Here is a 70927-nt window from a genome sequence, read left to right as displayed (position 1 = left end):
GTAGGAAAAAGTAAATCCAGGCAGCTGGCTCTGGGACTGGATGTCGGACCATCACGGCAATGGTGGACGCCCCTAGGAAGCTGGTAGACAGACCCCTCCAGGCTCTGAATGTCCTTCCCCTCCCTCTCCCCTCCCTTCTCAGTGCCAGATCCTTGCCTCACTTCCTGCTCTCCCCTCCCCAGACATTCAGTGAGTTCGAGATTGAGCAGCACCAGGAATGTGCCTATGACCACCTGGAACTGTACGATGGGACAGACAGCTTGGCCCCCATCCTTGGCCGCTTCTGCGGCAGCAAGAAGCCGGATCCCGTGGTGGCGACAGGCAGCAGCCTATTCCTCAGGTTTTACTCGGACGCCTCAGTGCAGCGGAAAGGCTTCCAGGCTGTGCACAGCACAGGTGCGGGGCTGGTGGCTTCAGGCTGAGCACCTCGCAGGCTCAGGAAGGGCAAGGGAGCCGCACGCTCAAACATCCCGGTTAAAAGGAGCGTTCTTCAGCCGCCGCAGGCTGAAGGGCTGCTCTCCTTTGATATTTTTACTTGACAAAACTGGATGTGGGCAATGCTTTGTTGGTGTTGAGTGGCCATCGTCGGCTCCCCTCCCCTCCCCCACCCCAACTTCCTCTTACCCCCCCCCTCCCCGCTTCTCCCTTTTAAACTGTGTCATTTTGCTGGCCTGTGAAGTGCAAAGGTCTGAAAACTAAAGTGAGCAGCCATTTTATTCTCGAAGGGCCACTTCTGGAAAAGGTTGCTTTTTCTTGTCATTTTTCCCCCCTGGCACGCCAAAAGTAGCTCTGCCAGGTCCTTTGGAAGAAAATGTGTGTGCTTCTAACTTGTCTACACTGTTCAATATAAGAAGGCCAATGGGGTAGAAGACTCTGCTCTGGCACTTCAGCCTTAGCCCTGTGGAGAATGTAGCCCCTGTGATCCTGGCATTTGATTGTGGCACAGCCAGAGGCTGCCCAAGAGCCTGAGGCTTTTGTCTGTGGTGCTGAGCAGGAAGTCGTGATTGTGGGACACTGCCATTCTTTTTTAACAGCCCCCTTTCTCACCGCGGCTCTCTTTAATTACCCCCCTACCCCTAACTCCATCCCACTCCCTTAAATCAGAGCCAGAAAACAGGGCTCAGAGCTTACAAAATGGCAGTCCCCATGTCTAATCAGTCTATATTTCCCTGCCGGGCCAGACACCCCACACTTCATGAGACCCTCGCTAGCCTCTTAAGGGTCTATGTTTCCTCCACAGGAGTTTAAGGCCACTGAGGACGGACTTCACCTTCTTGTCCCTTCAGACAGAGCAGTACATGGGCACTCTGGGTCAGAAAGATGGCGCAGTGCTTAAGAGCGCTGGCTGCTCTTGCAGAGGACCTGGGTTCGATTCCCAGCACCTGCCTGGCAGCTTACAATTGTCTATAACTCCAGTTTCAGGGAAGCCAATACCCTCTTCTAGCCTCCACAGACACTGCAAGCACACGCTACACATGCATGCATGCACACAGAGCAAAGAAAGACAAACGCAGGTGCTCTGGGGAGTTGGGGCAATCTTGGGACATAGCTGCAGAATTTAATAAAGGGACTGTTTACAGCAAGGCATGCAGAGTGTGGGGACACCCCAAAGGGACAGGACACGGTTTGAGAACCACAAGGCTATAGTCACCCTAACCCAGAGGACAAATGGAAGAAAGGGCTGGGGGTATTGGGTGCAAATTGCCTAACTTCCCTCTGATCTGAGTGTTGCCAATGGTTGAATTCAGTTACAACGTGACAGGTCACTGGGTTCTGGGGTGGAAGGGTGGAAGGGTGGAAGGGTGGAGGGGTGCTGGAGTGGAGGGGTGGGAGGTTGGAGGGGTGCTGGTGGTGGTACAGCAGGTAGGGAAGGAGTCATCTTGCCTCTTGTGCTTATTGTATGTCTCATGAGTCAAGTCAGACATGAAGTAAAGACAAAAATAAGGACTCGAGTTGGACAGGGCCAGACCCACCCTGGTGACCAACTCTAGATGGGATGTTAAGAACCAAAATTGCCCACAATCCACACCAAGAATAGCACTGGGTCCAACCCCCCAGACTCCTCCCCTCACCCCATCCTACTTCCCTGCCTCACCCCACTCCCAACCTCACAGTGTAATCCCTTTCAGTAGAGATAGAGGTTTCCCTGTTGCTGGGCTCAGTTGCAGTTCTGATATGCTTTTATCGCCCTCTGCTGGCAGAAGTCACAAATTACAGTATACCCTGGAGCTAGTGCAAGCCCTTCTATTTCCAGTTCTTCCAAGGCTTGGAGTAGTCAGAACAGCCATATCCCTGCACACAGTCAGGCAACCGACTCCTTGGCTCCTTTTCTTGATTGGAGGGGGGAGAGAGGGCAGCAGCTAGTCTTCCTCAGCAGCATTCTTGGGGATGTAAGGGCCAGTTTGGATATTCCAGGGAACCCTGCCCTGTTCTCCACTGGCGTCCACTTGCTCCTCATACAGTAAGATGGTGAGGTTGCCTATCCCCTCCTGCAAGGCACACAACAGACTGTAGGGATACTGATGGGACATAGTGGGCTGATGTCCAGACTCTGGGTGCCAGGGCAGAGGGTGAGCCTTTGTTCTCTGTCTGCTGCAGAGTGTGGGGGCAGGCTGAAGGCTGAAGTACAGACCAAAGAGCTCTATTCCCATGCCCAGTTTGGGGACAACAACTACCCGAGCCAGGCCCGCTGTGACTGGGTGATAGTGGCAGAAGACGGTTATGGCGTGGAGCTGATATTCCGGACCTTTGAAGTTGAGGAGGAAGCTGACTGTGGCTACGACTTCATGGAGGCTTATGATGGGTACGACAGCTCGGCACCCAGGCTCGGCCGCTTCTGTGGCTCAGGGGTGAGTCTGCGGGATGTTCAGGCCACCTCTGGATGCATGAAGAATCATACTTGAGCTGGATTCCTAGCTAGTCCCACCACTGTGAGCCACCACCAGGGGCCTGTTTGCCTGGGGCAGAGAGGAAAGAGGAATCCCCAGAGACAGGTCGGGAGGCAGGCAGGTGTCTTCCAGTCACACAAAGGACATTATCAGCGAAGGGGACTGTCTTAGTCAGGGTTTCTATTCCTGCACAAACATCATGACCAAGAAGCACTTGGGGAGGAAAGGGTTTATTCAGCTTACACTTCCACATTGCTGTTCATCACCAAAGGAAGTCAGGACTGGAACTCAAGCAGGTCAGGAAGCAGGAGCTGATGCAGAGGCCATGGAGGGATATTCTTTACTGGCTTGCTTCCCCTGGCTTGCCTCATTCTGCTCTCTTATAGAACCAAGACTACCAACCCAGAGATGGCACCACCCACAAGGGGCCTTTCCCCCTTGATCACTAATTGAGAAAATGCCTTACAGTTGGATCTCATGGAGGCATTTCTTCAACTGAAGCTCCTTTCTCTGTGATAACTCCAGCTGTGTCAAGTTGACACAAAACTAGCCAGTACAGAGACTTCATTCTTTTGCTTTTGTCCCTGTTTTTCAAGAGAGTATTCCCCTTAATTTTTATTTGGGCTTTATGAATTCAATATATCTGTATATATTCCCTATATTCACAATTCTTTTTTTGTTGCTGTTGTTTTTCAAGACAGGGTTTCTCTGTGTAGCCCTGGTTGTCCTGGAACTCACTCTGTAGACCAGGCTGGACTTAACACTCACAGAGATCCACCTGCTTCTCCCTCCCAAGTACTGGCATTAAAGGCTTATTTACAATTCTTATTCTAAACAAAATCTTTGAAGATTACAAACCATTCTTGGTATAATCACAATACCAAGGTCATTATTGTCCTCTGATGGCCCACTTCCTGGGTTGTCTGTATCCCCAGATACTGAGATATATGGCTCAGGCTGAACATATAGCCTGTGCTCATTGGGCACCTAGGGACCAGTGAGACTAATGTCCTGGCTCCTCTCCTGCCACACCCCACTATCCACCCCGGGCTTCAACCATTGTCACACATGCTCCGTTGCTATTGTCTGAGCATATGCAGGTCACTTTGGAGTCACCACTGCTCCTAGTGCAAAACAGACACCCAGCCCAGAATTCGTGTCTTTGAAAGGTTATCCTTCCATCTGTCTTTGTCCTCCCCCAAAGAAAGAACAAGCCAATGAGCTCTCCCTTTGAGGAGAGCCCCTTAGAGAGCATAATTAGTGGGAAGCCCTATTTGGCATCCCTAGGATCTGGCAGTGGCCTTGGCATCTGGCTCCCACCTTGCAGATGACCTGGCAGAAGCCACCTGACAAATGTAGCAGTTCCACCCACTTGCTGGCCACAGTAGAATGTAGACCTGATCGCTGGTCTTCCTTCCGGGTTTCCTGGCAGACACATCACAATGTTAAGAGTCCAGAGATCCATGGAACAGACTTCACAATCAGAAAGACCCGAGTGGGTCCTGCTGCCCTGCGTGATTCTGGTGCCTTAAATGGGATGTGAAAACTGGAGCTTGCTTCATTAAATGTCATTACATGCTTGTGAGGTTTGCATTGCATGAGACCTGGATGTGGTCAGCACAGTGCCTGGCCCACCTGTGTCCTGACAGACGCTAGCGGCTGTGTGTGCTATGTGTCTAGGCTCAGCTTTGTAAAAGCAGGACCCAGGGCGTCTTCCTTGGAGAAGGAGCCTGTTCGGATGCCTGTCAGAGCATCTGGTGATCTCGTGGTAGCTATGGCCAGCCTTAGGCACCATCACACCCGCCTTGAATTCCAACAATAACCAACTGACCTAAAATCCAGCCTTCCCTTTTCTTTTCCTCAGCCATTAGAGGAAATCTACTCCGCCGGAGACTCGCTAATGATCCGCTTCCACACGGACGACACCATCAACAAGAAAGGCTTTCACGCCCGGTACACTAGCACCAAGTTCCAAGACGCCTTGCACATGAGGAAGTAGCGCCTCAGTTCTGGAAAGGCAGAGAGACTGAGGGTGTTTTAAACACTTGCGAGTGAGCAGCCTCCCATGTACAGTGTTTTTTCTCCACAACAAAAACCCAAACTATGTTCTTGAAACTCTATATCTGGGTGACAGTACATGCCTTTGGCCAACGGGAGGAGAGAGAGGGGCCGTTGGTTCTGGCTGTGGCGTTATCAGTCGCAGCTTCTGGAGGAGGTCAAAGTTTGATGTTAGCGACCAAACAGGATGACTTCTTCACATTTGTCTCTAAGCTTTGCTCCTGTGGCTCCGAAGGCCAGCCTGGGGCAAAAGGACAGCTTAGGGCAAAAGACTGCCTCTCTCTCAACTCTGGCCCGGCTTCCATAGATGGCATGAGCCCAGTGTGCTGGTGACTTGGCTGCCCTCTGACTACTGGGCATGGAGGATTATAGATTGGCAGCGGCTTCGCTGATACTCGCAGGTGTGGCTGAACGCTTCTGTGCAGTTCTACCAGAGTCAAGCCAATCAAGAAACCGGAGACCGTGGACACGAGAGTTAAGGTGGCATCCCAGGGCACAGGGAGGGGGCTCAACCTGGGAACCACATAATGGCGCTGGAAGACCTTGAGCATCTTCCTCTGGCCCTGCTTGTCCTTGTCACCTCTGGGGAGCCCCTGTCATCAGTCTCCATTCAGAAAGGAGAACCCACGGTCACTCCTAGCAGAACATTCGCTGGCGAGCACCCCCAGGTTGCTGAGAGGACGCCTAGCTTCACCCAATATTTCTCCTCTGCTCAGAGGCTTAGAAGATGATGTCACCTGCGCTGGGGTTCCCAGATGTCACCTGGGCTGGGGTTCCCATGGGCTTCCAGGAACCTCCCAGCTGAAGGCACCTGCTCTGGCGAACCTCAGCCGCTGGACAGCCAGTTCAAACAGCATCTGCGAGACGTGTCAAGTCATCTCAGGACCAATCCACGTCTCACTGGGAGAAAACTAGTAATTCCACATTATCTAAGAGCCACCGTCTCTGGAACAAGGTGGTCTGTGGTACGACTCATGTAACCAGACAGGTTAGAGTGCGTGGACGGCTTTGCTGGGATTAACCGGGACCCAGCCGCCCTCTTGCACTCAGAATTCTCAGCACCCCTGCACTTGCTCTAGCGGCGTGTTAAGGGTGATGTTTACATAATTTTAGCACCTCAAGGTATAATCGAAATAGTGAGGTAGTTTTGAATGGCATTTCGTTAAGGCATCTCTGGGCATTATGAGCTTAAAAGCTGTGGTACGTTAGCTTTCTAAGAGCATTTATGTTGGAATACTTTTAAAATAATGTTTACATTAACTAACTGCAAGTCCTGTTGGTTGGGTTGGTGGCAAACGCAGGGCGGCGGCACAGGAGACTGTTGCTGTTAGAGATGGCGTAGCTCCCAAGCACCAGAATCCCTATGTGATGGACTGTCACTTTAAACAAAGCATATATGAAGGCTAAAGGTTCTACTTAAAAAAAAAATCACAGTATCCCCATCAGAGGATGACGTCCAACTGAAATAAGTGCTGGGAGTAAGAACTAGGAGACAAAGAAAGGAGAGAAAAATACATCCAAGTATTATTATTATTAATAATATATGTCTGTATATATGTATCTATGTCTGTATGTAAGGGTCAGCTATCAATGCCTTAATCAAGGCATTGTGACAGTGCCAACCCACTGACTGTGGCTTATCATCAGACTCTGGTGCTGGCCCCACACCTTATTCCTCTCCCTTCAAAACCAAGACCTCTTCTCTCTTCTCTTGGCTCTGAACTGTAAGCTTCAGCCTCCATCCTGTCCTGATCGCTGGCTTCATATGGCAAAAGAGACAGCTTATGCCATGGTTCTTGTCCACTCAGCCCCACTGGGGTAGATTCCACATCTCTGGTGTGTGTGCATGTGTGTGTGTACGTGTGTGTGTATGTGTGTGTGCATGCGTGTGTGTGGGTGTGGGTGTACGTGTGTGTGTGTGTGTGTGTGTGTGTGTACGTGTGCGTGTGCGTGTGTGTATGTGTGATTAGCTTTTATTTTTTGCCTCATCTTGTCTGGCAAGGGTGGAATGAAAATCAGGATTCATAAGGTATCTGTCACCCTCTCGCTCCACACACATAAAAATTCTGTATTTTTAACCTTTAGAAATGTAACTAAGATTGGCAAATTCCATGGAAAATAGGAGCTGGGGAGAATCAGGGTTGGTTTCAGCATTTGTCACCCTGGTGACACACTGATAATTCTTTTTAGTGTGAATGTTTTCAGAGGCACACAGCTTTAGCGGAGGCCAGCTTACAACAATAGGGCTCTTATGAAAGCTCTTATTTAAGCCTGTGAATGACATATTCCCAGAAGACAGGCTCAGATTCAACAAAGGCTGCTTGAGCCCCCCCCCCACCCCCTCTGGAAGCCAACACCCACAGGGATTCACACATGACACAGGCCCTGCAATGAACCACAGGCTGGCTTCCAAGAATAGAATACCACTCCACAGACAGACCCAGGGGCCCGCTTCGGCCCTTCCAGTTGCTCAGTGGCCTCTCTGGAAATGTCATATGTGGATGGATAGAGGGGCTCAAGGGTAGCCCTTAGGTTTACCCTTTATGTGGGACCAGGCCTGGGGGTGTCATGGAGCTCTAAGACCTAAAAACTGCCTCTGGGACAAATGACGTAAGGAAGAGTTTGGAGCCGGGGTCTCCTGCCTGATGTAATTCTATTCTACTCTGAGTCAGCAGAAACTAGAACCTGTCCCCCAGGATGGAAAACTTCTCCAAACAGCTGAAGCCAGGCCATGTATTGATTCACTATTTTCTCTAAAGGATCTTTCTCAGAATTTCCCTCTACACAGCCATGGCATTCATAAATTGCCCAGTCTGTTTAAAATAATTCTCTAAACACAGTTCACCAGCAAATCTACGTAGGATCACGCTGTAAGTCTTGCCCCGTTGCTCTGCACGGTTCTTGGTGTTGCTCACGCAGTCTGGGAAGAGATGGCCCCTTAGCATCCACAGATGTTTTTTAAAGTTTGCTTTGCAGATTGTGATCAAAGTTCCAATCGCCAACCCCAAATATCTAAAAATGTTCTTAAAAAAAAAGAAAAGTGTTATCTATAAATATAAAGGTATTTTTATTTTGAGTAATTTTACATTTCGTGTTAAATGTCAGTTGGCAAGAACATGGGGAGATGGTAACCTTGTTTGAAAATTGATGGCTTCATTAAAGAATGTGGCTTTTGGTGCTGTGTTCCGCGTTTGTGTTACTACTTCAGACAACACTGGCCTTTTAAAAAATGTATTTACATTTTTTTGTGTGTGTTTGTATGAGTGTTTGCCTACACTTGTCTGTATGTGCCTGGTACCCTCAGAGGTCAGAAGGCTTAGGATCCCCTGCAACTGGAACTACAGGCAGTCATGAGTCACTTTGAAGGTTCTGGGAGCTAAATGCAGATCCTCTTTGAGACCAGCAAATGCTTTTCGCTTCTGAGCCATCTCTCCAATCTCCATCACTGACATTTTAGAGAAACATCTGGAAAAATCAGAACCAGTCCACTGCAATAATATTTTTTGTACCACATAGGAATACAGTGAAATCCTGGCCCCAGTGTGATGGTTTGAGGGGATAAGCCTTTGAGAAGTGAGATGTCCCTTTCCCCATCCACCTTGTGAGAGCAAAGCAATGCCATGGCTGTCCCTGAACCAGACAGGGACCCTTATCACATCAGCATTGCTGGGACTTTGATCTTGGACTTGACAGGTACCAGAAACATGTGTATAACACACCCTGTTGTTTATAAGACACCCAGCATCCGAAATTCTCTCAATCTAGGCAGCCTACATTTGGACAGGGCCAGCATTTAGGCAGTCATTGGTCTGACTAGGAGTGTCCACATTTAAATACTGGAAAAACGTAAATGATCGGAGAATCAGAGTTCGAGTCCCCAAACTCACTAAGGACATTCATTCCTTCTGCTGCTTCTCAGGCCCAATACAGAAAGCCGCGCACTTACAATGATTGGACTAAACAGTTTTGGGGGAAACAAAACAAAACAAAACAAAACCTTACAATGGTGTGAAAATGATATGCATTCAGTAGGAACCATGCTTTCAAATCTTTAATTTTCATTTTTGACTAGGCAAGCAGTATGTGGTAAGATACTCTCTCATGGCACCCTGTAGTCATGAGTGTTGGCAAAATGACCCTATGATATTGTTACCAAGCTGGGAGGTTGGGGGTGTTTCATGAATTTTTGACTTACGCTGTTTGTAATTTACAGTAGGGCTGTTGGGTATAACTGCACTATACAGTGTGGGGCATCTGCACTCCCAGAGGAGGGGAGTCTGTTTACCTCACACAGCCCCTTTCCTTGGCTCAACGCTTCCAAGTGCATTCTGCAGACCCACTTCTGAGCACTGGAGGGACATGCACTGGGTAGACCCTGAAGCCATCTTCCTTGATGTGGCTCACTCCAGACCGAGTGCTTCCTCCTTCGAGAACCAGAGTCTTGATTGGTTGGCAAAAGGGTGAGACATTTTGAAGCACACTTTCCTAAGGTCACCCTCAGGGGACTGTCCAGGAATTCTCGGGAGCAGCCCGTTGTCTCCCAGAGCCTGGTCCCATGATGCTCTTCTCTGCATGCTCCACTATATCCAGGCAATAATGCCTATGCAAGATGCTTAGGATGATGTACCACTTAACTAAAGGTGCCAACCATTCTTCTGAAGAGATGTTGTGCCCATGAGAGGGAGAGTTGGGCCTCAGTAAGTACATTGTAAAAAGAGCCAGAAAGGACCTGAGTGGCCTTGTGCATCCATAGCCAGGCTACAGGAAACAGGATGTGGTTTTTTGCTTAGCTGATGGTAAAGTTCTTGGGTCCACCTATAATTCTATGTCTTGAAAGAAAATTTAGCAGCCTGGCTTGAAATGGCTGTGTTGATTAACCGTCCAATGTACAGATTCAGAGATGGAGGCTGGGTAAACGAGTTCACTTCCTACAGAGGCAACTGTGACTTTACATTGTGATCTCACTAAGTTGACTGTGACTTCTAGATATCGGTATTTTTAGTTTAGACACTCACTGTTGTTTTGGGAACTGGAAGTCCCACAGAGAGAGGCCACATAGGTTATGTTCAGTAGAGGGATCCAATGCCTTGCACACTGACTGGTGACAACAGTGGCTGGCGTTCCCGACTATTCACTGGCATCCAGCACCCTGACGAGTTCTGGTCATTTGAATCAGAGTCTCTGAAGGTAAACCTTGGCATTGGAAAATTTTCTAAGCCTCCATGGGATCTTGGGATACAGGCGGATTAAAAAGCTCACCCACTTGAAGGCATTCCAGGTCCCTTCCGGTGTGACATCAAACTGCCCTGTGTGCACACCCAGCCTGCAGTCTGTGCCTGTGGTCACACCAACCTGTGATTCCGAGTGCACACCAAGCAGAAGTCAGCACACAAGCCAAGCCTACAGTTCTGCGCGCCCCGCCTCTCTTTACCTCTCTCTATTGTCGTCTCTTGGTGGTTTTTATTAACTGACCCGGCTATTTACTGTAATTCTTTTTTTGTTTGTTTGTTTGTTTGTTATCAATTCACTATCTCTGTGTGCTGGCGTACACGTGGTGTACGTACTCGTGTGTGTGCATGTGCACATGCACGCGTGCGTGAGTGTGTGTGTGTGTGTCTCTCTCTCTGTGCGTGTGTGGAGGGTTAGAGGTCAGTGCAGATATGAGGTGGCTTCCTCTATCTCTCTGCACCTTAGGTTTTGAGATGGAGTCTCTTAACGACTGAGCTTGGAGTTCATCAATTCAGCTTGGCGAGCTGGTCAGTAAATTCCAAGGATGTAGGATCACCTACCTCTTCCTCTTTCCTCCCTTCAGTGCTAGGCAGGCGCACTACTGACTGAACTGTCTTGCCAGCCCTACAATTCACTATCTTAAGAGGCTCCTGAGAGGCTCTGCTAGTGCCTGACAATACAGAGGTGGATGCTCTCTGCCAACCATTGCACGGAGCACAGGGTCCCCAATGAAGGAGCTAGAGAAGGACCCAAGGAGCTGAAGGGGTTCGCAGCCCCATAGGAGGAACAACAATATGAACCAACAAGTACCCCCAGAGCTCCCTGGGACTAAACCACCAACCAAAGAGTACACATGGAGGGACCCATGGCTCCAGCTGCATATGTAGCAGAGGATGGCCTTGTTGGACATCAGTGGGAGGTCCTGTGAAGGCTTCATGCCCCAGTATAGGGGAATGCCAGGGCCAGGAAGTGGGAGTGGGTGGGTTGGTGAGAAGGGGGAGGGGGAGGAGAAAGGGGGTTTTCGGAGGGGAAACCAGGAAAGGGGGTAACATTTGAAGTGTAAATAAAGAAAATATTAAAAAAAATCATAAATTATTGAAAGTAGCCTTAGCTCTAGGAGACTTGCACTCATGTGAGGTTCGAGAGCTGGAAGTCAAACCTGTCACCGGGCTGGCCAGGGACTGCTGGGCGTGCTGTTCATTGTGGAAGCCACAACCCTGCCTCACGCAGAGCAGCCTCACCACCTTCATGCAGCCATTTCTTGTGCTAATATGGATGTCATGTTGCCCACACCATGGCTAGGGATGTGACTAGTGTGACGCCTGACCACTGGGGGATGGAGAAGTTCACCCCAGTCTTCTTGTTCCACACCCCTCTTCCCCGCACACTCTGTGTAGTATGACTGTGTCCGCAGAGGTCAGAAGGACGTGTAGGGTCCCTTGGGACTGTAGTCACAGGCCTTTGTGAGTTGTCCAAAGGGAATGGTTGGAACTGAACTCTGGGCCTCTGCAAGAGTAGTGTGTGATCTCGACTTCAGCCCTGTCACCCACTGTTTCTAATGAACTGTGGCTGCCAGACCTCCAAGCGCTCAGGCCATCTTGTGGCTTCTTTGCTGCAAAGTAAAAAGGACAGAAAATAAAGACAAAGAGAAGGAAGACTGCGGCGCATGCAGGGAGCAGGGGAAGTTCATCTGCTGAGGGCCTGGCTACTCCCCTGACCATACATGGCATGGTGAGGGCTTTCCTGGGAGTACTTCTAGCCCTGCCTCCCCATCGCTCCCAGCTGGTGCCCTACAAATGGGAGACAAAGACCTGCAGTGCCAGTGAGAGAGAAGCCTGCCAAGGGGGCCTGTCAGAAATGGTAAGTAAGACTTAGCATCTTCTCTCAGCCTAGCCTTTCTCTCACTGTGGACCAATTCCAAGACTTTAAGGCTCAACTCTCCCAGGTCAATACATATAACTTATTATATGCTACACATATATAATTTATATAACTTATTATATATATATATATAACTTATTATATAACTTACTTATATAACTTATTATTATATATATTATTTATATAACTTATTACCTCAAAGTCTTGGAGTTTGGCTTTTAATTGTTTTCCTAGGTGAAAAATATTAATTAAAAAATTCTCATCCAATATGTGCTGGCGTGACCTTTTGCTTGATGCAGAGCTTTTTCTCCCACCTCGGAGATGCAGGAGAGGTGTTTCAGCTTTCTTCGATTTCTGGTAGAAGGAAGCCTTGGTTTGGATCAGCGATCTCATCTACCCTCATTCAGTCTTCTGCCTGCTGCGTTCTCAGCAGGGTGGACTCCACCTTTTCTTACTGATGTGTGATACGTGTCTGGTTGCGACTTGGCCAAGGAAGTTTGCTAAATCAAGAGGCTTTTTTCTTTGTGCAGGTTCTAGACTTTATAGATACATAAAATCATCTATCTATCTATCTATCTATCTATCTATCTATCTATCTATCTATTGACTTAATATATATTGATATATGTGTATATGTATATATGTATGTGTGTATATATATATATATATATATATATATATATATATATATATATATATATATATTTAAAAGTAGAAGTGAAACAGCCTGGAAGTGGTGAAAGCGGAGGAGAGTAGAGGTGCAGGGGTGTGTTTAAAGTACATTATATACTTACATGAAAATGGCCTTGTGTACAATAGATAGCATAAAAGACTATATATAACATAATAAATATAATATATTATATACAATTCAAAAATTAGGATGGCTTTGATTATAAACACTAGTTTATAAGCCCTAATTATTTTTTCTACGTATTCTAGGAGAAATAACACAAAGTAAAAAATAATATAGAAGCCAAACTCTTGCCAAATCCCGCTTATTTAGTGCCCCAATCCTGGAAATTAGATTTGTTTCAGCAGAGTGTCTCAGATGGGTTGAGATAAGGGATCGATTCTCTCATTAATATAATAATCCCAGAGTCAGTCTGAGCCAAGATCAAGTTGTTGAGGGATATTCTGTGGTGGCTTATTTACTAGAGCATTTCTAGTTCAATGACACTAAAATTTGTGAACTTCCCTGAAAATAACTCAGGTGACTGACAGTGGATGAGCAACTGTAGTGCTTATATTAAATATATTCAGTATATATGTGTGTGTATAAATATGGAGTGCTTATATTAAATATATTCTATATACATGTACGTATAAATGTAGAATATTTATATTGAATATATTCTATATATATGTGTGTGCATAAATATGTGTGCATAAAATATTTCTGGCTGAATATTATCCAGCCTTTACTGAGGAGCTGCCAAGGTTTGCCACAGCCCTGGGTGGCTTGGAGGACATGATACTGAAGGACATACACTGTAAGCAACTATTGCAGACCTCACATGGGATTTAAAGAGAAGAGGTGGGGAGTCACAGGAGTTAGGAAGACCTGAAACCTAACCCAGCATTTACCACTGACCTCTGGCAGGGAACCCACCTTGGGCTAGGTCTGCTCACCTGGGCTTCAGGGACAATAGCGCTGCCCCCATGGGAAGTCATCAGGACAGTGTCCATGACCGTCACTGTCTGCTGCCTCTTTCCCTTCACTAGTAGTGAATTTGTGAGGGATATTCAGCCACAGAAGAGGCCAAAGGTGTTGTAGTAAAAATCTAATCTCAGATCGGGGTTTCTACCCCACCTTTGATTATTCAGTTCCCAGATAAAAGACAGTCAACTTTTACATTTATAATGAGACTTAATCAGCACTAGAGCTGGGCAGAGATCTACCCTCTATGCTATAATGTCTACTTCCCCTGCCAATAACCCCAGGATATAGCTTGCCATATTCCATCTGGCCATTCCTGACTCCAAGTGGCCAGCCCTCATGACCATGTTTCCATGACTCCCCTATTCCATGGGTCTTCTCTCCTCTCCATCTTCTCTCCCTTTCTCCCCACCCTCCTTTGACCCTCCCTCACCTCCCTCCAGGAATTGAAACCTCACCTAGCTCTAGTCCGTCCAGCTGTCGGCATCACTATTCAACCAATAGTTTTAAATTAAGAAGAAAGATCACATAGCATTACTTTGTCTATGTGCAAACTCTCTCATCCCTGGGAGCATCCAGGCCTTGGGGACCAAAAGCTAGCTTACAGTACATAGCAAAAGGCCAACCCCCAACACAAGGGCCCTCAGAAACATTCTATAGCTGTGGCACTGATAGACAACGTGGTGTCTTTACTATGCTTTCTTGATGCTAACAATCCCACCTGACAAGCAGCTACTGCTTGGCTTCCCCATGCCAGCTCTGTGCTAGACAGACCTTAAAGAACATGACATCATGTGAGCTGGAAGGAGCTGCCATGGACAGTGTGTCCCTTGGGCTTTCCCTGGAACTTGAGCAGGATGAGCAGCACCCATTCCCAGGATGGAAAAACTGAGCCTGGCAGGATAGAGGGAGCTGTGGGGCTATGGACACCCAAAAGTTTGTCTTCTCCAACGTCAAAGAGTCAGAGGCTGTATCCACACCCAGATCAGGTGGCCCAGAGCCCAGGGTTGCCTTAGCACCACCCGCTCCTGCCAGCTGCATCTCTAGAGGGCTCTGTACCATCTTTTCCTCGCCATGACAGCACGACACTGTTTCAACAAAATATGAAAGTCTTTCTGAAATAGGCCAAAACCTTCGTCACCCGAATGTCGATAAACAACGCAGGCTAAGTCCCACTTGTTGTTTGCAGCCTGTCTCTTCCATATCTTCCAAAGGAAGCTTTGTCTGTGGCCTCCTGACATCACTGCTGATGAGCTAAGTCTGGACAGCTGCATAACCATGAAGACCAGCGAGTGTCCTTGGGCACCTGTAGGCTCGGGTAGCCTCGGCCTCAAGGGCAGCGGTTGGAGGCCTTGACCTGAGAGTCCCAGGTGCCACCCTGGCTGGTTCTAACAGGCCAGAAGAAGTTTGTTGATTGACTTGTAGAAACTGAGGTGTGGCAGGGAACCCCTGTGGATTGTTAGGGAAATGTCACCAGAGGACTCCGGAGGTTCTGGTGACAGCTGACTTAGCTGTGTGATGACTCAGTGCCATACTTGGGCCTCCCCTGTGAAGGGAAAGTGTGTTGTTATTGAGTGGCAGAACAGTGGGCAAAGTCACCGTTGTGTTGTATGAGCTGGGTGGGGCCATCTTTATAAAGGATCTAATCTTTGGGGTGGAGTTGGGAAGTTCCCATTCTTTAGCCCATGTGACTTCCAGCCCACAGGTGAGTGGGTTTTCTTGGATTTGCACTTGTGGGGTTCTGTGGTCCGGACCTGGCCTGGAGCTCTCTGATCTGGACCCAGGACCAGAACAAGATGCCTGTGTTCAGAGAGGAGCTATAACTGTTCTCACATGCCGTGACTTCTCACGAGGCCCTGGCCACTCTCCCCTCTCCTGTGCAATGAGGTCTTTGCACTTTGGGGCACTTTAGGCCTCCTGTGTTCTTTGGGATACTTTAATCTTTTTTCATTATTTTCATTTTTTAATCAAAACTTGTTAGTCAGGGGAGAGGTGTTCTCGTGCCTAGTCAGTTGTGTGTGGGTTAGGAGTTGGTTCTCTCCTTCCACCTTTGTGTGGATCCCGGGGACGCAACCCTGGTCATCAGGCTTGTGTGGCAGGTGCTTTTACCTGCTGAGCCACCTCTCTGCCCCCAATGCCATATTTTTTATTGTCAGAAAATATTTAATACAAAAATTTAGCAAATGTTTGCTGATTGAGTAACAGATCCAGTCTTGGGATGTTGAGGGGGGTGATCAAGAGCTAGGAAGCAGGAGGAACGGGGATGGGGGAGTGCCAGGAGATGGGACTAGAGGAGGCCCCAGTCAGGAGCCAGGAATAAGGACAGATGAAAGTCCAGAAGGTAGAAAGAAGAAACAGGGCCAGGGAAAGCCACTGGCTAAGCCATGGCAGGGTCCACCCCATTGCTCCCAACAGCAGGGAAGGGAATTGATATTGTTAGAAAAAATACGTGCCAATCAGTCCAAACTGGAATGATGGGGAGGGATGGTGGCGGGTGGGAGAGCAAAAAGGAGCCGCCAGAGATCTTGGCAGAACCTGATCCTAATAAGAGGCATTTGTGGGAAATTTGGTATGCCGGGGATGAGGCAGGGTGGTGGAAAGTTTATATATTGATTGTGCACAAATGGGAAGGGTAAGCCAGGTGCAGAATGAATCCCAGGGAGAGCTGAGTTAAGTTCAACTCTCTGCTACCCTGATCGGTTCAGCTTACAGCCCAGAGCCTCATCTCTAACTGCGCCCTCCCCTCCGCCTCCCCACCCCCAGCCGCATCTCCCTCTGGCTAATCTTCCTGGTAAGGTGGTTAACAGTCAGGGCTTACACTTGGGGGAGTTGATCTGCCCTATGCTGAAAATAGTACTAAGTACTTCTAAATTCTCACGATTCTTGGGAAAAGTCAATTTTCAGTGCCTTGATGAACACCTCAGGCTATTCCTGCCTGGGGAGCTCTCTACCACCCCAGGTCCCTGTACTGCTTATTCTGAGACTGGGAACTGAGAGGCGTCGGTGGAGTCCATCTCTGGGTTCGGTCCATCTTTCCCTGACTTGCTGTGGCTCGGAGGCAGAGGTTCAGGAGGTTGCTAACCGTTCCTGGGAGTTTTAATGTTCTTTTTCTCTCTTACAGAGTTTTTCACTGAACTTTACACTGCCATCGAATACGGTGAGTGGAGTAGTTAGACAGACCCCTGTCTCCAGGCAAGTCAGCGAAGGTCAAAGGACTTAGAGTGGGACTCCAGAACCCTGCTCCACGTGCACTGAATAGAAAGTGTAGTCTGTGTTGAGCAATGTTTGTTTTAATTTAAATTATTCCCTCCCTCTCTGGTGTGTGTGTGTGTGTGTGTGTGTGTGTGTGTGTGTGTGTGTGTGTGTGTGTGTGTGTATGTATATATGTGCCATGATTTGTGTACGGAAGCCAAGACAACTTACTGGAGCGAGCCAGTTCTCTCTTTCCACCCTGTGGGTTTTTAAACAGCAGCAATAACAAAAAGCATAAATGTACATTTTGAAAAAGAAAATCAAATCCCTAAATTCCTATCAGCAGAAAACATTGGGGTAACGACTCCTGCTGTCTGACTTTACGTGTGGCAGCGCCCCCTGCTGTCTGACTTTACATGCAGCAGCGCTCCCTGAGGACTTTAGATGCAGCAGCGCCACCTGCTGTCTGACTTGACACATACTCGGACTTGTTCTTCCTTCTGCGGGCTCTTACTCTATGTATAATTCTGTACCTTAAATATTTTCCATCAGTATCTATAGCCACAAGAGAGGATAGTCACACGTTAGTCTTCAAGTGGTTTGTTTATACAATGAGTTCCAGGTGGGAATAACTGTGTGATGGACATCATTATAGATGAGATTTTGTAGGTTTTTTTCCTAGTGTAGATCTGATTGGCCCTGAGCCTACAATGCTTCCACCTCCTAGTGTGAGGATAACAAGCATGTGCCACCATATCTGGCTGCATCTGTATTTGAGATTAGTTCCTTAGTGTGGAGTGTGGAAAGGGAATGATTGGGCCAATCTGAATCTTGCCTGTAGCCCACGACAGTCTTGAACTCAAGAGCTCTCTGCCTTCTGAGTGCTAAAATTAAAGGTGTGTACCTCACCATTCCTTGAAAAACTTTTAATTTTTGCCCTAACAAATCCAAGTGAGTCATCCTAAAAAGCCTAAAAGGCCCAAGTCACCAAGGTCACTGAGAGGATTAAATAAAAATAAATAAATTTAATTTAATTTAAAAAGACCCGGCTAGTACTGCGGATGCTTTAAAGAGATGACATCAGGTCATGATTGTGGTGCTCATGTGATCCCTAGAAAAACCCTCTTTAATTATTTTTCTTTTTCCATTATCATGTCTGTATATGTGGTATGCATGAATGTGCACACATGTTTCACATATGTGCGTGTACATATTTGCACATGTGTGTGCACGTGGAGTTCATGGTTGATGTTAGGAACCATCCTCCGTGACTCTTCAATCTTTTTCATCGATGCAAGGTCTCTCAATCGAACCCAGAGCTCGCTGGTATGGCTACGGCTAGTCTTGCTATCCCGCTTGCTCTAGGAATCCCTTCTCTGCCTTCTGAGCCTGAAATTATGGAAGGACATGACTCTCACCAGACATTTACATGGGCTCTGGGGATCTGAACTCTGGTCCTAAAGCTTAATCAGTGAACCCTTAGCCACTGCTTGCCCTGCGTTAGCTGGTGAAGACCCTGCAGCTTCTGTGCAGAGGATGAAGCCTTCCACTGCAGGCAGAGTACGCCTCCATCCTGCAGTCATCATATCCCTGTACCCTACCACTGAGGCCCCAGAGCCCAGGGTGATTCCGTGTAACAGGGTACCCAGTTGCTCACGTAATGCTCTGGTTCCCAGAGACTCACTTGAACTACCTCAGACAGGAGTGACAGGTAGCACCTCTCCTTCCTCGAGCTGAGATGTCAACCAGAATTATGTAAAGTACCATTCGTTGTGGGCGCCTGGATGATCTACAGATGCCACTTGCTGTACTGTGTGTTTGGAAGCAGACACAGCTTCCTTAAGAGGCTTCTTTATAAAGTCTTACTGCCGTTTGTATTTTCTCCCAGTGCGGACAAGCGGGCTGAAGTGTGCTGGCCCCAGCACAAAGGCTAGAGACAGGAGATGTAGAATGTGCTCTGGTGATTCACCGGGTCAATAGTGACAATGTCACTTGACTTTTGGAATTTGTTTTCCATGAAGCCTAATTTCACTCTGGATTCTTACTGGGGAAGCAGCCACACAAGGCTCTGCTTGTAGTGGCTGCTGTTAATCGGTTAGAGGAAAGGTGCTCTTCAGGAATTTGACTTCATGGTGAACGGGATGCTTTGCATGATGTGTGCTCAACAGATTTTGTTTTCTTATATAGCATATTCTCCTTTCATACAGACATCCTCTCCAGTTGTCACGAGTGCCAAAGCCACAGTAAGTACCCACTCCCATGACCAAGATTTGGTTCTGCCACCCATGACACGAGGGTACAGTGCCCCACCCCCCACCCCCGTCGTTTGCATTCGTTGTGAGGATTAAAGTTTGACTTGGGAGCTGTCCTCAAGCCCGGGACTAGACTCAATAATTATTCCTATGACCACCCCTGCTCAAAAACAACAGAGAGACTGTGAAACCACAGGCCCTGGGGCTGGAGAGATGGCGCAGCAGTGAAGAACACTTACCTAAGACCCCTGTTCAGTTCCCAGCACCCACACGGCAGCTCCCAGCTGCCTGTCACCTAGCTCTTGAGAGTCTTATGCTCTCTTGTGACCTCTGAAGGCTCCTGCATGCACAAGGTGCACATACATGCACGTTGAATAAATAAATGAATGAATAAATAAATAAAATGCAAGCAAGCAAACACACACACACATACTCAGGCAAATTCACAGAGCATGGAGGAAAGCAGCCAGGGATAGAAGAGTCAATGGCTATGTTTGCATCTGTGTGTTGGAAACCAAATAAGGAGCATCTACAGGGATAGACTTCGGGATGGTGGTCACAAGTAAGGGATGGAGAGAATTCTACAAGAGCATTCTACGTCTTGGTCTGTTTGTGTGAAATGTTTGGTTTTATGTGTGAAATGACATTCTGCAAACAGTCCTCATTCCATGTATTTGTGACACGGGTTTTCACGCTTTTGTAAAAATCACACCCCGCTAGTGTTGCATTTGTAGGGTGTTTAGAGGAATTTGCACATCGTCTTTAGTGTTTCCAGAAAATGCTGCAACCCTGAAACCTTGTGGTGCTATCAAGCATGTCTGTTACCACTCAGACCAGAGTGGGCGCTTGAAAGCAGGGTCATGCATGCAATATGAATGTTTTCAAAATAACAACAGATGGCATAGGATGTGCTAACAACGCGGACTTTTTGTTTCTCTATCTAGGTTATTCTTTTTAATATAACTTTTTAATTGTTCTTTTAGAGTTTTGTGCATGTACACAACATATTTCAATATATTCATACCCCATTCTCAACTTCAGCTCTCCTTAAATTCCCCTCCACACCTCTCGAAACTTCTTCTCCTTTTAAATTTTTTTAATAACTGTTAAATCCAATTCGTGCTGACTTATGTGCATAGTTTTGGTGTCAACCACTGGAGTATGGCTGACCTACCAGGGACCAAACCTCTGGAGAACCCGGCTCTCCCTCTGCTGAAAGCCTTTAACTGCAGCATCTCGGCAGCCAGCTGTGGGAGCCCATGTGCCCAGCCCGAGCTCTGCTAGGCCGTTGCGTAGCTTGATCTTGTGCAGACAACACAGTTGCCATGAGCTCATGTGTGGCATGCTCCAGTCTTGAGTGTAAGACACTGATTTCTCCCTAGTGTCTCTCAACTTCTGGCCCTTCTACCTTTTCTCCCCACTCTTCTGAAACATTCCTTGAGCCTCAGAAGAGGAGATAAAATATAGAAATCCCAGTCACAACGGAGCACTCCACCGACATGTGTTCTCTGCACTTTGGCTAGTTGTAAATCTCTACATTAACCACTCTCCACAGTACTAAAAAAAAAAATTAAAAATAAACATTTAAAAAAGCTTTGACTTTTTCAGGCTGAAGGCAATTGTGAACATGGCATTTATGGCATTTAACTGTGCCTCCAAACTGTACCTTGGCTTTTCTTCTTCTGAAGGGTAGTTTGTGCTTCTGTTCAGTAAGGCTACTATTCAAATCAGTTGTCCCTTGTTTTAGCACATGATCAGCAGCCCAAATGGGCTTAAACTATATAGTTAGGTCCTAGGAGAGCAAGTCACCAGTCATATACAGTACAGATATCTTTTGAAATATTTCATTTTTCCAATGCAGTCAGAGCCCATGCACCTTTTTTGTTTGTTTATTTTAATCACTGAATATGTCCTACATTTTGTTTTGTTTTGTTGAGACAGGGTTTCTCAGTGTAACCAGCCCTGGTTGTCCTGGACTTGCTTTGTAGACCAGGCTAGCCTCAAACTCACAGAGATTTGCTTGCCTCTGCCTCCTGAATGCTGGGATTAAAGGTGTGTGCTACAACACCCGCTGTAACCTCTATTCTTGAAGAATCTGGGCTTTTCTGACTCAGTTTTCTCTCTGACAGGACTGTGGTCCCTCTATTGGACTGGCAGCCGGAATCCCATCCCTGCTGGCCACAGCCCTGCTGGTGGCTTTGCTGTTTACCTTGATCCAGCGAAGAAGAACCATCGATGATGAGCCCGTAGAGGTGATAACTGGCTTCTTGCGTGTGAATGAGTAGCTTGAGTCGGTACCTCCGTGCACTGGCCTCTGTCTGGCGTTAGCATGTCAGAACTCAGAACCTCTGTTGTTTCTGAGGACAAGACAGTAAATATTTCTGTTCTGTGATGTCCTTTGTCAGTAGATTCCGGCAGAGCTGATTTTCACATAACTCCCTGGTTGCTTGAGCAAATCTCTGGCAATAAGATGACATTCAGGGTGGCAAAAGATAGGAATGGAGGGAGATGACTGATGCCATGCAAACATGTCTCTGTGCAGTGGGGTGTCGTCTACACTGAGGGAGGAAAAGGGCGCAAGTCAGATGGTAAGAACATGAGGGAAGACAAGAGACAAAGAGGGATGAAGTGTCTATGGGAGGGATATGATAAGACCATAGCCTTGTCCACTCCTGTATCTAAGTGAGCATGACTTACATACAAAAGGATGTGTATACACTCCTGGCATCCTACCTGACAAGGCTTCATACCTGTATCAAATGGTTTCTGGGTTCTCATTTCATTCTCTATTGATGAACAACCATGCCTGTTCTATTGGTAGATATTAACATAGGGAGATAGAAGGCCAGGCTTCTAATCCAGGCTCTGATGAGGTAGGGTGGCTCAAGGCTTTGTCACGCTGTTCAAAAGGGCATTTAAAACCTTTGGTTTCTGAAATTTCCATTAACATCTTAAGATCCCCATTGGTGGCTGGCACTTGAAACCACTGCAAGTGCACGGGGGGGGGGGGGGGGGTTGCTGTACCTACACATTCATTACTGTGGAAGTAGAGCACAGAGGACCCAGTTATCAACTCATGGCCAGTCTGGTTTCATGTCTGCTCTTGCTCACTTCTTCCCGATGCCAGCCGAGGACTGATGCTTCTTAAATCTATCTGTTCATTTTGCTCAAGGTGGGCTCTTATATATGTGTTTGCTTTGTTTTAAAGGCTTCTGGCAATTCTGATCTGCACAGTGGCTTAAAACACAAGGATTTGAATGGTTACAGCTATGGCCCTTCACATACATACATACATACATACATACATACACTTATTTATTATTTATTTATGTATTTATTTTTAACTATTTTAGGAGACTGAGATACCATGTGAAATTTCAGAACTCTATGACAATCCCAAAATATCTGAGGTAAGCACGTTTGATTATGATCCCTGAGAGTGACTGAAAGTGTAGCACGGTAAGGGTTAAGTGTGCGCTTGTGCAAAGGTGAGACCTTCTGGCAAGGAGGTCAACCAAATGTGTGGAAGCACAATGGAGGTGTTCAATGTGTCTACTGACCAGACAGGAATTCAAAGCTGATTGACCATTAGAAAATCGGGGGTTGGATGTAGCTTAGTGGTAAAGTGCTGACCTAACATGTAGAAGTCATCGGGTTCTGTGCCCGGTCCTGAAAATATAGCAACAGCAGAAAAAGGAAATCAGCTTAATATAGTTTATTTAATGGTCAAAACAAACAGATATGTGGCTATCTTAATAAGAAAAAAATGGGGTTTTGTTAAAAGATAAGTCACTTGTGATAAAGCAGTTTTACTTGTTTGTTTAATGTATGCACAATGTATGTGTGCACATGCTTGTGTGTGGGTATTTATACTATGGAATGTATGTGAGAGGACGTCAGAGGATAACTTCAGTGTCAGCCCTTCCCACCCACCTTGCTTAAGAAGGGTCTCTTTGCCGTTTTCCTCTGCTGGTGCTGGCCCACCAGCTTCCGGGGATTCTCCTGACTCTGCCACCCAACTCCCTGAGAGAGCGCTGGGGCTGGGGCTGGGGCTGGGGCTGGGGCTGGGGCTGGGGCTGGGGCTGGGGCTGGGGCTGGGGCTGGGGCTGGGGCTGGGGCGGGGCTGGGGCTGGGGCTGGGGCGGGGCTGGGGCGGGGGCGGGGGCTGGGGCTGGGGCTGGGGCTGGGGCGGGGCTGGGGCTGGGGCTGGGGCTGGGGCTGGGGCGGGGCTGGGGCTGGGGCGGGGCTGGGGCGGGGCTGGGGCGGGGCTGGGGCTGGGGCTGGGGCGGGGGCGGGGGCGGGGGCGGGGGCGGGGGCTGCGGCTGCAGGTGCCTGTACTTTGTCTGGGCTTTGATGTGGGCTGGGGATTCAAACTCAGATCCTTATACTTGCTAGCAAGCACCATTTCTCCCCAGCCCTTGACATGGACTTTCAAAGCCAAGCTAGAACAGGATGGTAACCTGAAAAGGGACACCCAAGGGAATATGACTTGAAGATCAGAAGTGAATCAAGAGTGTTCATCACTTACATTCAGCACTGAACTTTAGGGCCTAACATACACAATGGGACAGAAAAATGTAACATTGAAAGGAAATATAAACAAATATAGCATATATATAAATATATATTCACAAATATAAGTATATGTAAATTAAATATAACATTGAAAAGGAAGAAGCAAAATTATCATAATTTGTAGATGATATATGACTGTCAACATAGAAAAACTTAATAATCTAGAGGTAAATTATTGGACTTAGGAAAATAGTCAAATATGTTTATTGTATATAAAAACAATACACAGGACTTAGCTTTGCGGTATAGTACCCACTTTGTATGAGCAAAGGCCTATGTTTGATTTCCAGCACTGAAAAAAAATTCAAAAGCAATATGTATTTCTTAATATCAATTGCTATCAGTTAGAAAAAGGAATTTTATAAAAACCCTATTTTATAGTGGTAATAAAATACATAGAATGCTAAAGAATAAATCTGATCGAATGTCTAATCCTATCATGGAAATAATAAAACTTAGTAGAAGACATTCAACAATAGCTAAGTTATGATGGTTATATCTGTGGTCCTGGACTCAGCAGCATCAAGCTGTCAGCCGCCACAAATTCCTGGTACTCTTAGCATCCCTATCATCGTGTAATTGTGGCGCTAGAGAACGGCTCAGCAGTCATAAGTGCTTTGTCTGAAGAGCTGGATTCAGTTTCCAGGCCCTCATAACAGCTCACTACAGAGTATTATTCAAATTCTAGGTCATCTGCAGACTTCTGGCCTCCTCGGATACCAGGCGTGTGCATTTAGGCAAAACATCTATACACATAGACAATCTTAAATTAAAATAAATATATCTGTGATATAAATCGCAACACATTTTCAGTAAACATTGTAAGGTTCTAAAGCTTATAGGGGACAAAGCAGGAGAAGACCACTAAGAAGTGAACACACAGGACAAGTGAAAAAGAGAAGCAAGAGAGTGGGTTTGAGCCCACCCAGATCAACAATCATATTAGATATAAGTAGCTTCACTTACAAGACAGAGAGAATCTGGTTGGCTGTAAAAGCAATAGCCAACTTTATAAAAAAAAAAAACCCATAGAACGACACTTTCTGAATATAGTCTCGAATAGATTAAAAGTTAAAAGCTGGAGACGGTCTGCCAGCAATAATTAGCCAGGGAGAGTTGCATGGCCTGAAAACCCCTTGATGACAACAAGCTCAGGCAACTGTCACTCATTTCCTGCCCCTCAAGGTTCAGTGTCTTTACTCTCCCGATGCCCACTGTCTTGCCAACCATTGTTTCAAATGTTTGGTCTGAATTTTGCTGTTCCCATTCAAGGGTCAATATGGCTGTTTGAGTTCATCTTAGCGGGAAGCTGGAGTCTCTACTGTATCATTTTAAAAATCTGTTGTGTTCTCAAGAATCCTAGGCGGTCACCCACACATGAAATGAACCCACGGGGCAGCCAAGAAGGGCACATATATGTGAAGACTGTCTCGGGAAGCGAGGAGCCCCTGCCGGACACCTACCGTCCTCCTGAAGAACTAGAAAGGAGAAGAGGACTTTGGTGGCTTGTACCCAGCCTGAGCCTAGAATGATGTCACCGCATCAGGGAGCAGACCCAGAGCTGGATCAGGGCTGAAAACCTGGAATCTGTGCTCAGGGTTCATGCTTGGAGAGGCGAGGAGTCAGCTGCCTCTCACTCAACATCAATTTCATTTATAGATCCAAGACACATCTGGCTGCCTTGCCCCTTTAGGGGATGGTTGCAGGCAGGTTCATTCGATCTCAGACCTTGCAGGGTAATCAGCAAGGCGACCCAGGTGAGTCGACTATGTGTCCAGATGAGCCCCGTATGTCCTGTTTCTGAATCGAGAGAAGTCTGCCTTTGGGAAACGGCTTGGCTCCCGAGTGTCCTGCCTTCTCCTCTACCTGCTCCAAATGTTATCATTTAAAAAATAATAAAGCTTTGAGAGTTGGCTTTTTTGGGGGGTGCATTGACCAAGGCCAGCTTGGCACAAGTTAGGACAGGCATAAAACCTAACCAAAGACATGTGACAGAAGCCATTTCTTCCTTTTGAATATCTCAGGATAAAGCTCGCATGGAGCCGTCCATGCCCCGACACAAGGAAGTATGTGGCTGATTTGTGTCATACAGCTGAGAATGAGCTAGGCACTCCCTAGTCAGACGTGCTGCTGAGCACTTTGAGAAGTCAGATGAGCTCATCTACCCTCCCCGAGCCTGTTTTGGGTTCTGTGCTTCCTTTGGCCACTGGAAAAATTACAGCAGGAATAAAGGAAGCAATTTCCACTTAGTAGACACTAGAGATATCAATCCTCTTCACCCAGTTCTTCCCACATCTTCCCATCCTACTTATCATCCATCCAGAGTCACAAAGTCGACAAGGAAATCTAAACCTTCTCTGTGGCCTGTAATCTGAATTTTTGACATTTAAAAATAACTCTAGTGGTCACTGGCAGTCTCCTCACTTCGACTCTGCACACCATTTTTTTCCCCTTGGGTGTCAACCAAGTTCCAAATCACAAGTACAGAGATCTGTGTTACACATTACATATTAACCTTTAGGATGCTCGAGTCCTGGATGGTTAATCTTCACTGTCAACTCAATGGGATTGAGAATCACCAAGGAGACACACCTCCAGAAAGATTTAACTGAGTAAGAAGATCCACCTGAATGTGGCCCAGCATCATTCCATAGCCTGGGGTTCTGGGAATTCAAGTTGAGCATGCAGAACTCATCACTATCCTTCCTGACGACAGATAAAGTGTTTGGCCAGCTACCCCACACTCCTGCTGCCACACCTTTCTTGGACTGAACCAAAATAAATACCTCCACCCTTAAGTTGACTTTATCATAACACTGAGAGAAGTAAGCTAATATAAAACTGATATTCATGTTTTAATGACTTTTCTTTGTAATGAGCCATTTGCTTTGAAGTACCATAAAGAAAAGATGTTTGTGAGGGAGAGGCATCAAGAGGACCAAAGATGAACACAGGAGCAAAGGGATGGGTTGGGATAGCTACACCTGCTATGCAAGGGACATCTAGGGACAACTTCACCAGTTCGGGCCTGATCTTTGCCTTCACTTCCCCAGACAGTTTCCTTGTGACCTTCTAGTGCACAGCCACTGCCTTGAAATACACCATGCTTCACAGTGGGAGAGCTGAGGCCTCAGGGCATCTCTAGAAACATCCATGGTCTCCTTGAGCCACCTTGATATCCCAGAGAACCAACTCTTCTTGCATGGGGCCTCTGGTTGTTTAGAAATAGTTGGATTTCTTGAGCTATAGGGAATGGTTCTGTAAACCCAATGACCATCACATGTTAACAGCTGCCTTTCAAAGCCCCTCTGAAATTCAATTTTGGGTTATTTCATGGGCTCAGGTCTTAGATAAACACATTTGAACATCTTCAATCAGCTGTGCCCAGGGATGAAGCCTCATTTCTCTTGCATGATGGGTAATGACCTTAGACTCCCTGAGAACTTGAAGAGACTATGGCTTTGACATATATCGGTTTCAGCTCCAGCCTAGAATGTTGGCCACCTAGAGCCTCAGTTTTATACTTATAAAACTGATCCCCGAGGACAGCTGTGAGGCCTGACTGAAATATACAGATCAGCAAGCCTTGCAACTTATAAAATAAAGTATGACTATTTTGTTTTTTTGTTTTTGTTTTTGTGTTCTTCATTTTAATTCTCCTTACAATCAATTGCTTAGAATCTTCATTTCAAATTGTTTTCACTAAACTTGCAAGGTTCAGGACTTCTGTTGGTACGAAGACTTATCACCTTTAGATTCCCATGCCCATGTTTGGACATGAGGGAGAATCTGGGAGCACTGGTTTAGCCAATGCCATGTAGTTGGTTGCCATTCAACCACTCGACAGGCTGCTGAGGTCATGTGTGAACCTTTGATGCACTATCCCATGACTGGGGCACATACCTGCATGGAGAGGTGCTGAGCGATCCCCTTTGAGTGACTGTGGCATGGGACTCTAAAGGTGTAATGGATAGAGCTAAAGTGGCTGGAGAGGCATCTGTCAATCACCAGCAGTGGGAAGGCCTGTCTCCTTAAGGGTTGGCAGAATGTCCTATTACCCTGCTAGACAACCCTTGGGTTCCCTGAGGGTTTTGTTCTTAGACCCCTTAAGGTATTGGGAGGAGCTTGGATTCAAGCAGCCCCATGTACACGTTCACTTCAGGGTCCCATGTGCTTCCAGACTTTGGGCTTGAGCCTGGATGCCCGTGAGACCTGGGCTCTGGTCAAACTGATGCTGCCAATCTCACTTCCCAAGGGCGTGGGCTGCTTTTTTGTGCTACAGATTGAAGCCTCATCTCCCCCAGTATTGCCCGAGCCCAGCCTTGGGGTGTTCTGCTGCAATGTTGATGTTACTAGGGAATTTGGGGTTATCCTCTTCAAATTCTTGGCCCTAATAATGAAAGGTTAAAAAAAAATAGCTCAGATAGCAGCTTTGGGATAGCTTTATTAGCATTTAAGCAAAGAAAAGAAAAGGAAGAAAGAAAAAAAGGTTTAAATTTTGCCAGATGCATGGAAGAGAGGGAAGAAGAGGAAGTATATAGGAAGAGAGAAGAACGGGGCTTTTTGCTTAAGCATGGAGGGCTGCAGTCAGATGTCAGACAAGCAGTCACTTCACTTGGTAAGTGGAAGGATATGGCTTCAGAGAAAAAAGCACTAAAGCCCAGAGCATCAGAGACAGCCTAGGCTCTGGCCTATATCCAAAAGTATGAAAAAGAGATTTTTTTTTTAAGAAAAGGAAAAGTTAAGCTTATTTGAGTAAATTTCACAAAGCAGGTGGGCTTGGCAAAGCTTTGCAATAACAGTTCTATAAGCAACTTCACAGAAGGGGTGGTTTTTTCGGGGCTCGGGGGAAGTACACCATCTTCTTAGAAGGACAGTTAGTTATTCCTCCCAAAACCTTAGTTTTAGGTGAAAGGACCTTACTTGGGGGTGGCCTCTTGGCCAAGTGACTGACAGTCCCAGATGGATTGTCTCTTCCTAGAGGAGCAGTAGTATGACACAATCGAATCTTTTGGGGCAGACCGGATTGTCCTGTTGCAACCCAAGGCCACCCTGGTTTTTTGACCAGGCCTTAAGAAATGGCAAAGCATTTCTTGGAGAAGAGGCAGCTGGGTCAGGCTGGTTAACCCTCTATGGGGAAAAGCACAGTAACTAGTGACATCGGATTCCTCTTGTCCTCCTAGGAGAATCCTACGAGGGTCCCTGTGGTGAGGGACCTCGCTTCTCATGGGGCATCACTTTCCTTCCTCGGCACAACTTCCTTCCAGCCCTCATCCCCTGGGAACAGCTGACACTCATCAGTTTGCCTCCAGCTCTACAGCAGGCTGAAGACAGTGATATTGCTTCAATAGGTGGCCTTTAGGTCCCTTCAAGGCATAGAATCTGTCCTGTGCCCCACTGGAGGACATGGGAAGTAAGAATGATTAGGTGAGGGCTGTTGCAGAGACTGAGTTCCTCCCATGGGTTCCCTGAGATGAAACCTACGCTCTCTTTAAGAGCTCCAGGAGGAAAAGGAAGTCTTTCCTGTATGGTTTAGGAAATTGCTTTTGCATCCAAGAGAGAGCAATGAGAACACTTCCCTGATACATTGCAGGGCTGGGTGCGAAAGGAACCAGCTCAGAGCAGAGTGGATACAGCTAGGAATCAGCACCCTGCCTCCCAGGACCTCTGAGGGGGCCCAGGGTCCTCTTGGGAACCTCTGATGTACTAATTACACCCATGCATCCCTTCAGAATCAACCGCAAGCTTTTACTCTTCCACGTTCCCATTTGTGTTTAGAAATAAAATAACTGAACAAAGCAAAGAAAACTTCATGCTTCTGTTTCCTATTTTTATTGGCAATACACAGAGATTCAGACACACAGGAGTCAGGTGGGCATTGATGCGCTTCTCTAGATGATGCTGCAATGACAAGACCATTTTTATTCAAACAAAGCAGACAAAAGACTATGAATTCTATGCAACAGTAGGACAGATGGCCCAAGAATGTGAACCATGGCTGCATCCTGGTTTATCAAGACTTCAAAGTTGCCTTAGAATATTCTCTCTGCATAGTATACTTATGATCCACTTGCTGCCAGCATCCTCTGAGGTCAAAGAATCCCAGACTTTCCCAAGCCATCTTTTACTAACACAGAGCACAGCTTGTCTAAACCGAAAAGAAAAATGTCAACAACTCCGTCTTAGGCATTTCTTTCCCATGGTTCAATGTAGTCCAGTCCCAGATGGGCAAAGATCTCTTCTTCACTTTCTGCTTCAAGAAACACCCTCTGGAAGCACAAGGAGAAACACACTCTCAGGCATTTTCCTTTGGCACCTCAGTGCAGACTTGTTGAACTGTCTTGTTAGAATGAGTGGTGGCTAAAGCATCCCACCCTGCTTTGGTCAGAAGTCAAGGTGTGGTGACCTGGAATCCCAGTACTTGGCATGCAGAGGCAAGAGCTTGGGCTGTAGAGTGAGCCCTTAATTTCAACCAACCAACCAGCCAGCCAGCCAGCTAGCCAGCCAGTCAGCCAGCCAGCCAACCAGCCAGCCAGCCAGCCAGCCAGCCAGCCAGCCAGCCAGCCAATCAGCCAGCCAGCCAGTCAGCCAGCCAGTCAACCAACCAACCAACCAACCAACCAACCAACCAACCAACCAACCAACCAACCGACCGACCGACCAACCAACCAACCAACCAACCAACCAACCCCCCAACCACCAACTGACCAAGGCTTTCTGTAGTTTTGACACTTTCCCATCCAAAGGTGAAATCGTGACAGTCTTCCCCTGTTAGCAAATGACACGTGGATATTTTTTCCTGAGTCTCTATTCTCCTTTGTGTGTGTATGTGAGTGCATGTTTATGCATGTGTACGCATATGTGTGGGGGTATATGTGCATGAGCGTGTTACATATGGAGGGTAGAAGTCAACAGTGGATGCCTTCCTCTAACATTTCCCCCTCCTCACTTTTTTGAGACAGGGTTTCTCACTGAGCCACTTACAATTTCCTGGGCTGTCTGCCTAGGTAGCTCTGTCTTGTCTTGTCTTGTCTTGTCTTGTCTTGTCTTGTCTTGTCTTGTCTTGTCTTGTCTTTTTTGACTAGCTGCTTGTCCTGGCCTTGCCAATTGCTAGAGTTACCAATGTGTTTGCCACTCCTGGCTTTTACATGGTGCTAAGGATCCTAACTGAGGTCCTCAGGCTTGCATAGCAGATATTTTACCAACTGAACCGTCTTCCCAGCCCTATTGCTCTCTCTCTCTCTCTCTCTCTCTCTCTCTCTCTCTCTCTCTCTCTCTCTCTCTCTGTGTGTGTGTGTGTGTGTGTATGTGTGTGTGTGTTTACCTGCACATATGTCTATATCCCACAGCCTGGTGCCTGAGGGGGCCAGAAAAGGGCAACAGAGCCACCACATGGGTGCCAAGAATCAAACATGGATCCTCTGTAAGAGCAGCAAGTGCTTTTAAATGCTGATCGCCCCAGCCAAGACTTCTATTCTTAACCATAACTGCTCTTTGGAACCTTGTGATGGAATCTTCCTTTCTTTCTTCCTCTTTTTTTCCTTCCTTCTTCCCCCCCTCCTCCTCCTCCTTCTTCTTCCTCTTCCTCCTCCTCCTTCTCCCCGCCTCTCTCCCCCCTTAATAAAATATGTTGAAGTTTGACTCACACATCAGTCCAATGAAGTCAAAAGCTCCAGAGAGGCCTTGTTGTCAGTCTATTTAAAGTTCTAGGTTATTCTAATTTCAGCAGAGAAGCAAACTGCTGGTAATGGAAACCTACTGCGTGCTCTGCATTCTCTACAGCCACCCACACCTGCCTTGGGCCCCACTCTCCAGTTTCCATTCCATGAGCTCCTTAGGACAAAGCACCTCTTCCCTTGAGTCTCCTCTAATACACAGCACAGCCCTGGGCCCAGAGATGACACTTGTTGGAGTGTTTGTTACATATTCTCTTGCAAGCCTTCCTGAATTCAACTTTATGAAGTTGCTCCCACCTACATGCTTAGTGTCTGAGGCTACTCTGCCAGCACCTCCTGCCTCCTCCTCTGTGAGAAGTACCTTGAATTTCTATGAGGATTATCCTGCCTCTCCATCCATGAAGTTGTAGGACTGCTCCCATCTTTAGGGAGAAGCGCACAACCCACACATAGCCAATCAGAAGTACAATGGGTTAATAGATGAGCACTGACCCAAGCCTGGTCAAGGCGCAGTTAGAATTCATGCAAAAACTATCATAAAAGATAGCTTCCCTGCTAGAATGACCAGAAGAATGGGACTCATGGGAAACTCTTGTCTGACAATCAAAACAGTTTGTTGGAAAACCGGCCTGAGATCCTGGATACAAGCTATACCTGAAGCTTTGGCCCTCGAGGCAGCACTATTTATCTACCCAAGCTCCTTTACATTTTATCTAAGATCCATTTCTTAGGTATCCATTATACTTCTGTCTCTGAATCTCTCTTTGTCTCTCTCTCTGTGTTTCTGTCTCTGTCTCCCTCCCCACCCCCCCCCCGCAATAAAATATATTGAAATTTGAATCACACTTCAGTCTGATGAAGTCAAAAGTCCCAGAGAGGCCTTGCTGTCAGTCTATTTAAAGTTCTAGGTTAAGTGTTAGATATCCAATGCATATCCATTTCTTTTAAACTATAATAAACCCCTAGGAGGCAAGGAGATCAGTTCTTGCTTTTGGTGATTTTATACCTTCTTTTCCCTCCAAGCCTAATTTGGTGCCCTTGACCACTTGAAGAACAGGAGACCTTTTTGTTCATGGATTTCACGATAGAATTGTTCATTCTTCATCAGCCAGCCACATGGTAACTTGCCACTTTTCTGAGGCGTGGCTTTAATGAGATGCTGCTGACACTCAAGTCCCCCATGGTTAGTGACTGGGGCTTGATGGCTTCCCATCCACCTCTGGGCACCTGTGTCGCTCTACTGTGGGAGACACCCATTGATGACCCCCTCAGAAGGTGATTGCCCCTACACTGGATGGTTATTCCTGTGACATTTATGATTTACAGGAATCCCTGATTTTCTTTGGAGTAAAAGACCGTAAACACCAGGAACACGGCCAGCTCAGCTCTGCTCACCTATGTGCTGGTTCTAGAGCCCTGCTACTTCACTCTCTGAAGTAGAAGCCTGGAGTTGCACCCTGGGCCCAGTAGGGGTTGAAGCAATGTTTCCAGCTCCTTTCAACTGTGATCCACAGAGAACAGAACATTTGCAGCAAAAAGAAGCAAACCTAGACACTAAAATCAGTTTGGGTTGGGGGTAGGGATGGGATAAGTGGGACCAGCAGGTGAAGGTACTTGCTGCCAAACCTGAGGCCCGGAGTTCCATCCCTAGAACCTATGTGATAGGAAAGAACTGGCTCCCCTGACCTCTACATGCAACCATTTTCCCCAATGTAAAAAAAATAAATAAGTGTAATGAATATTGTTTTAGAAAATCTGTTCAAAGGGAGGGCTTACAGGTAAGGTCAGTCACCCATCCCCAGAAGGGAACACTACCTTAGTCCTGTCATACAGGGCGTGGTTGTCCAGCATCATCTTCCTCTCGTGTGTGGCATAGCGCCGCAAGTCTCTCTCAAACTGCTACAAAGAGAATTAAAACAAATTACCGTCTAGTCCAGATTATTTCGGGTACACGGTGTTTAGAGCTATCCAAAGCCCTTGGGTGTTTGAAACTGCTGTCTCTAACATAAATTTTTGGGGTGACTTTCTTCCTCAGGGCAAAGCTCCCGGGTGGCTGAGCTCTGGGCTCCCTGTACTAGAACAGAAACTCAATGTGAACAAGAAGCTGATTGGCTTGGACCCTTGTCAATCACTGCCCAACAGGCGGCAGGTGATGTGTGAATATCTGTTGAGTGGATAAATGGACAGTAGGAGCGTTGTTTCTAGAATAATACCTGGTCCAGAGGAAAATGTGACCTAAATCGTTTTAAGTTTCAAATATCATTATTATAATAGAGGGTGAGGAGTGGGGAGATCTTGGCCCAGATATTATGCCTATCTATGTGTCCTTACTACGTAGCTTCTCTGAACCTTGCTTTGTCCCAAGGTGGAGGGAGTGAACGTTAAGGTCCTTTCCTCTTTGATGTCCACTCATACTGAGATTCTGTGAAGAGTCACCTGCCCCGGAATTACATCTGTCATGATCAAAAGTATATCCTGAGGTTTCAGGGAGCAAATCTGAAGCCTAGGACAAGTGACCAGCAAACACTAGAAACAAGGACAGTGAATCACAAATACTGCTGCTGGTTTCCTAAGAGAAACCTGGAAAGTTCCCAGGTCCAGAACTTTGTCTTTCCCCCTGGGATTAGGCAAAACATTGGGACAGTCGCACCCTCTAGCAGTAAGAATTCATTTCCTCTCTGCTGGAAAGTTTCTGGGACTGCCTCCCAGAAGCCCTTTACAGAAGCAGCTGTAGGTGGAACCAGCTTTGTGTAACAATTGCTGAGGAAGCAGATTTGCTTAGCGCTGGTCTGGGAAGTTGTGGGTCCTGCTTAGCTCACCCCAGCTCTTGACTGGCAGTGTCTTCCCACAGCTAACACTGGTTCCCAGCAACTGGAGAGGCTGGAGGTGTAATGGGGGTTGGTTATATGCAGTCAATGATGGGCTACTCCCGGTTCCCTGCCCTGCGTGGTTTGGGAGTGAGAAACATTCCTGAACTCCTCGGCCAAGGCCAAGAGTGTTTCTGTGGTGCAGAGAGAAATTCAGTTCACCTGCCAAATACCTGCAGAGTGCCAGTTCCTCCAGAGCAGAATCTAGCTGGGCAACAAATGGTTTATAATAACAAGAAATAAGAAAACTATGGGCCCATAGGAAGCCAGTGCTGCATCCAGACTGAGCAGGGCTTCCATGGTGAGCATCACTGAACGAGGGCTCGAAGGAGGTGATTAAAAACCAAAATGGCTGCAGAATGGCCAAGAGAGTTGTGCTGTGTGGGATAGCTTTGTGTCAACTTGACACATGCTTGAGTTATCTGAAAGGGGACAACTTAAATTGAGAAAATGCCTTGGTAAGATCCATCTGTAGGATCTTTTCTTAATTAGTGATTAATGAGAGAAGGCCCAGTCTATTGTGGATGGTACCTTCTTTGGGCTGGTGGTTCTATGAGAAAGCAGGCTGAGTAAGCCAAGGAGAGCAAGCCAGTAAGCCGCACTCCTCCATGGCCTCTGCATCAGCTTGTGCCTCCAGGTCCTTGCCCTACCTGAGTTCCTGTCCTGACTTCCTTTGATGATGAACAGTGATAAAGAAATGTCAGTAAAATAAACCCTTACGTCTCCAAGTTTCTTTGATCGTGGTATTTTGCCACAGCTATCATAACTCTAACTAAGGAATCCAGTCTTTTCCTGAGCCCCAGAGGCTACAGGGCAACAGACGCTTAACAGGAGCCTGGCATGACATCTAAGAGGAGTGGATGGACTGCTGTCCCAGCGAGTCCTCCACAGAGCCCTGTGAGGTTAGCGAGGTTAGCCATTGTTAGAGAGAAGGCTGGAGGAGTGTTATTTACGTGAAAGCAGCGCAACCCGGGACAGAGCAGCTTCAGCCTCTTGAATCCCGAAGTTTCTTTTTTAAACCCTCACTAGTTTCTTAGAGCAGCATTGGAGTCGACTACCCTGCAGCTGTGCACTGCTGCCCCCAGAGGGCGCCACTCCCGTCTATCTTATAGGCTTTAGGAAGGTGTCCAAGATCACCGAAAGAGGCAGGGTTGGGTCCTTCTGTAGGTCTAGGACCCAAATCCATCTGAGTTACTCACCACCCTGCCACTTCCTGGGTTTCAGTAGCTCTCACCTGAGATACCTCTCAGTCACCTAGGGGGTTTTACAAACATCCGTGTCAGAGCTTAACTGCCTAGAGCCTCTGATGTAGTGGTAGGTATACAGTGAAGAATTTATAAATCTAACCTGTCCCCAGGTAAGGCCACTGCTGCTGGCTTGGTGAACCATACATTGGGAATCTAAATGAATCTAACTCGTGTGAACATGTGCCCATACCATGCCCCAGTTTAGAGGCTTGGGGGCATGGTCCCTTAGTTCTCTCAGCCTTCTGCCCCACAACGGAAGCTTTCTTCCCCTGAGCCAGGAAAGCTAGTAGCAGACAGCTCTTACTCTGGAGCCGGTCCATCCAAGCAGGGCGAAGGCCCGGCGATCATAGGGGCACATGACCAGATCTACACGGATGGCCTTCCAGCCCTTTCCTTCCTGCTGGCCGCTCTTCTCGCTGTGCACTCTCCCGTGGTCCAGCTTCAGAATCAGGAAGCATTTCTGGAAATGGTCGAGAGCATCCACCTTCCTGCTGGGCTGCTTGAACTTTTCAAAGGTTGACTCTAAGATGTCGCAGTACAAAAGCAACCCCTGAAAAGCAATGGGAGGGTTTAGAAAGGGTCCTAGGGGGCTGGGGGTGGGGCACCCATGTGATATTACAGTGCTCTCAAGAGAGCCTCTTCAGAGCTGAACAAATGGGGATGCATTTTTTGTTCTTCCTCATCCAGCATCTGGGAGAGGAGGTAATACATGATTCTCTCCACAGAAAGGCTGAGCTCAAAGTCCCCAATAAGAAAACCTCAGAGCCTCCATCTCTCCTTGTTTGCTTCTGAGGGACAACTTTGCTCCTTGAAAAGCAAAGCCACGGTGAACAGAAATTCACACTGTTCCCTGCATGTCGGTTGTCTGGACTGGGTCAAAAGGTTGTGTCTGAAATTCCAGACCCAGTGTGGGGCATGGTGACCTGTTACATCTGTTGTTGTGTTGTTTTTGCAATGCTCAGGGTTGAACCTGCTAGCTATGCACTCTACCACTGAGTACACCCCAGCCCTGAAAGAACTCTCTCTCCATCTCGGAGGCAGTGAAAGAAGGCCCACGAAGCCTGCTTTATCTCAAGTTTCTATCCAGAAAGTTAATAAGTAATTCAAGGGAATGTTAGGCAAGCACCAGCCCCTAGGGGTTCCTGTGCTGCACACGGGGTGGGGGTGGGGGGTAGCACTTGGCTGGTGACAGATGGGACATTCTTGGGTGAATTGATCCTGAACTTGGCGAGGCTTTGACTGGGGCGTTCCATCTGATTCTGGGTGCTGTCTGTAGTGGAGCCTGGTACCACCTCAGACGTGGTCCTAGCTTTCCAGGCCAGCTTTCTGTTGGGTTTCCCCTACTGTTTGCAGTTTCCTTTCCTGTCCCCACGTCCCTCAGTGTGATTTATCTCCTCTGGAACTGCTCTGAGGTTGGGCTCAGGCTCGGCCATGGCTGCCCAGGGTTGTCTTCCTATTAGAAGATCAGTGGCTAGGCTAGGAAGGAGCTCTCCCTGCCATTCCTTCTCTCTGCTCCCAGGGTATGGGGGTCGGAGGGATCAGGGTGGGGTTAGGGCAGTTCAGCTTTGCTTCTTACAAGAAAGAGGATCTACCTCTTCCAACTTAGTGGACCAATTAACCATAGGCTACCCCAAGCAATGGTGTAAGAGCAGGAAGTGTTGTCAGGACTCTATGAGGAGTCCTCCAGCCAGGATTCTTGACCTTTGTTTTCAGTTCCTTCCCATCTTCTCCTCAGAGGAACCAATCTAGTATTCAAACTCAAGTGGGGGAAGTCATCTCTCAGTCATCCCTCAGAGAGTCCTCAGTCATTCCTCAGTGATCCTATAGTTATTCCTCAGTGATCCCTCATTAATCCTTCAGCCATTCCTCAGTGACCCCTCAGTGATCCCTCAGTCATCTTTCAATTATCCCTTAATCATCTCTCAATATTCCTTAATTATCCTTCAGTCAGTCATCCCTCAGTGATCCTGTAGTCCCCCCCTCAATGATTCCTCAGTGATTCCTCAATGATCCCTCTGTCATTCCTCAGTGATCTCTCAGTCATCAACTTTAGTGATTCTCTCAGTAATCCCTCAGTGATTCCTCAGTCATCCCACAGTGATTCCATAGTCATCCATTAGTAATCCCTCAGTAACCCTTCAGTCATTCCTCAGTGATCCCTCAGTGATCCCTCAGTCATCTTGCAATCATCCCTTAATCATCCCTCAATATTCCCTAATCATCCCTCTGTCATCCCACAGTGATCCCTCAGTCATCCCACAGTCATCCCTGTCATCCCTCAGTCATCCTTCAATCATCCCTCAGTCATCCCACAGTCATCCCTCAGTCATCCCTCAGTCATCCTTCAATCATCCCTCAGTCATCCCACAGTCATCCCTCAGTCATCCCTCAGTCATCCCTCAATCATCCCTCAGTCATCCCACAGCCATCCCTCAGTCATCCCTCAGTCATCCCTCAGTCATTCCTCAGTCATCCCTCAGTCATCCCTCAGTCATCCCTCAGTCATCCCTCAGTCATCCCTCAGTCATTCTTCAATCATCCCTCAGTCATCCCTCAGTCATCCCTCAGTCATCCCTCAGTCATTCTTCAATCATCCCTCAATCATCCCTCAGTAATCCCTCAATCATCCCTCAGTCATCCCACAGTTGTCCCATAGTTATCCCTCAGTCGTCTAGCAGTCATCACGGTAGCAACAGATGATCACGTTCTTCCTGCAAAGTGGTAAGAATGTTTATATATGAGCCACACACATCCCCACAGACTTTCAATCACTCTTAGATTAATTACTTAATACTATATAAGTGCATGCAGTGTTGTCACAGTGTAGTATTTAGAGACTGACGATAGGAGGTGCCTATGGATGCTCAGTATAGGGAGTATAGGTGTGGGTCTTTCTTCCTTTCTTTCTTTCTTTCTTTCTTTCTTTCTTTCTTTCTTTCTTTCTTTCTTTCTTTCTTTCTTCCTTCCTTCCTTCCTTCCTTCCTTCCTTCCTTCCTTTCTTTTTTCCTATCTTTCTTTCTTCTTAAAGTATCTTTTCCTATCTGAGGTCAGTGAAACCTATGAATTCAGAACCCAAGGTCATGGCCAGTTTAAACTCCTTTTGGTTCTAGGTATCCTGTAATGGAACTCATGCCTCTGCCTCCTGAATGGCTGAGGTGAGAAGTGTGAGCCACCATGGTTGGTTCTGACTTACAGTCTTACTCTGTAGACTCAACATTTTGACTCCCAGAAGTTCCATGAACTCCAGGGGTGACAGACCACCTGAAGCACTTAGGGTCCCTGTACCCCGGTCCCATTTACCAGGCCTGACCGCAAGCCTGAGTCATGAAGTCTCTCTCCTTCCTTTGAGGTGAGCTACCAGCAGTCTGCTTGGAATTCAGGCAGAACAAATGTTTGGGGGAATTACAACCTCCCTGGAGATGAGATTTCTAAGCTCTTCACCTCCTTTCTCCTACCTCTGACCCAGGGGTTGTCTCCAAAGGACACCATTTAGATAGGAGAAAGCACTAAAGGCTGTTCAACCTACTTCGCAGACATTTAAGCATCTTGTGGGCATGCTGTGTGTGTACTGTGAGTACACCGGTATGCACTGTCTAAGCTGTGCTCACGGCCATCTGTAAAGTGAAGCTCAGGGTTAGGCTGGCAGGGAAGGGAGTCAAGTGGAAGTGGGAGCCAGATGGGAAGAACTCATCTGATTTCACAATTGAGTTATTGGGGATGGGTCCAGGGCTTCAGGGGGATGGGTCATTCAGAGCAGGGACACTGAATCACGGTACTTGAGGGAAGGGAAGGAACTGGCCTGCTGGTTCCTGGGTCCCCTGCAGCCCAGTGCTTGGCCCTCAAACTGAATTCAATAAGCAATCCTGCTGCTGCTGATCTTAGCCACCATTTGTCAGACACCAGAGATTTTCTATTGAATCCCCGAGACTTTCATTGAATCCCGGGTTAGCACAGACAGAAAATGGGCCATGAACTGTTAAGCACCACCCCAGGTTGTACCAGCACTTCTAAAGTCTCATTTAGGCCTGTTTTACTATTGGCTCCGAATGCAGGGCCTGGGCTTCTAATGACTATCTCTACCCAGGGTCCAGAGGAAAACTACCTTGAAACTAGCGATGCAAAGAGGGCTCCTCTGTCACCTCTCAACTCCAGCAGATGTCTTAGCATAGGACAATGGCACAAAAACAAACATCAATGAGTTTCCAGCCTTGGCAACAGGCCTGGGGGTGGGGAGGTATTCTTTGGTCTTTCAGTGAGTCTTTAATCTTCCCCTATTCTCCCCTACCCAACCCCCCGAACGTCCCCCACTCCCAACCCCTGGAGCAGAGAATCGAGAATTGGAAAAGTATTCTGACTCTTGTCATGCCTATCTTGCTATCACTGAAGGGGTTCTCCAGTGCACCTTCTCCTGACTTCTCAGGAGGGGTGACAGGGGGGGACATGGAATGGTCTCACAGATGAATTTGGATCTGCATCTGAAATCTAGCTTTCATTTATAAATCTCATGGCTCTCGGGGGCTGGCTATTTCTAGTTTGTTTTTGTTTTTTTTTGTTTTTGTTTTTTCAAGACAGGGTTTCTCTGTATAGCTAGGGCTGTCCTGGAACTCACTCTGTAGAGCAGGCTGGCCTCGAACTCAGAAATTCTCCTGCCTCTGCCTCCCAAGTGCTGGGATTAAAGGCGTGTGCCACCACAGCCCAAAGATTTATTTACTTATTTTATGTGAGTACACTATAGCTGTCAGATACACCAGAAGAGGGCATCAGATCCCATTACAGATGGTTGTGAGCCACCACGTGGTTGCTGGGAATTGAACTCAGGACCTCTGGTAGAGCAGTCAGTGATCTTAACCACTGAGCCATCTCTCCAGCCCCTTCTAGTTTTCACTTTATCTGGTCTTATCTCTCTGGTGCATCAGTGAGCTCAGCCCAGGAAGGGGAAAGCTGTCTGTACTAGGAAAACTCTGGTCCAGCCTCCTCCATTCAGCCAGACAGGTAGGATCCCAGGAAAGAGCCCTTGGTCTCTCTAGGAAATGGTGCTTGACTAGAGAGCCAGAGGTTTTTGGCTGTGGGGTTAACTTAACTCAGCTTTGACCATTAACCACTGGCTGCCACGTGGCAGGTTTGATTTCATCCAGTGTGAGCCATTGGCCATGACCTCTGCAGGGCCCAGCTTGCCCTCCTTATCTTCCTTCTTCAAACAAGATGCATGCCCGTAAAGTGTTGCCTAGGACCCAAAGCTGGTCAGTCTCATGCCAGCCACATGGTGCTGCGATGAGGTGTTACAAACAAGTGAGAATAGTAGTCACTGTACACTGATCATGTAACACCTAAGATTAGCAAGGGGCTAGGGAGATGGCTCGGTGGTTAAAGCGCCTGCTTTACAACACAGGGGGCCAAGGTTCAGATCCCCAGAACCCATACAAATGCTTGGTACGCATGACAGCCTGCCTGCAATTCCAGCCTCAGAAGGTGGAGACAAAGGGATTCCCAGAACAAACTGGCTAGTAGGACTAGCCAGATCGATGAGCTCTGGATTTGATTGAGAGAGCCTGCCTCCATGAATAAGGTGGAGAAGTAGCGGAAGATGATTTTCAACATCAAACTCAGGCTCCACATGTCCGCACCCATGTGCCTACACATATGCAAAAATATGCACACATGTGCGTGTCACATACACACCATGCATAACAAACACATCACACACACATACACACATCATACACACGCACAGCAGTACACACACATACATATCAAACATAACATACATACCACACACACACACTCACACACACATTCACACACACACAAGCACACACACACACACACACACACACACACACGGAAAAGAAACAAGCAGAAATCAATCTAAGCCAGCCTTAAATGGCAGGTGCCATCTGGCCTCCTTACCTGCTGCTTCCAAAAGTCTGTCACTTTATGCAAGAGCTGCTGCTCTTCATCCTCTGTGGCTTCTGGGCTGGTAATTAGAAAGTCTACATCATGTCCAGTCATCTTACCCCTAGTTTGGGGGGAAAAAAGCACAAAAGGAAAATCAGTTGGACTTTTAGCCTTTCATTTAAAAACAAAACAACAAAACAAAACTCTTTGTTATTGTGTCTCAAGTGTGAGGTTTGTAGTTCAAAATACTCACAACATTTTAAAACCAGCTATTCCTGGTTGTTCAACTCACTTCTTGCAAAACAAATTTGTGACAGAAAAAAAAAAAAAAAACTTCATCCAGAATGTGTGTTGTTGTATATGGATGGAAAGCAAGTAATAAATATTACTTCTATATGCATCACATACATAGAGAAACATGTATGACAATAGGCAGCCAACCAAGAGCTTTGGTAACACCATACAAGGTAGCCTTCTTGGAACTATGGTATGGCTTAAGAGATTGCTCTTTATCATTGTTTTTTTTTTTTTTTTTTTTTTTTTTTAAGGATGGAGTCTTATATGATGCAGACTGGCTTTGAGCACGTTTTGAAGCTGAGGGTGACCCTGGACCTCTTATCTTCCTGCCTGTACTTCCCAAGTGCTGGGATTATAGGTCTACATCACCATACCTGATTTACTGGATACTGGGAATCAAAGCCAGGTTTCCTCCATACTAAGTAGCCACTCTGCTAAGTGACAGACCCAGCCCAGAAAACCTCTTTGATGCAAGTGACCAGGTAAGATCTCAAAAGGAGAGGTGGAGGGACAAGCCTCTTTCTGAAATGGAGGCATTTGTATCCAACTGAAGATTTCATGTCTGAAGGCTTGTTCATTGAGCTTTCTTTGACTCAACCAGTTTCTTGAGCATCTACTTAGTGGTCAGGCTCACACCCTGGTCTCCGTGGGAACTAAGCTCCACGGGGAAAGCACACATGATGCAGTAGGCACCTGGGAAGCACAGAAGAAAGTTCCTAGCCCAGAATAGAGCTATAAGGAGTCGAGGAGGGCTTCCTGGAGGTGGCAGCATCTAAATTGAGTCTGAAGGAATTGTGAAGTCAGATTAGTACCAAATTCACAAAACTGTAGAGAAAGTTTCACCTGAGCAAAGTCACAGAGGTAAGAAACAGCTCTGTGTGCGGGGTGTCAAGCTATCTGAGACTCTGACACGAAACACAGGCAGCAGGAGCCAAAGCTACAGAGTGAGGTTGGTTCTGTTGTCAGAAAAGGCGTTTTGCACCATTTCAGAGACAGGTAGAAGAGGGGTTCTAAAACAGCTACATCACTTACCTGCGGAACCCCCCAGTCATGGTGACCAAGGCATCTGGAAGAAATGTCACAACCGCCTCCTTAACTAGCATGCTGACAGCCTCGGCTTCTGGCCTGTTCACACAGCTAACGAGGTCTTCGTAGTAGAGGAATCCTGATCAGCCAGTGGAGAGAAAGGCACACATAAGAGGACCAGCTGTTGATAGGAGAGGATGCTGTCTCATACAGTGCTCTTAGGCATTGGCCAGACTCTGTACAGAGCCCAGTAATCTATGGCACTGCCTTGCCCACTTGCTTGGGTTTTTTTCATGGTTTCAAAGGAGTTTTGACTTCTCATGTAGAAGTATACAATATTCATATCAAGGGGGAAGTATTCAGATCCTTCTGGAATCTAAATTGATCCTATCTGATATTATAATGAAAATCCAACACTGCCTCCTCCTCCTCCTCCTCTTCCTCCTCCCCTCTTCCCCCTCCTCCTCCTCTTTCTGCTGCTGCTGCTCCTTTGAGGAAAGGCCCAGATTCTGTGAACTCCTAATTCCTCTACCTCCCAAGTGCTGAGATTCCATGTATGTAGCACTGTGTCCAGCCTTCTTGACCAACAAGCTATACCATACTATTTAAAAGGGGGTAGGAAAATTCAGGACTTGGCAGTGATGGCTTCATTAGAAAAGACAGTGGGAGGAAGAGGGGTGGGTCAGTGTCCAAAGCCAAGTGTAAAGTGCCTTCGAGGGGCTGACGTGCTGCTTCCTGGCCTGAGGACTATGAACCAATGACCGTTCAGAAGCAGGGTCACGAGGGAGAGCAGAGCATTTGGCTGTCACCACAGAGCAGTGGGAGGGAGGCAGAGCGAGAAGGAGGCTTATCTCCAAGGATTGGGGTAAAGTACTGGTGGGAAGCTGGGCATGTCTGGGAGAGTCAGAGCCTGATGACAGTCATGCTTCCATATAAGACGCTGAACTTTCATTTAAGGGATCCAAATGCCACTCGATAAACAGGAGGGGGATGTACTTCTCTAGAGGCTGCTGATTGGCTCCTGTTTCTCACCCCAGGATGAGACACGACCAGAAAGTCATTTGGCTTGAGCACACTGTAAACAGTTACCAAGTTCAAAGTCATCTGTAATCTCTAAACGGGACAGTTGCAGAACTGTGTTTTCAGGACCAGGAAAAGATGGTGATGCTAATCCACCTATCACTTGTTACTACCAAGCCAGTTCCTTGGGGGATCTGCCATCTTCATATCGATAACTGACACGACATAAACTTCTCTTGTTCTGTTGTCAACAGTTGCCTTTTGATTGGGACATGGCTGCTGTGAGTGAGTGTGTGTGTGTGTGTGTGTGTGTGTGTGTGTGTGTGTGTGTGTGTTTGATCTAAGAAGCAACATTCTTTTAGGTGCTAATATATATAGACATTGCCATCATCACTGGCACTTAAGTTCACCTCGGGTGGTGCCAGGAAATCCCTCCGCTCACTCACTAGATGATGTGCAAGAATGTGAGGTTATGACTTTTTAAGACTGTGTGGATGTCAGCCAACACCTCAACCTGCATTCCTAGCACTCAAGATGCTGAAACAGGACATCACAAGTTCAAGGCTTTCTGAGAAAATATTCCACTGTTCCCCACTTCTGCTGTAAGTGTTAGGAGTCCTCACTATTGTTCCAAACCATCTCCATGCCCTTAGGTTTGATAGTCATATACATTTCTCTTTAACAGCATCTCTAGAGCTGGTGTAAAACACCCTTACTAGACTACACTTTCTGGCATCCAGAGTAGAAATATTAGATGTTTTTTTCTTAGACTCTTTTATTTCCTGTGTGGCATTATATAAAGCTTATTAATAGTCACTCAGAAATCATCAAACTTGAGAAATGACTCAGTAGCTAGGAGTACTAGCTCCTCTTCCAGAGGGCCCAGGTTTGATTCCCAGCACCAACAGCAACACACAACCATCTGTAACTTCAGTTCCAAGGGAGCTTATACCCTCTTCTGGCCTCCTTGGACACTGGACAAATGTGGTACATACACAAACATACAGACAACACCCATATACATAAACTAAAAATAAATAAAAATGTTTTTATAAAGAACTTAGTGGGCTTATAAGATTAATAGGGGCTTTCTATAGTGTCATTGATGGGACCCCCCCAAGATATGATTCACCTCATCTACCACTTCTTATGATATCATTTTTGTTCATTCTGTCTGTCTGTCTTTCTATTATCACTTAAACAGAAGATAGCTGTTGAATAATTGCGCATACCCAGAATCCTCTGGTAGAAGACTCTATCACTTCCATATTAAAAAAACTTGATAACTTCACATATTTCATAACCCCAGAAGCTAGGGAACTATAGCAGTGACTCCCTCTTGAAGGACAATTTTACTCTATTTTTATTGTACATTAAAAGGAAACATTTAAAAATTTCACATGTTGGCCTGGTGAGGTGGCTCAGTGGGTAAGAGGACTGGCTGTGCTTTCAAAGGTCCTGAATTCAAATCTCAGCAACCATATGGTGGACCACCCGGATGACCTGAGGGAGCAGAGGTACTAAATTCAATTCCGAACAACCAGATAAAGGTTCACAACTATCTGTATAGCTACAGTGTGTACTCATATACATAAATAAATAATTCTTTAAAAAATTTTCACACGTTTAGAAGGGGCTATGAATCGCATCTCCTCATTTCTGGAAAAGGTACCAGCACTGTCCATGGAAGGCAGTGAACTGGCCTACGTGGTGGCCGCGGGGCTTGCCAGACGTTCAGATGATAATGAGAGCTCTTCCGTCTCTGCTCTGGACTCTTGTCTCTTCCTAGGCTTAGGGCTCTGATTGGACAGATCAAGGCTGTGGCTAGACTTTCTCCCCTTTCTCTTCCGTTTTCCAGCCCCCAGCGCACATTCCCAGTGTGAACCAAGCCGTCGAGAGTGTACTTTGTTCAGTACTCCCCTCTGTCCTTCTTGCACGTCAGCTTACCCTTCTGTCCTCGACCCTTCATGCATGCTTCTTACACAGGGAGACAGCCAGACCTAAGGTGTGTCTGTAGGAATCGGGACAGTGCCCACTCTGCTGTAACTTCTGGATAAAGAGAACCATAGCACCCCAGGAAGAGGCCTTGTTCTCATATTCTCAGGGCTTTGCGCAAGCTGATCTAGTCCCTGGTTAGCTCAGGTTCACCAGTGAGGCAACGAAGGCTCAAGGTTTTAACTAGCTTACTCAAGATCACTCAGTGACAAGTGCTGGAGCCAAGATTTACCGGAGTCTCAAGTCTGGAGCAAGTCAAACTGGCTTCCATGTCACTGGACCCTGACAAGCCCAGAATGACCCGTGACTTCCCCAAGACCGTTACCTGCTTTCTGCATTTGTGTAAACCTCAGGCTTTTGTCTGATTGTATTTTGCTGAGAGTTCTGAAACCCATCCTGAACCATTTCTCAGCTGTCTTCAGTCCCACACCAAACACAGAGGTAAAGAGCTGAAAGGGAGGGAAAGGTAGGCTGTTATCCACCCAAATCGTTGCTATGACAACAGAGCGACACTTTCCAAAGTCTCAGGCCAGGAACAAGAAGTATAAGTAAACCTTTGGCCCAGTTTCTCTTGAAAACATCAAGGGGATGGGGAGTGAGTGAGTGTGTGTGTGTGTGTGTGTGTGTGTGTGTGTGTGTGTGTGTGTGCGCGCGCATGTATGTACTTGCACAGACATGCATAACTGTGCATTTGGAAACCAGAAGTCAACCTCAGGCTGGGACGATTGGCCAGTGAGCCTTAGGGCCACTCTGCTTCTCTCTAACTCTTCAGTGCTTAGGTTTAAAAGGTGCGCTACCACACCCAGCTTTTTTGTTGGTTCTGGGACTCTTGCTCAGTCTCTCTGCACTTTAGGGAGTTCTCTCTTGAGCCTGGGGATGGTAACGTTGAGAGGCTTTTTGTTTCTGAAGGATCCTTCCATAATCAAAGTGTCACAAAACGAAACAGGTGAAAGATGGCTGGGCATCGGTGTAAGAAGAAGCCTGTTCTGTGTCTGTATGAGAAGCTGTCTATCTGTCTGTCTGTCTGTCTTCAGATTTTGCAGTCTTTTACATGAAGTCCTGAACCACACCTTTGGTGGAAGGAGACTCATGAGGTAAATCTTGCTCAAAGATCCTCAGCAAATTCACCCCATCTACAAGTGGATAACAGCAAAGTACAAACTTCAACCCTGGTCTGTCTGTACTCTGAGCCTAGCTCCTGTTCTGGCCGTATGTTAGGCCCTGTATCACTTATGAACTGAATGGACTGGCCATAGTACCATAAACTTTAAGGTAAAAAAACAAAAACAAAAACAAATTGGAGGGTGGTCAACCCTAAGTCCCAGAAATTGAGGTGCAATGAGGAATTTTCAGACAGAGTTTGTGCTTCAGGACCACACTTGCTCTATTTGAATCCTGTGTCCCTTTGACATTTGTAACCATGAGTGACAGATTCTTGGTAGGTAGTCTCAGTGTGATAGGTAAGTCTTGGCATGTAGTGTCTTTGTGGGATGTGCTGGTTAGTTTAATTTTTAACACAATTTAGAATCTCCCGGGAAAGGAGTCTTAATGAGGAATTATCCATACTACCTTGGCCTGTGGGCATGTCTGTTAATTAATGTAGGATGCCCACTGTGGAAGGTGCCATTCCCTAAGCAAGGAGTCGTGCTTCACACAATAATGTAAGAATAAAGAAAGCTAGCTGAGAATGAGCATTTGTCCATCTCTATCTCTGCTATGTCAGGGCAGCAGCAAGAGGGTGGCTGGCCACTGAAAACCACAAAGTCCTCCACAGAATCTTTACACTGAAACTTAACCTAAACTTTCTGCTTCCAGAACTGAGAGAAAATAAATTTCTATGACTAATCAGTTCACTCTGTGGCATTTGGTATAGCAGCCTGAGTTATATAACCATCGACAGCAAACAACAGGATAAATAAAACAAAACACGCCCCAGTATCCAAATGTACAGTCGCTTACTTTGAAGGATTTATATCGCTCATCATTTAACACAGCTTTAGCTTCAGAACTTTCTCCATCTTCAATAATTCCCTGCAAGGAGGGTTGAACAAAAGATTTTGAGTTATGTCTCTGCATAATCAAAGTGCCAGTCTCAAACCGACAGCCCCAACTGTGGGAAGCCACATGTGCCGTTGCAGAGTGGCACTGACTACTGCTGGCCACCACGCATAAGATTGGACAAACAACCAATGTGTACATATGCAGTAAAGTTTTTTGCAAAGACACTGCCTGGCCCAGGCATGATAATGAGGTTCTGTAAGGTACTGAGAGTATAACCAATCAGATGTGAGACATGCAAATGAGGTATGATAATGAGGTTCTGTAAGGTACTGAGAGAGAGTAGCCAATCAGATGAGGAACATGCAAATGAGGCTTAGTGCATAACCAATCCGGGTGTGAGACACGCCCCTCCTAGGCCTATAAAAGCAGCACCAGTTCTGGGCTCGAAGTCTTTTCGCCTCTACAATCAAGCTCTCCCAATAAACGTGTGCAGAAGGATCCTGTTGCAGCGTCGTTCTTCCTGGCCAGTCGAGCGCGCGCAAGACCCAACTACTGGTTTCTCCTGAAACTTGAGGGTTTTTTTCCCTGGCTGATCTGGAGAAAGCAAGAATTTCCTTGTAATCTTGAAAAAAAATCTTGGTTTACCATAGATCCTAGACCTTCATAACCTCTGACGAGGATACAGAAAGATAAAGATCTGAACCTAGAGACTCTAAGACAAAATATTCTCTGACAAGCATTGTTCAAATCACCCTGGTCATTTTCTTTTCAGTTGATTCGAGTTGTGGAAATAAGAGGGCTTTTTAAACCACCGGGTTAATTGTTGGCCCACTGAAAAGCTGGCCATTATCAAGTCCTTATGAGGTCTGGTCTCTGTTGTCTGGAGCTCCGATATTTTTCTAGAAGGATGTACCTTGCATTTGGTTAGATTGAAACTTGCTACTAGATGACACCCGTGCCTCGTTGGGAAGTCCTTAAATGTTGCTAAGCATGTAACTACTGCCCAGTCTCTCCTGAGAACAGAGAGATGCACAATCAGCCCATTGAACATCACCCTGTGCTGTACAGGAAGCGCTGAGGGAGACCGAGTCTCCCACCCAGACTGGGGTGGAAAGCAGAATATTCTGCTGCTCTGGAGATCTAAGGCTCGATCGAGTCTTTCGCTGCTAGTAAAAGTCACTGCCCGAGAAAGTCTTCCTACTGGGATCGTGTTGGGTATGGATTTTATATGTCTACACCCATATATCTGTTTCTTGCTATATTGATCCATTTATAGATAAATAGAGGAGAGAGCCCATACTTATGCGATCTGTTCTGTCTCCCGTTCACCTCTTTGGAGATGTAGCAAATTCCACTTCTCCCTTACCTCTATGATACTCTTCACCTTGTCCCCTAGGCAAGGAATCCCCTCTGTGTCTTTCATGCTGGTGATGGGGAATGGCAGAGATTTCAGTACAGAGGACGCTCGCATGAATGCCAGGCAAGAACCTTCATTCTCTCTAAGCTCATCATTTTCAGCCAGGATATCAAGGGCATCCTAAAACAATAAAACCAGGTCAGCAGGTCTGCTCATGGGAGTCACTCGCAAGTCCCTCCTGTCCCCTTTACTAATGGAGCGCCTTTGGAGTCAGGATCAAGCTCCTGTACCTTTGCATCCTCCCCTGTGGGACTCTGTCACTGAACTGAAAAGATATGTATCTAATGCATTTATGAGGAAACTGAGTTCAATCATTAGACATTTAGAAACAGTTTAATCAAGTAGTGACCTGGGATCCATGGTGTCCCAGCAGTCATGACTGGGTTGGGTATAACCCTTTCCTATCTTCTGGACCAGTCTGTAGCCAGGGTTCTGTCACACTCCTGAGACTTTCAGGTCTCTTAGTGTGGTCAGAAAACACAGCTGGTGTTTGTGGGATGAAGGCTGTGTTCATCACTCAGACCCAGAGCCGGGGTTATTTAAGGTGAGGCATGTTGCCTTCCTAGCAGAGAACGCAGCTGTGCTTCAGTGGGTTCAGTGGCTGCCATCCGTTTCCGGCTCTTCCTCACAGATGCAGCTCGAAAGTTAGAGACGAGAAGTCCCATGCTTGACACTCTCCTGAGTGTGTTTACTCTGATGAACCCTGACCCCTGAGTAGCTGGGAGTCTATGAACAAGGAGGCCCACTTGACGAAGAACCAGAGGTCAGGTTAGGTGGGTAAGCATGGAGAAGCATTCTGAGATCTCCAGAAAATCATAATTTAACTTGTCGACTCAGGGAAAGAAACCTCAAGCCCCCCTTTTGCCCTGGGTTTTGAGAAAACCTCGTTACCGTGAATAGTTGGTTGTAATTGTTTAATGTGGTTCTTCGCTGGCAAGCATATTGGGAGATCTTCTTCACAGCAGGTGCTGGAACATTCTGGGAGCCTGGGACAGGACTCGGGGAGGAGTTTCTATTCACCTACACGAAAGCATAAGCATCCATTTTGAATGACAGTTAATTAGCCAATAGTAAGTGTACATATAACTATAAACATTTACTCAAATATAAAGAAAACGTTTAAGACAATTCATGACGATTGTCTCTGAAAGAGGACAAAATCATAGAGGACTCAAAAATGTGTTGCATACCTGTCTAGTGTATAGTCACAGGCGTGTATGATTGTTCTTCTTATTAGTACATATTAATTACACCAGATAATGAATTTCATTGTGACATCTTAAGTCTGTGCAGGATATATATTTTTGAAATCACAAAAATGAGACTGAAGGAAAGGCCATCCAGAGACTGCCCCACCTGGGAATCCATCCCATCTACAGACACCAAACTCAGACATTATTGCTGATGTCAAGAAGTGCTTGCTGACAGAAGCATGTTAAAACTGTCCCCTGAGAGGCTCTGCCAGAGCCTGACCAATACAGATACAGATGCATGCAGCCAAACAACGGACTGAGCACGGGGACCCCAATGGGGAAGTTAGGGCAAGGTCTGAAGGAACTGAAGGGATTTGCAACCCCATAGGAAGAACGGCAATATCAACCAACCAACCCCCCCTAAAGCTCCCAGGGGCTAAACCACCAACCAAAGAGTACACATGGGGGGAACCCATGGCCTCCAGCTGCATATGGAGCAGAGGATGGCCTTATTGGGCATCAATGGGAGGGAAGCCTCTTGGTCCTGTGGAGGCTCAATGACCCAGGGTGGGATAATGCTAAGGCACTGAGGCAGGAGTGGGTGGGCAGGTAGGGTAGTGGGGAGAGAACAAGGGGCTTGTGAAGGGGAAACTGGAAAGGGGGATAACATTTGAAATGTCAATAAATAAAATAACCAATAAAAAATTTTTTTAAAGAACCAGCTATTAAATTTTATTTCCTTTGTTTCCTTTATTACAGGTGATCCAGACCCCTTTCCCAGAGACTCTAGCATTATTGGTAAAAGATTTAGATTTAAGAAGTCATATTCTTTCTTTCTTTTTTTTTTCATGAATTATCAGAATGGGGAAAAAAAAAGAAACTCTTTACTTTTCTGAGTTTCCAGGCTGAGATTCTGAAATATCGGTGTGTGAATGTGTTCATAAAAATAGCTCTTGTTGTGGGGCTGGAGAGATGGGTCAGTGGTGAAGACTGAGTGCTACTCCTGCCAAACACCTGAGTGGCTCACAACCTGCTCCAGGAGATCTATTGCTCTCTTCTGGCCTCTGTGGACACCTGCACGCATGTGCACACACATACACACACACACACACACACACACACACACACACACACACTAAAAATTCTTTTTTTTTAAAGAAAATAGTCCCATCTATTAATATGTCAGCAGTGTGCACCATGTATGCATGTTACTTCGATTTCCACAGCATCTCAGGAGGTGGGCATTATTGTTATATAAAGAGGATGAAATGGAGGTCCACCAGAGCTAAGTGAACTCCGTGAGAAAAGACTGTAATCGACCCAAGTCTGTGGATTCTGATGCCCATGCCAGTGGCCACCCAGCAAAGGAGACACTTACAACAAGCTGATGTCTCCCCATCATCTCCACTGGCTTCCCAGCTCCCATGCATTCGATGAGCCAGGAGATGTCCAAGAGTTCGAGCTCGGAGCTGGCTTTGATGTTCTGCAGCTGGAGCCACTCCAGGACGTCTGACCCTGAGTTGTTCTCTGCCACAATGTGGGTGACCGAATCACTAGAGATGGAAGGCAAAGTTATCAGTAAAAGGAGTGTCCAAAATGAGACCCACTCTCCTCCACTTGACATTGCCAAACCAGCTTTATCATGGATGGTTAGATTAAAGCACTGATAAATATGATTTTATTTTTTGTTAAACTGGTCCTTAGCTATAAATAATTTTTTAAAAGACGAGAATTTAGAGGCTACATCCATCCTGGTCCTGTCTCTGTTCTCATCTCTCGTACTGAGTCTACTCGATCCTGTCTCCCTGTTGTCTAATCAGAGCTGGCATCGTTTCTTTGGGTTTGTGGCTGTCACTGGCCTCCTGCAGATGATTCTCTTGGACTAAACACTTCATGTTCAATCCTGAGCCTCACCAGACAGTATCACAGGGCAACCTGCTTCCTCCACTGCTGTCCACTGACAGTTCCTTATCGATGCACAGTGACAATTATCTGTCCCCGGGGACATGTGGATTTGGGAACTCGGCTCCAGGTGTTTCTTCAGTATTGAAAATATCAAGAGTATGGAAGCACTGCCTTATACCAGGTACTAGTATTAAATATTAAATACATTAAATGTACATGTCATACATTTAATTATTAGTAATGCTGTGAGACAGGGATTATCAGACCCACATAGCAATGAGGAGATAGCCCTGGGAGACATTAAAACCCTTCCCTGCTAATAACTGCAGGGTGGAAATTTGATCACAGATCTGTTCTAACCCAAAGCCCATGAGCTTGAGTAGCCATGAGTTTGCAATCTGTGACTCAGTGCTTGTTCCAGAGCAGAGGAGTTCCCTGTTCAGTCAGCTCCCTTCCACCCACCTCACAGAAGGGTTATCTGAACGGGTGCCATACTTAAAGGCAAACCGTCCCTCCAAGGGGCAGAGATATGAATGAAGAAACTCTCTGTGACATATCTGCCCAGGAAGCCCCCTTGGGTATAATTTTTGTCTTCCTATTTTATGTTGAATGTCTGGACTACAAGACTGCAGGAAGTTAGAGCTATCCTGAATCTAAAAATAGATGCTATAGATGCACTCCAAGGCGGAAGATCTGCAGGGAGGCCGCCAACTGCTCTGGGCTCTCTGGGTTTTGCTGTCCCCCTCCAGGATGAGTGCAGAAGCCTGAGGTCCATCTTGCAAGCAGTGCTGCCTCCCCCACACATTCTCACTGCCTGGCTTTGCCCTGCATCTCCTTCTCTAAGTCTGCCTCTAGGTAAAGCCCTGCCTATGCTCTGACATAGGCTCTGGGGATGCTCAGGGATGGAGGAGCTCCTGGGATGCAACAAACAACAAAAATATGGGTGCATGAAAGACATGCTGTAAAGATGCTACACCACTTGCAAATATGACACACTACCATGTGTGGGATATGTGTGTGGGGGATGTGTATAAAACTTAGTCTTCACATCAGCCATATGAGGTGGGCAACCAACATACATTTAAAAGAAATAAGTTGTAATGTTCACCCTCCTGAAACACACACACACAGAGGTCACAATAGCCCTTTGTTTATATCATGGAGACCTAGGAAGGAGGTGTGTGTGCTGGTTTTGTGTGTCAACTTGACACAAGCTGGAGTTATCACAGAGAAAGGAGCCTTCCTTGAGGAAATGCCTCCATGAGATCCAGCTGTAAGGCATTTTATCAATTAGTGATCAAGAGGGGAAGGGATCCTTGTGGGTGGTGCCATCCCTGGCCTGGTGGTCTTGGGTTCTATAAGAGAGCAAGCTGAGCAAGCCAGTAAGTAACATCCCTCCATGGTCTCTGCATCAGCTCCTGCTTCCTGACCTGCTTGAGTTCCAGTCCTGACTTTCTTTGGTGATGAACAGCAATGTGGAAGTGTAAGCTGAATAAACCCTTTCCTCCCCAACTTGCTTCTTGGTCCTGATGTTTGTAGAAAATAGAAACCCTGACTACGACAGGTGGCTATAATGATAGAGCTATAAAGAGTCAGAGTCACTTTGATCCTTACATGCTACATATGCATATTCAATTATTATTCTATCCCCCCTAGGTATATGCAGTTATTATATGTTAAGTAGAATATATATGACAAGTATAATTTCATGTAATGTTCAAAATATTGCTAGGATTGTCAGGTAGGGCTCAGGTGTTCGGAAACTATGTATTATGGGATTAACTCACAAATCTTAGCTCTGAGTATTTTTCTCATTTTTTTTTTTTGAGACAGGGTTTCTCTGTATAGCCTTGGCTGTCCTGGAACTCACTCTGTAGACCAGGCTGGCCTCGAACTCAGAAGTTCACCTGTCTCTGCCTCCCAAGTGCTGGGATTAAAGGTGTGCACCACCACTCCTGGCTTTTCTCATCTTTCTTATATACCACTCTGCCTGTTCATGCCTTCTCTTCCTGGCTGGCAGTGCCTCACTGCATATAATTAAAGATGCCTTCTATGAATAAGAGAGGCAGCCATCGTTACCCACCACCCTTTCCAGTGTGAGTGTTATCTCTCTCATGGATGGTCTTGTCACCTGGGAGAGGTCATGTTGGGTATTTTGAAAACAATGACATTAGCCATATTTATACTTAAACTGAGCTGCTTAAAGAAGCTGGCTCAACCCACCCCAACCACAGCTCTGCCAGTTCTCTGAGCAGCCAATGTGTTTTAGAACCCTTGAGAGCAAGGCAGCTGAGGTTGGTTCTAATCTACACACAGCAGCATTCAAAAGAGACAGCTTTCTCTTCCAGCCTTGGTCAGGATCTTGCCTGATTCTTTAACAACCTTTAATGGTATTATAAAACTTCGCATTAACTTGAAGCTCATAATTTTTGAAATAGAAAATGTGGGTTTTATTACCACAAGGTCCCCCGTGGGCTTTGAAGGCAAATGCTCTGAGATAATGACTTTCCAGTGAAAGTCGCACTGTGAACAGGTCAAACAGTGAACAGATGGGGGGGCAGAGGCAGCCAGGTCACACTGGAACAGGTCACAGAGGTCACAGGTCACACTGTGAACAGGTCACACAGTGAACAGATGGGGGGGCAGCCAGACTAGCCAACACACACCTGTTACAAGCTGTCCGAAAGGAATGAGTTGTTGAGGAGGCTAAAGCTAGTTTTTGGTCACAGTCTGTCTACAGTCACATGACAGCACGCGAGGCATTTACTGCTCTCTGTACCTGGTCACCTGTGTGAGGTGACTAGCTCTCCCAAGCTCCTGCTGCTGTGACTTCCTTGATATGATGGACTGTAAACTGTGAGCTCTAATCCCTGTCTTCCTTAATTTGCTTTTGCCAATGTACTTTATTGGAGCAAGAAGAGAATCCGAGGGGCTGGAGAGTTGGCTCCGTGGTGAAGAGCACATCCTGCTCTTGCAGAGGATCCAGGTTCGATTCCTAGAGATGATGTGTGACATGACTCACAACCATCTGTAAACCCGGTTCCAGACCATCCAACACCCTCTTCTGCTATCTGAAGGCGCTGTACCCATGTGGTACACATACATACATATGTACACACATACATACATATGTACATACATACATGCATATATACATATAAACGTACCTGCAGGCAGATCATTAATTGATACACGAAGATAAAAGTAAATATTTTTTAAAAGAAAGAAAAGTAATTAAGATAATAGCACAATTCAAGATACAATTCATGATTTCCTTATCATAGCAAGCTCTTTGCTTGCAAGGCTCATGTTTTCTTCTGTTTTTCCAGAGCTCCACACATACTGCGCAGAGCAGGCACTCAAAGGCTTTTGTGATGCTTTCAGCTAAGACAGCATCTTCCATTGCAGGACAATGCTGTCCTCTGATGCATTTACAACAACCTGAGCATTGTTAGCAAGCTAGCATGAAGCGCCTGGATGGTTAGAAAGATGGAACGCCATCCTTCCGAACTACATATCCTTCTGCCTTGACTACAGTGATTTGCTTCAAGACACAGGGGACGGTAGCAGAAGTATTTATAGAGAAGGGGAGATGACAGATGAGAGCTTTCAAGTATCTCACTCTATGGGAACTCAGGATGCAATCAGGGCGTGGAAAACAGGAGATTTTGGTTCCCTTGTTGAGCCTGTATTAGGTGAGCTGAAGTTAGCAACCTGCTCTAAAGTCTAGGATGCTGGTGACAGAATAAATTCAACATCCTGTTCTTCGATGTTCAGAACTACCCAAGGAACTTAGCATCTCTTCTCTTTCATGTTTTAGGAACCAGCTTTCTATGGCACATAGAATAGCTGGGTGTTAAATTCGTGTTGGAGAGAACAGACTCAATCCAGAGAGTTCAGTTCATGGAGGATCCTCAGGGAAGGTAGGAGCCAAGACTGAGCCTCTTGGCAGCCAAAAGTATACAGGAGCTGTGGACATTAGCCTGTTCCAGAGCTTAGCATTCTCTTTGCCTTTGAATTTTACAAGTTAAGAAAGAAGTGTAGCCATTACTGTTAATCAGTACCATTGACATTTTTCCTTTTAATTAATCATCACTAGCAGTAATTACAATGATTGTATATGTACATTAGCATATGACATGGAGCACATGTGCAGGTCAGAAATCACCTCTGTAGAGCTGGTTTCCTTCCTCCTTTACTGGGGTTCCAAGGGTTAAATCTTAGGTGTCGGGCTTGTACAGCAAGTGACTTCAACCTGCTCAGCCATTTTGCCTGCCCTTAGAATTTTCCTCTCTCTCTCTCCCTCCCTCCCTCTCTCCTTCCTTCTTTCCTTTTTTAAAATAGCTTTTTTTTATTATCTTCATTTTTATTTTTAACTTTTTAAAATTAAAAATTAATTTTAATGCGTCTAATTGTTTTGCCTGGATGTAAGTCTGTGTCCCTCTTGGAGGCATCGGATCTCCTGGAACTCGAGCTGTAGATGGTCGTGAGCTGCCCTGAGGGTGCTGGAAATCAAACCTGGGTCCTCTGGGGGAGCAAGCAGTGTTCTTAACCATTGAGCCATCCCTTCAAGCCCCAAACTAAAAGACCTTTTTTTCTTTCTTAACCATTTACTTCTGGTATGTGTGGAGAAGTCAGAGGATGATTCATGGGGTCTGCTTCTTTCCTTTCACCATGTGCTTCCCCGAGATTGAACTCAGATTGTCAGCTGGGCAGGAAGCCCGCGCACTCACTGAGCCATCTTGTAGGTTTGATTTCCAGCACCCATAGAGCAGCTCTCAACCATCTGCCGCTCAGATTCCAGGAGATCCGATGCCTCTGTGTGCAGCAGGCCTCCAAGAGGGACACAGACTTATGTCCATGTCAAAGACCAGGTATGGAGGCACTCGGGAGACAGGCAGGAGGAACTCTGTGAGTTTGAGGCCAGCCTGGTCTACATTGTGAGTTCCAGGACAGCGAGGATATCTAGAGAGACTCTGTTTCACAAACAAACAAACAAACACGAACAAACGTATATCTGTTGTAAAAAAAAAATTGGAAGACACAGAAAATCTGATCATATACCTTCCCACACCAGATAACTGCTTATAGCATTTTCATAGACTGCCTTCCTGTCTTTGTTCTGCTTGTTTCTGTAGACTGATCTGGTATATACAGGGGAGAAACAACCTTCTTTTGGTCTGGCTGTACAGGCCAATGGATCTAACTATTTAACCAGACTCACACTCATACTACAGTGAAGTTTAACAAAGGATTCTGACATTCTTCTTCTCACCTCAACATCACATCAGACGGAACATTGGTTTGAGTGCCACGGTTAGGGAGAAGGGGGGGTGGCAGGGGTGCGGCGGGGGGGGGGGGGCTGTATAGAACTGCTGGTCTGGAAAGGGCCAGCACCAGGAGATGAAGCCTAAAGGTTCTCCCTACAGTAATTAATGACTCTTTATCTGGGCACAGAAATTCTGTTATCGTCGGGGCTTCTGCTTCCTGTGATTCATCTTCCTCCTACAGCACGCGCGCGCACACACACACACACACACACGTTGAAAGTGTCTGTGCTCTCCGCCTGAGAACTTTGCTCCATCCTGAGCACAGCAGCGGCTTGCTCACCCATTTCCTGTCTCCCCAGCAGCAGGCATAGCTCTGGCTGCTGGCATCTGGGGCACCACTCTGATTCACCTCTCCAGCAAAGATACTTGCTTCGTGATCATCATCACCCCTGACACTTGCCTCGGCTCATTTGCTCCATTGGTGACTCAGTCCATGGGCCTCCAACAGATGTATGGACCTTTTATCAGAGAGCTTTCTGAGTGAGTGGCACCCTGCCTGATGGCTCTCCCTTTCCTGACTGGTCCCTGTTCAGTTCCTTTACCATGAAAAGCATCTTGGTAGCTGCTAAAACTTTTGATTTCTGTTTTTAACTTTCTCTTTGAAGATGTTTTTTCTGTTTTATCCCTCCCCCTTTACCTATCTAATCTCTTTCTCTTTTAAAGCTAACACTGTACATAAGGCTAACAGATTAGTTATACTCAAAAACGAGTTGAAATATTGGATTGTGTGAAAAGAACATCAAGGAATGAAGTTGAGAGTGGCTGTGATGACTTAAAACAAAAAATAGGAGACCATGTGACAAAGACTCAGAAAAGAGAGAAGCCCAGAACCTCAGGAATTTTTGATTGGGGACATTTTAGCAAAAAATCTAAAAAGATCCCCTCAGCTGGGCATGTGGAGTGTGAAATTCCTGAGTACTGACCTTGGAAATGTGTCTCCTCAATGTCTCCAAAGCCAGCATTTCATCAGCAAGAAACGTTTGGCAATTTTCTTTTAAATTCAAAGACTTTCCAAAATCCCAAGTGTAAAAGTCAGATCATCTCTGACACGGTATGTTCAGCACCCCTCCCAACTTGCATGGCTGAAGGCAGTGAACTGAGTGCCCCCCCACTCCCACTGTAACCCCAACACTTCTGTCTGCAGCCGTCAGGCACACCAGGGCCTTTTACTGGGACTTTCTGAATCGCTTTGATTCTTTTCATTGGGTCAAGAGAGTGAACGTACACAATAGTCAGCAAAACAATGATAATTGGTGCTTACTGAACGAGTGCAGATGGTAGCTTCAATCACCTCCCTGCCTAGACTCTGATCATAGCACACTGGGGTGCCATCTGTCACCCCTAGACAAACATCTTTAACCAGCATCTCTTCCTGAAGCCCACTTGGACCACCCTTTGGAAAACCATCACCAAGGCCAGTAAGGTACCTGTGGTGACTCACCTCAGCCTAGCCCACCATAGACCCTTAGCAGAGCAGGTGTGTATAAGTCAGAGCCAGACAATCAGAACACCCTCCCTGCTCCAAAGTAGCAATGTAAAAAATTGAACCCAATGGTGTTGGTTCAGTTTGGTACAGAATGGAATCGAGTGGTTTCTATGTGGTTCTCTGACTAGTTTTCTGGTTATCACTCCTGGATACTTAATCTCAGAGTCAGTCATGGGAAGCCATATTTTTTTTTAAAAATATTATTTTTTGGTACCAATTAGTTTCTATATAATCTCATTTAGTCCCCACTCATCTCCCTTAGCCAACTGGCCCCTTGGGTCCCTTGGGGACGTCCTCAGGGCTCCTGCATGCTTGCAAAGTGACCAGGGCTGTCCTACCTGAGCTCATTTTCCACCCTGAACCCTTTCCTTCGGGCCAGCTCCATGAGGAAGGCTCTTCGAGTTGTTCCCATCTTCTTTTCCAAAATGAAGAGGACCAAGTCTCGAAATCGGATGTCATAAGGCGTGGAAGCCACTGGGGTGCCCAGCTGCCTGGGTCTTTTCTTCCGAGGACCCAGGTGGACTGCTTGCAGTGGATCCATGGAAGCAGACAGTCTAGCTCTGTCTGTACCATCAGGTGGTGTCTCCAGAATGAGGGCTCTGATGTCCTCTCACCAGCAAACCCATAGGTACCACCCTGGTGACAACTTCCTGCTGAAGGAATGTCTCACTCTGATCAGGTCCTTTCTCCCAAAATGGAGCTCTTGACAGAAAGAACAGTGAACTTGGGTTTTCATACACTTGATCTCTGCAGTACCTCAGAATAAACTTATGAAGAAAGGGGGACCTCGCCACTGGTTGAGTACTGTTATTTATCTTTAGACATGTTCAAACCCTTTAGGTTGCATTTTAAAAGCCATTTTTTAAAAAATGTATTACATTTGCTTACTGCGCAAGGGGGCATGTGTGTGCATGCCATGACATCAGTGTGGCAGTCAGAGGCATCTTTCCCCCTCCACCGTTGTAGGTCCCAGGAATCAAACGTGGGTTGTCAGTCTTGGTAGCAAGCTTCTATCATCACCACTTAGTCATCTAACTGCTCCTGCTGACTTTATTCATTGATTCCTGCTTTACTCTAGCTCACTTCTATTCTTTCTCTCGGACCTACGTTATGGTACACTGGATGTCTGTAATTGGCACAGATGTGTTACATACAGCTGTTGTGATTTCACGTGAATGCCACCTGAATTTCTCACTCTGCTGGTTGCTTTTTTTTTTTTAATTTTTTTTTATTTTATGTGCATTGGTGTTGGAAGGTGTCAGATTCCCTGGAACTGGAATTGCAGACAGTTGTAAGCTGCCACATGGTTGCTGAGACTTGAACTCTGGCCTGCTGGAAGAGCAGTTAGTGCTCCTAACCACTGAGCTATCTCTCCTGGCCCCATGGTCACTTTTTTCCCAACAAGCCCATAACTGTGATTTTCCTGGCTCTGTCTACTCTGCTGCTTTAGTTACTATCGTTTTGCAGTGGGCACAGGACCACAGGCTCCCGTGTGTGAGCACATTTTATAGAAAGCTAAGGTTCAGACACTGCAGATCACAGAGTATGGGGCAAATGAGATCATGAATGCAGTTCTTCAGACTTCAACCGTGATGCAACTTAGTTTGTTTTTGGTTTCTATTTTTTCAGTGCACTAAGTTTCCAGAGAGTGGTCGCTACATAACTAACATAGGTCTCTGAGACGAGATGAGTTTTGGAGAAGAGTCATGGGCATGGAGTTAGGGACATTTTCACAGCCCTGTGCAAAATGAAAATTTCATCTTTAGTTAATATTACTTAGTAGGTCTCACTTCTGGAACACCTACTACAGGACCTAGGCAAGACCTCAAAACCTTTGCTGACTGAATTCTTATAAGACCATACTGCCAGCTAGATACCCATATAATACGGGGGGGGGGGGTTGTCAGTGCCCACAAAGTACCATACAGGCAGCGAGATGCAGCAGAGAAGATCCTCAGCCCCGCAAGCAACTTGCTCAAAGTCACAGAACAAATCAGTAGCCACCACTAAGAAATGGCTGAGTCAGGACTCGGAGTCAGGTTTGTCTGACTCCAAAATGTATATACTCTTGGGGCCGGTGAGATGGCTCAGTGAGTAAAGGAGCTTGCTGCCCATCCTCGAAACTTTGTGTTTCACCACAGCAGCTAGCACAGTGGAACGTGAAACTGATTCACACAAGTTGTCTTTTGATCTCCATAGAAGTACCAGGGCGCGTATGTGTGTGGGTGTGTGGGTGTGTGTGCGCGCACGTGCACACACACATGCACACATAAACTAAAAAATCAAAATTAAAAATGTATGCTCTTAACCAGACTGGTAGTACAATGCCTTTAATCCCAGCACTTAGGAGGCAGAGGTAGGAAGATCTCTGTGAGTTCAAGGTCAGCCTGGTCTATAGAGTCAGTTCCAGGGCAGCCAGGGCTACACAGAGAAACCCTGCCTCAAAAAAAAAAACAAAAAAAAAAAAAAAAAAAAAAAAAACAAAAAACAAAAAGCAAAAACAAATATATATGTGTACACACACACACATGTATTTACACACATACACATACCAAACAGCCTCCTTCTGTCATGCCTCCTTACCCAGTAATAAATATGGACCCTTCTCATGTATTCCACCACAGCATTTGGGACTTTTACTGCCTTCAAGAGCGTATGAACGCATGAGCACCTCAGCACTGCCAAAGGAGGGTGCTATGACAGCTGCCATCGGGCATCCACAAGGCTGTTTCATGCAAGAATGACAGAGAGCTGTAGTGAACAGACTTTGGCTCTCTGCAAGTATCTACACCTGTCAAAAGTGCAGAGTGGGCTCCCTGTGTGGTAGAGACCTTGACGGTGTTCACGGACATGTAGCAGAAGGAACTTAATCATCTGGAGGGGCCTTTTGTGCAGCTCTCTGAGACTAGGGTGCAATGTTTGCTTGATAGAGACCAATGAGTGGGGACAAGCCTCCCCCCACACACACTTTGGCCCCCTGTTAGATGCTTGGTTTCAGACAGCTACATGATAGAATTAGTCTTAGCCTCCAAGTGGTCTGACAGCATGAACAAGGCAGTCCTCTAGCTAGGCCCCGGGGTGGTATCATCCCCATAGTAACGTGAGTCCACAGAAGCAGCAACGGGGACAGAGAATAGCACACAGACAGAGGATGCCGCCATAGATGCACAAGCTTCTATCTGCACAGCAATGTGAGACCACAGAAGCAGCAATAGGAACAGAGAATAGCACACAGACAGAGGATGCAGCCAGGGATGCACGAGCTCCCATCTGCACAGCTGGGAGGCTGTGACCTTGCGTAGTTGCTTCACTTCCTTAAGCCTGTTTTCCCCACATCTAAATCAAGAACTGAGATAGCCCATTTCACCCCCGTACAGAAGGCGTGACACAGAGGAGAACCTTAAGTAAGAGTCAATAGTAACTTTTATTTTGTTCAGAGGGTCAACTTAGCTCAATCTAAAATCAGATCTATAGTTTATAAAATTGTTAAGTTATCCAAGTATCACATTGACCAGTGTTAACTACTGCTGCACCCAAGAGTGGGACACGTTTCCTACAGTCAGTCTGAGCTGACTCAGTGTCCTTTTCTGATTCCTAGATTTCCAGTGCCCATTAAAGAAGTCTTCTATGGCCGGGTGTGGTGGCGCACGCCTTTAATCCCAGCACTCGGGAGGCAGAGGCAGGCAGATTTCCAAGTTCAAGGCCAGCCTGGTCTACAAAGTGAGTTCCAGGACAGCCAGGGCTACACAGAGAAACCCTGTCTCAAAAAAACAAACAAACAAAAAAACCAAACAAATAAAAAAGAAGTCTTCTATGGTAAATTCTCTCTTGTATGAAACACCCAACTGAATCTTTAATACAATGAGAGCAGAGGTACACGCAGGGCATTAGCCACACCACTAGAGGCATACTCCATCTGAAGAGAGACTCAGGAAGACGCACATACCAGGCAGCTCATCATGGCCTGATCTGTACATAGAGTTTAGAAACAACACGAGCTGTCTACTAGCCAGCTGTTGGATAAAGGGTAACAGGTAAGTCATGCCATAAACTAGTTAATGGCATGTGTAAATGTCCACAATCTAATAATTACAAAACCAGCTCATAATACGTGGTGACCAATTCTCATAGAGAGGAGCAAGGAGGCATATGACCAGCCCTACATCAGAACAGAGAATCCTGCCACTCAGGGGGTTTAGGCAGGACTTTTAGCTTTGTCTTTGTGCATTTTTCTTTTACAGACTTATTTCTTTCCTTCCTCTCCTTTCCTTATTTATTTTTCTTTGAGATGGAGTCAAGCATGCTTCCCAGGCTGATCTAACCCAGCAACTTACAAGGCCTTTCCCAACGCCACCTCTTGGAGCAACTTGTACTACACACTATGTTTGGCTGTTGTTTAACAGACTCCTACAATAGACAGGAATTGTATTTTAGCCACAACAGTAAATTACTTTTAATTTTTTTCTCTTGTGTTTACATCTTGGTGACTCAAAGGTGGTGAGATTATTTTAAGTGAGCTGAATAAAGGGTGGACATGTCTCTGCTTCATCCTGTGTGAGGTCCTGCCTGACTGTCAGGCAATACTCTACTGATCCAGAGCCCTGATGGTGGGGAAAGCAGGGGTTGGAGTTAGAACCGTTTAGGAATCTCACCCTAACCAACTCTGGAGATGAAGTCTGGGGCTTCCAATCCCAGTTTTCTGACTCTCGGGGTCCTTCACAATAGCATCATGTAGCCTGAAGCCTTTGTACTATGATTTGAAAATAGTTTTTACCCTCGAAACCTATATGGGAACTTTATTGCCATTGGAGCATTGTTGGGAGGTGGACCTGGAGGGGCAACTAGACATCAAAAAGGATTAGTGCCTTTGTCACAGGTTGGATGCAGGGTTGTTGAAACATAAAGCCACCCTTCATTATTCATCCCTGCCACACACACCCCGCTTGCCTTTCTGTTCCCACCATGGGAAGGAGAATGCAACCTTATCTATGTTCAGTGACATCCCAGCCTGCAGAACGGTTAGCCAAAATAAGTCTTATAAATTACCCAGTTTCAGACGGTTTGCTCTAACAGCTGAAAATGGACTACACAGTCACGGCTTAATGAAAGGAGGTGGAAAACTGCTCAGAATCATGGAAGCATGGTGGTCACTTTTGGAATTAATTAAACTCTGTTTATCAAGTACCTTGAACATTGTGAAACATGGGTCTGGGGAGCTATCTCAGTTGGTAAAGTGTTAGCCACCCAAGCATGAGGATGTGAGTTTGATCCATGGTATTCGTATTAAAAGCTGGTTGTGACAGCATGAACTTGTAATCCAGTGCTAGGGTGACAGGGACAGGCAGATTACTAGGGTTTATTGCCCAGCCAGCCTCGCCTAATTAGAGTGAGAGACATTGTCTCAAAACAAGTGGGTGGCATCCTAGGTTGTCCTCTGAATACACACACACACACACACACACACACACTATGAAACACTATACAAAAGTCAATTGTTTTGTTATTTCCATTGGCATTCCTGATAGCGGCAGGAGTTAATTTCTTCCTTCTATACCATAATTTTCTGGTGCTAATTGCATCAGGTGTTAAGTGGCTCCTTGGTCCAGTCAATGGCCAATTAGTTCCAAATCCTTTGTGTTGGCTAAACAAATCAAAGTCTATTTTTTTCCTTCATGCTACTTGTTGGAGGGTTCTGCTCTACTCTAAATCCAGGCCAAATGGAAGCTTGACATGTTTGTACCTGCCACATCTGGACCGTCTCAGCCACTGCTGCAGTCGGACAGAGATCACAGCAGGATTACCTAGTACCCACACTCAATGCCAAGTAATACACATTGCTGTTGTTCATTGCCTATTGGTTAGAGTAGCCTCAAGAGTCTACCTCTCTATGGCAGGGCCACAGGAGAGCATGTGGGATGTGGGAGAATACATGTTCCTGACATGTCAGGATTATATGCTGGCTGATGTCAAGGGGATGATGGGGAATGTGCGTGATGCCAGGAAAGGGAATAGGGAGGCCCCAGGACCACCCTCTCCCCACCTGAGTGGAAGCAACACCCACTGCTGTGCTCAGGCTAGAGTTCTCAGTTGTTGATGTGAACACACAAGGAGGTCTGGTCTCCCTGAACCACATCAACTAATACTTCCAAACTTGATCTGGTGGGAGCCCTGTGAACAAAGTGATGGAGGGTTTTCCCAGGTTTTTCTGGTGGCCCTTCCTGCCCCGACCATCTTTCTGTCTTGCCCATAACACACAGCATTATGAGCTACAGACAGACATACCCACAGGTGTGTTGCCAGACATTCCTGTGCCTCAGTTCCCTAATATGCACAGTGAGGTTCTAGTGGTTTCTGTCTTGTGAGTGTTTATGAAGACTAAATACAGGAATATTGGCATGCAGTGCTTTCTCAGGACAATACTGTTAACTGAAAGGCTGTGACTTCTCTTTGTTCCCCCTTCACGTCCCTGTGTCTCTTTGCACTTCACCAATATTTCTGCCAGTGCCACTCAAGGTAGACTCTGCATCCTAGGGAGGGTAAAGAGATCTGGTGAAGAGATCTGCAAGGAGCCCAGGGTCTCAGGGAGATGCTCCAAGCCAAACAAGACAGTCTTCAGTGCTGGGTATGGTGGAGCACACTTGAGATCCCAGAAACGGGGAAATTGAGGCAGCAGGGTCATGAGTTTGAGGCCAGCCTGGATTATACAGTGAGACTCTGTTGATGACTGCTGATAAAGTTGATGATGATGATGATTCTGTAATGAGTTAGGTCAGAGGGATCAGACAAACTCTATGCAACGAGTATTAAAATGTCCAACACCTCATGGGGCCCTGCAATAAAGAATCCTGCTTGGTTTGTTGAGTCTGGAGCCCGGCTCGGCCCTGTTCTGTTTGCTGTTTTGCACAGTACTTAGACAATCTATTGACTTAGTAAGGAGTATCATGACCCCGGACTAGACAAGCCTGAGCCACTTGACACTTTTTGGGTGTGTCTGCCTGGGCAATTTCTGTCACCGGTGGACTCCTCAGCTTCCAACAGAGTACTGACCTTCACGGCCTCCTAAGACAAAACTTCCTCTGCCTGCCTGGCCTGCTTGGGCACCACTCACCATTCTCCCTGCCCTCCCACCCTGCCACTCCAAGGTGCTAGCTGGCATGACTGGTGCTCCTGCCTGGATATGATGTCACAGGGATGAGGAGACAAAGGCCACATCTGGCCACCATTCTGCCATTCCTGAGCGGTTGCTTCTCCTCTGGGTTTAATATGGATCCACATCTGTATCTCCACCCTGCTCTCCTCTCCTTGGTCACCCATCTGACTGTCCTTCAAACCCTCCACTGTGCAGGAAAGAGGCTGGCCAGCTGCAGTCTTTCCCTGGGTGGACAAACACATCCCCCTTCATCCACAAACACTATTTTTACCCTGAGCCGGGTTGTTCTTTGCACACATTGAGGGAGTCAGTTTAGGAGAGGAGATGTCTGTTTCCGGCGGTTTTATCTTCTTTTATATCAAACACCTCACAGCGCCTCTTTATGTCAAGCTGCCCATCTGGGAACTTTGCCATCCAACTGCAGGCAGGGTCTTGTTTTGGTTTGGTTTTTTTACTGAGTGAGTGCCAGCTTCCTCTATTGCCTGCACAGCTGTTCTTGGCTCTTCACAGCAGGTGTCTTCTGGAACTGCCCCACTGGGGAAAACTATAGAGTTTCTCAAAGTTTCTTGTCATTGAGAAGCCACCCACAGTAATAGTTATCATCTGAGTGCCTAATACAAGAACATTCTGTATTTCCACTTTATTTTGTTATCTACCAAGTGAGACAGGACAGGACAAGGGAGTCGATGGACATATCATGGTACTGGTGGCCTCTAGTTTTCATCCAACCATATTTATTAAACTCCAGAGGAACACAAAATGAGCAGGCTACATCCTGAGCATCCCCTGTGGGTGTGAGGAGGGACAGGCAGTTGCCCACAGGAAAGGTGTAGATAGGAGAGCTGGGGTTTTGTTTGCAGGCGTGGGAGCCGTTGATATGAGTTTGCATGGAGACCCACTGAGCAATATGGCACCTCCTGAAAACCAACTAGGCAAGGGTGAATCAGAGAAGAGAGAGGGAACCAATGAGAAGATGATAGTTGTGAGATGTGAACTATGACCAGACGGGAATGGGAACAGAGTCTCAAGTGGGATGGCAGCCCCAGACCACAGGCTGAACTGCTTGTTGGTCGCTGGCTGGAAGAAAGGCTTCTCATCCATGGCCCCTGGTAGCCTGCAGAGCCCTCCAGCCCTGCCATTCCTGGCTTCTATTGCATTTGTATCTCTAGCCCATTCCCCTTCTTGCTCTTTGCTTTTCTTCTTGAAGTAGGGTCTCCTGTAGCCAGGCTGCACTGCCTTGATCTCAGGATGACTTTGAACGCTCTGTCTTTCTGCCTCTATCTCTTGAGTGTGGAAGTTACAAGTGGGAGCCCCAATGCCTGGTCTGCATCTCTGTCTTCACTTCCGGGACTATTTAATTCCACTTAGTAACATTTCCAAAATCCTAAGACAGGGTTATTCACCACCACTCCCCACTATCTCTGAAATCTTTTCCAGCCTCTCTTTTGCTCAGTAAACTCTTGAGGCAACCCGCTAAATACCCTCTCCTTCTGGATTGCTGATAAGCCGTGAGTACCGGGTCAGAGAGCAGTAGATATGGCAGGTGAACATTACAAGCTCTTGAACTCTCAGCCACTCACGCTCTTCAGGTGGCTGTCCTCAGGTGGCTTCTACACATGGAGTCGACCAGCCTGTGCCACTACCCATAACCTGGAAAATCTCACTCAGTTCTGGTCACAGCTTTCAGAGCACATACCCTTTCACTGAGAAGTCAACAATACGCTGAGATATTAGTAATCGTGGACATCTATAGAGATGGTCTGTATTAGGAAACACTTTAACATTTGTCCTGACCTTCAGCTATCGCTGGAGGTGAGCATGCTGGCTTAACAGGATCTACCCAGAGGATTAGGATGGAGACTCAGAGCTGTGATTCCAGCTAGACATTGTTGCCAATGGCCAGAGTGGAGCTAATGGAAGCAGAGAGTCCAGCCATGAGTTCAACCTACAGTTCTGTCGGGTGCCCTCCAGAAGCCAGTTCTTCCAGGCTCAAACAGCTGGTCCCTGCCCTCTCAGAGCTTACCATTTATTAGATAAAAAACAGACGGTAAATAATCCACTAGAGGTGGCTGGTGTACATGCTGTGGGAAGGAGGAAGGGGGCAGGTGTCTGTGGGTGGGACTGGACCGATTTTAACCAAGTTGCTCTGAGAAGGCTTTACTTGTTTTCAGTGCAATTAAGTAGAAGGTAAAATTTAAGCAGGGGTCTGAGATGCAAACCATAAGAGTGGGGATTAGAGGACAAACTTGCTGGGCTAAGGAGTCAAGTCAGAAAGAAGCAATTTCAAAAGTGACTTTTGCAGTCTTTAGACAACTAATTGAAAGACCGAATAGAACTGTTAACAAAAACAGTAAAAAAAAAAAAGAAAGAAAGAAAAAAAGTGTTGAAGCCAGGAAAGTGGTGGCACACGCCTTTGATCCCAGCACTTAGGAGGTAGAGGCAGGCAGATTTCGAGTTCGAGACCAACCTGGTCTACAGAGTGAGTTCCAGGACAGCCAGGGATGCACAGAGAAACCCTGTCTCAAAAAAACAAAACAAAACAAAACAACAACAACAAAAATGTTAGTCGAGTTAGACTAAACTTGGTGAGCGTCTGACCTGCGTGGCTTGAAGAGATCTTTTAAATGGTTTTGGTTTTCTTTCCTGAGTTTTATCGGGGGACCTAAGACAATGGGAATAACTGTAGCTCTGGGAGTTTACGCTGTCTTAAGTGGGGGTAAAACGGCTAGTAAACAGAAACTGATATCACTACAAGATCCCCTGATCACGTCCAGCCCCTTAGCCTCAGACCCTCTCTCTCTTCTCTCCAGCATAGACAGTGATCACCAAGACACTGACCTTCTATAGAGGATGCTGACAAAGCCTCCCCAGGTCCTCAGACAGGAGGCTGATGGCTCAGAGAAAATGCCTCCACATCTCTGTCAGGACTTCCCTTAGGGGAAACCCACACCAATTCCCAATCAATGGTTGGGAGAGGTTGTTGCCATGGGTGATAGCACTGAATGATCACAGAGCTCTAACAACTGCCTGTGTTGATATACTCTACCGTGATTCCTCCTGACCAGTCTTCTCCCACTGCCCCAGAGATGCTGACCCCACACACATCCCTCATCTCAGGTCCTGGAGACTTCCTCAGAGAACACACCGTTAATATACCTACCTACCACTCTATAAATGGACAAGTGTAGCTTATCTCTCCACTTAGAGTATAGCCCTCTCCTGCCCTGGAGGGCTGAGCATCCTACACACACATGAATTCCTAATTACACACCTGAGGGGACTACTTCTATATCTGTCCAGAAAGACTAATGGCAACTCTGTCTGCTCCTGACACAGGTGCAGAAGGGCAGCGGGCTCAGGCCCACAGTAGTGGTGCCAAACCATTTCTCTAAGGCTGTTTTGTTTTTTTTGTTTTTTTCTTTTTCTGGTAATGCAGCCAACCGCTCCCCTCATTCCTAGCCAGGAAACACAAGTCTTTTATCAACACCTGGGAGGAAAAGGGGGTTCAACCGCCCTGCAGACACAATCCGTGCATGTGATGCCAAAGTTCAGCCCTTAACTCAGCAACCTTAAGACTTTATTTTAAATGTTTAAGTGTTTCTCAAAAAGAGGAATTCATGGGGGGAGGGTGGCATAAGAAACAACGTTCAATGCAGCAGTCATTTTCAAAATACAGACCTACGAATAATCCTTTCCTTTTTAAATTTTGAGTAAAAATTAGATTTGATTTAGAAGGTTATAGAGACAATAGTTCAGCTTGCATCATGAGCCAAATATCATAAACACATCTATGCAAACTACATGTTTCCGTGGTGCTCAGGAGGTCGACTCCTTTCAAATACATTCAGGGGCAACCTGTTGCTTCACAGGCGAAGAAGTAAATTTTCACACTGCTGGTAAGCTGAGGCTCCACTAGAAAAGGTAGAGAAGGAACTGGGGAGATGGATTGTGGGTAAAAGCACTGACCACGCAAATTTAAGGACCTGCGTTCGGATCCCCAGTGCCCTTGTAAGAGGCCAGGCGTGGCTACTCACACCTGTAACCCCAGCACCGTGTGGGGTACAGGCAGCAAACTGCTGCAGCCTGCTGGCCAGCCAGTCTAGCAAAAACAGTGAGTTCCAGGACATTAGAGACCCTCCTCCTGCCTCTATATTTGCACACATGGGCACATGGACTCATACATACACCATGAACACACAAATAATAATAAAATAGCAAATTTTCATGAGTATAATCATCTTTTTGTTTGGTTTTATTTTCTTTAAAGTTTAATACAACATAATCCCCAGCTTCACTGAGGTGGCTGACCGCGTCCATGACAGAAGCCACCTCTAAACTGGAACTCAGTTGCTAAGCCAGCCCCAGCCTCAGCTTTCTTGTCAACTCCAGGGAGCACAGTACTCCTTCTGTAGGTGTCTCTGTCTGCCTCCCCTCTTGGGAATCTTGCAGGTCGCTCACCCTCTGGACCTTTAAGCTGAGGCCTGCCAGTCTGGGGATGGCTGCGGAGCAGGGTGGCGGGCACGATCTCCAGAGGGTGGTGCATGTAAGCTCGGAGAGAGTGTGGATGCCCTCATTTGTAAGGTACCAGTAGAAATGTCTCCAAGCAAACTGCTCCTTCACGTAGCCTCTAGACTTGAGAGCCTACATGGCCTTCATTACACGAAGGTTGGGCACATTCCTGTCTGCCA

General features: G+C 46.5%; 3 protein-coding genes and 1 pseudogene across 6 annotated transcripts in view; 2 read left to right on the top strand and 2 right to left on the bottom strand.

The window, feature by feature from the left end:
- Positions 1-8129, top strand: part of Tll2 (tolloid-like 2) — a 129909-nt gene extending 121780 nt beyond the window's left edge. For 2 of the 3 annotated variants that reach the window (XM_006527092.4, XM_017318201.1), the window contains 3 exons: positions 183-396; positions 2599-2849; positions 4753-8129. In XM_006527092.4, coding sequence (XP_006527155.1) covers positions 183-396; positions 2599-2849; positions 4753-4887 — 600 coding nt within the window. In that variant the 3' untranslated portion in view covers positions 4888-8129. The remainder of the gene's footprint in view (positions 1-182; positions 397-2598; positions 2850-4752) is intronic. The other variant, NM_011904.4, reaches the window with a different exon arrangement.
- A 3826-nt stretch (positions 8130-11955) lies between these two features.
- Opalin (oligodendrocytic myelin paranodal and inner loop protein) lies at positions 11956-27110 on the top strand. The gene is made up of 6 exons (NM_153520.2): positions 11956-12035; positions 16838-16873; positions 19116-19151; positions 21290-21412; positions 22514-22570; positions 25090-27110. The coding sequence occupies exons 1-6, from the start codon at positions 12033-12035 to the stop codon at positions 25264-25266; spliced, it is 432 nt and encodes a 143-aa protein (NP_705740.1). The 5' UTR covers positions 11956-12032; the 3' UTR covers positions 25267-27110.
- A 2433-nt stretch (positions 27111-29543) lies between these two features.
- Positions 29544-59794, bottom strand: Dntt (deoxynucleotidyltransferase, terminal). 2 transcript variants are annotated; one of them, NM_009345.2, is made up of 12 exons: positions 59428-59794; positions 51747-51921; positions 50067-50195; positions 49125-49295; positions 47717-47788; positions 46083-46206; positions 42749-42881; positions 41432-41540; positions 35829-36074; positions 33226-33309; positions 30443-30502; positions 29544-30003 (listed from the first exon to the last, which is right to left on the bottom strand). In NM_009345.2, exons 1-12 carry the CDS (start codon positions 59628-59630, stop codon positions 29917-29919), a joined length of 1593 nt encoding a protein of 530 aa, NP_033371.2. In that variant the 5' UTR covers positions 59631-59794; the 3' UTR covers positions 29544-29916. The 2 variants fall into 2 exon arrangements, with proteins under 2 accessions (NP_033371.2, NP_001036693.1); NM_001043228.1 differs by lacking the exon at positions 30443-30502.
- Positions 70495-70927, bottom strand: part of Gm4269 (predicted gene 4269) — a 551-nt pseudogene continuing 118 nt past the window's right edge.

Source organism: Mus musculus, chromosome 19 (genome assembly GCF_000001635.26).
Source record: "Mus musculus strain C57BL/6J chromosome 19, GRCm38.p6 C57BL/6J".
NCBI classification, from domain to species: Eukaryota; Metazoa; Chordata; class Mammalia; order Rodentia; family Muridae; genus Mus; species Mus musculus.
Note: the sequence above shows the minus strand (reverse complement) of the source record. Positions and strands in the feature narration are given on the sequence as shown.

Coding starts and splice junctions, on each gene's coding strand:
- Opalin (NM_153520.2), top strand. Junction 19,152..21,289: donor TCACGAGTGCCAAAGCCACA/GTAAGTACCCAC, acceptor TCTCTCTGACAG/GACTGTGGTCCCTCTATTGG. Junction 21,413..22,513: donor TCGATGATGAGCCCGTAGAG/GTGATAACTGGC, acceptor TAACTATTTTAG/GAGACTGAGATACCATGTGA.
- Dntt (NM_009345.2), bottom strand. CDS start 59,630: ATGGATCCACTGCAAGCAGTCCACCTGGGTCCTCGGAAGAAAAGACCC. Junction 51,922..59,427: donor AGGGTGGAAAATGAGCTCAG/GTAGGACAGCCC, acceptor TTCCATCTCTAG/TGATTCGGTCACCCACATTG. Junction 47,789..49,124: donor AGGTGAAGAGTATCATAGAG/GTAAGGGAGAAG, acceptor CCCTCCTTGCAG/GGAATTATTGAAGATGGAGA.